This window comes from Lygodium microphyllum, chromosome 23 (genome assembly GCF_053477565.2).
Source record: "Lygodium microphyllum isolate KBCC chromosome 23, Lygodium_microphyllum_v1.1.10, whole genome shotgun sequence".
Lineage (NCBI taxonomy): Eukaryota > Viridiplantae > Streptophyta > Polypodiopsida > Schizaeales > Lygodiaceae > Lygodium > Lygodium microphyllum.
Window position 1 is genome coordinate 111192776 of NC_141157.1, and position 72089 is coordinate 111264864.

General features: G+C 41.2%; 1 protein-coding gene across 7 annotated transcripts; it reads right to left on the reverse strand.

Moving 5' to 3' along the window:
- Positions 1-27372: 27372 nt before the first annotated feature.
- On the reverse strand, positions 27373-35669 carry LOC148016618 (calcium-transporting ATPase, endoplasmic reticulum-type-like). 7 transcript variants are annotated; one of them, XM_087663648.1, is made up of 9 exons: positions 35607-35669; positions 31675-33098; positions 31359-31464; positions 31039-31160; positions 30531-30809; positions 30030-30413; positions 29287-29396; positions 28818-29046; positions 27373-28724 (listed from the first exon to the last, which is right to left on the reverse strand). In XM_087663648.1, the coding sequence occupies exons 2-9, from the start codon at positions 33055-33057 to the stop codon at positions 28155-28157; spliced, it is 3183 nt and encodes a 1060-aa protein (XP_087519774.1). In that variant the 5' UTR covers positions 33058-33098; positions 35607-35669; the 3' UTR covers positions 27373-28154. The 7 variants fall into 7 exon arrangements, with proteins under 7 accessions (XP_087519774.1, XP_087519773.1, XP_087519771.1 ...); XM_087663647.1 differs by having other exon boundaries at positions 35569-35668; XM_087663645.1 differs by lacking the exon at positions 35607-35669 and adding an exon at positions 34864-34998.
- Positions 35670-72089: the final 36420 nt, after the last annotated feature.

Below are 72089 nucleotides of genomic sequence, written 5' to 3' on the forward strand. Positions count from 1 at the left end.
CCTTCACCCCCAACATGATGGGTGGTCACCACTTCTAGTGTTCATATGTGGGAAAACCAAGTACATGATAAATATAGGCAACTAGGCACAAGTGGCCTTTATCCCCCAACAACCTCCCACTTAAATGTGAGTGTGCTGAGAGTAAGGAGAAAAGTACAATATATACATATGAGTATAATTGGATAAGAAAAGGTATCACCTCATCATACACCCATCATCTTCCTAATGAAGGCATATGGTTCTATTGTAAGACTTTTAATGAGTAGATTAGCAAGATTCTCATCAGTAGAAATCTTGACAAGCTCTATCTACTTGTCCTCAATCACCTATCTAATGAAGCGGTAATGCACCTCAATGTGCTTGGTATTTGTATGAAAGACTAGATTATGTGCCAAAACTGGATAATACGTATAGAATTTGAATGCAAGAAGGTAGAAGTCATGAGGTAATACCAAGGTCTACAATTAGATGGCCTACTAACCATAGGGCCTCCTTCCAAGCATGAGTGGTGGCTAGAATGTCCTTAACCTCTATAGTAAACAAGGCAATGCATTTTTGTACCCTAGATATCCAAGAAACAACACATCCAGCAAAGAGAAAGACATACCAAAAGTGGACTTCCTACTATTTGCATGTCTTGTATAATATTATTCAATGTATTTATGACTCCTATATCCTAGCTACCATAATAAATGCACAACTCTCTAGTGCCCTTAAGGTATCTCATGATACCCTTCACAACGTCCCAATGTCCTCAACTAAGTGTCACCATATAATGAGCCACAACTCCCACTACAATTTTTTTGTCAGATTTAGTGGTGATTGATCATGGCATACATCAAGCTACCCCCACGATGGATGCATATGGAATATTAGCCATCTCAACACTCTCCTCATTTGATTGGAAATAATCTACATGACTAATCTTCACATGGAAAGGTAAAGAAGTGCCACTAGGCTTACCACCCTATATATGGAATTACTCAAGGACCTTGTGGATGTACTCCTTCTACAATAAGTACATGAGCCTCTTATTATGATCACATGTGTAATGTGCATAGAAAGAATATGAGAAGCATGCCCCATGTCCTTCATCTCAAAGCTCCTCTTGAGTTGAGTCTTCAAAGCATCTAACTCATTATAAGTATTCCTAGCAATCAACATATCATCAACATGTAAGACCAAAATAATAAGGTTGTTGTTACATGCCTTCTTCATGTAAAGACATGGATCGATAGCTCTACATGTATAGGACTATGAATGCATAAATATATCAAATATATGATACCATTCTCTAGGTTCCTACTTAAGTCCATAGAGACTCTTTCTCAACTTGCATACTAGGTGTTTCCTACCCCTTTCCACAAGGGCCTTAGGTTGTTGCATGTAAATATCCTCACAAAGGTTCCCATATAGAAAAGTCATCTTAACATCCATCTGGTAAGTACAAGCCCAAATCTAACTATGTAACCAAGGCCAAAACTAAGTGAATGGTAGTTATTTTTACCTAAGAGAGAAGAGAAAGGTAGAGTGAAAGGTGAAAGCATGAGTGAAAATAAGAAGAGATCAAGAGTTATGGAGATTCAAGTAGAAAGAGAGAGACTAGTGTATGGAAACTCCAATAGTCAATGTCCCATCTTCCCTTATTCTATTGCAGCACTAAAAGAATAAGAATAAACTAATAGTGTTGGGCACATGCCACCTAAAATGCACATATTTCCAAGTATAATATTCAAGTAATGTAGCTTACTAGACACATATAGCATTTAACCCCCAACAACCTCTCACTTAAAGGTGAATGTGCATGAGTGAGGACTAAAAGAAAAAGAACAAAAGTGCAACACGTATATAGAGTACAACTGGTTGACGAAACACACAATCTTATCCTATGCCCATCAACTTCTCAAGAAAGATATATTATTCCATTGGGAGACTCTTAGTAAGCATATCTATAAGATTCATATCTATAGGAATCTTGACAAGCTCAACAGACCTTTCCTCTACTACCTCTCTAATGAAATGATTGCCCACCTTAATGTGCTTTGTATTCCCATGGAAGACCAACTAAATGGGCACTCATTGAATCCAAATGTAGTGTATAATTCATAATCATACCAATATTTACAACCAAATGGGCTAACCATAGGGCCTTGGATATTTTTGTACCCTACACATCCAAGAGATAGCACCTCTAGCATAGGTAAAGAGGTGGATTTTCTATTATCTGCATGCCCTACATAATCTAACTTAGTGTAACTTGCGAATCCTATATCCTAGCTATATCCCATATCTACAATGCCTTTAAGGTATCTCATGATATCATTTACGACATCCCAATGTTACATCCTAGGTATAGCCATAAAACGAACCACGACTCCCATTGCAAATGCTATGTCAGGATGAGTGGCTATCATGGCATACATCAAACTATCTATTGTAGATGTACATGAAACATTTGCCGTCTTAGCCCTCTCATCATCTAACTATAGAAAATTAACCTGAGTAGCCTTCACATGAGAAGGTAAAGGATGGCCAACATGCTTACCACCTTGCATATGGCTTCTCAAGTACTCTCTATATGTTCTCCTTCTAGATAAGTAGAGAAGTCCCTTAAAGCAATTGCACCCCACGTAATGCACGTACCAAATATATGTGAGGCCTATCCCATGTCTTTCATCTCAAAGCTCTTCTTGAGTTAAATCTTTAAAGCATCAAGCTCAACATGAGCATTCCCAGCCAATAAGCATATCATCAATATAAAGCACCAAGATAACACTCCTAGCAATAAGCATGTCATCATCATAAAGTACCAAGATAATAAGATTACTATTGCGAGCATTCTTCATATATAGACATAGTTCCATATCACTGTAGGGATACCCTTGTGAATGTATGAAAGCGTCAAATTTATGTTATCATTCCCTAGGTTTTGCTTAAGCCCATAAAGACTCTTCTTCAATTTGCACACTAGATATTCCCTGCCTTTTCCCAAAAATCCCTTAGGCTATTGCATATAAATGTCTTTGTAGAGGGAGCTCACGCTCAACCGCCAAGACCCACTGACCACGTATTGTTTCAAGCGTTCCAAGGAAGCTCTAATGGCTATCTCTCACCTAGCTGATGCGCCTTTGAACCTACAAGTGTAGCGAGCTTACCTCGATGCCGAAATGAGTTACCTCCTCCCTTGAACACACGGTAGCTCTATGATCCTAGATGCTAGCTCAAGCATCCTCAAACCTCCTCCATCAAGCTCCATCCACCATAGCTGCACGCGTGCACAAGAAAAGAGAAGAGAAGAGAAGAGAAGAAGAGAAGAGGAGATGGTAAAGAGCTTCACCCTCTTGATCCCTCACTCCCACACACTCACTCCCTCACACTCTCACACTCACTCCCTCACACTCTCACACTCCCTCTCTCAAGAGCACACACATAAGCAAGGTGAAGAGAAGAAGAGAAGAAGAGATGACTCTTGTTAGCCACACACCAAAGAATGAGCTTCCATTTACTTTTTGAACTTTTTATACAAGCGCTAAAATCCCATGGGCACCCATCCCTTTTTACATGACTAGCCATTGTGGCAAGGTCATTTTTCCTATTTCCCTTTTCTTGCATCATGCCTTAAGCCTACACTCGTCTATTCCTTTACAAATGGCACAAAAGGGAGCCTGGCGCTCTTTTAGAAGAGTTTTTAGAGTTTTTTGGGGTGCCTTCCATTTAAAATTGTGATTTTTGCCTCAGCTTAGTTTTAGGGGTTGCCTCTATGCCTTTGCTCTTTTTCTGTCATTTTTCTACTCTTTGCTTCACATTTTTGCCATCTCGAATTGAGGTTAACATTACTCCCCTTCGAGACAGGTGCTGGTCCCATGGCCTTCAAGTTTATTGTGGAAGGGTGGGGGATTTGGAAAAGTGGATGGTGAGGTGATGATAGGGCCACATGTGGACTCCGTTGATTGGGAAGCTTTGGTAATGATTTGGATGGAGAACCCAAGGTATGCGGAGTGGATGATGGGGGCCTCTGAAGTTGGTTGTTTGCAGCATCTTGTTGTACCTGAAAGGAGAAAGTGCTCTACTACCTAAGGGGAGTGTCTACCTCACCGTGCAGTGCTCTGTGCTTGTGCTGGTGTGGAACGGGGAGTGGGTCACAGGCAAGCCTGGGTGATGTCCCACACTTGAGGACCCTGTTCGTGCGAAGGGAGGTGTGGTGTGTATAGCTTAGGGTGATAAGTCTAACCATAAGCCAGTGTTACCTCCCTAGGTATGTCCTGCCCTTGAGGTTCCCTAAGCGTGAAGTGGGGAGTCAAAAATGGCTAGGGGGTTAGGAAGGGAGCCGGCCGATTGAGGCCACCGAACGTGCCTAACTTGAGGACCCCTAGGTGCAATGACTATGAGCTATGTGCCACGATTCGTGTTTTGGATGTGTCGTGTGCTCCTTTCATTGTTATTTGTTTGTTGTCTTTGTGTTTGGCATTCTCTTTTATTTTCTTTATTTTTCTTTTATTTCTTTATTTTTTTTTGCTGAATTACATGATTCCAGCATTTGCTAATTGCTAGTTATCATCATTAGAATGTGGTGGGGAAGGGGATTTAAAGGAGTGACTCAAAAATTTCCAGCTCTACATGTAACCCTTAAGGTTCAAGCGGACATGGAGAGAGGTGGTGGAGAGGAATGGGTGGTTACAATAGGTGAATTGGTTGTCGCTCATATCCTCAAGAATAGCTAGGCAGAAGGAAGGTGGAAGGCTGGCTCGCATCATTAGGCGGGTCATTGCCCAGCTATCTATGGCATTAGGATAAAAGAAGAGTGGGGGGAGACCATGTTCTGCAGGGGTGGGATCCTGCTCAAGTGATATTTTTAATAGCCTAAGGTAGTTTCATGTGGTAATGAAGGCCGGATCATGATAGGAGGAGAAGTTAGCAATGAAGCGGGTATACCTCCTCTACAAACCCCGATGCATCAATCTCTTGGGGGGTTAGTTTGGCCAACAAACAATAGATACTTGTGTTCTTCATCAAGGCTCAACCCAATTGCAATGGGTTGTGGTGGCATGTGTAGCCCTGCTTGTAGAGCTCTACGTGCTATGCTCAGCTTCTTCTTTACCATCTCAATGGACTCCCCTTTCTCTGTGTGAGTGGCATCCATCAGAGTATTCATGAAAGCTCGTTGTTGATTATTAAAGCCCACTTGGACTGCCTCTACTCTACTTTTTGCTAGGACTTTCTCTTTTTCCACGAGAGCCAGGCGACGTGCCAAGGTCTTCACTCTTCGTTCATTTTGGCCTGTCCACTCTTCGGCTCTATTTTTCATCTCCTCCATACTTTCTCCTTGTCTTTGTACCAAGTCCATGAGTCTCTGCTCCTGGTCTTCCAATTCCCTGCTCATTCTCTCCTGCTCTTTTCTTTCAAGGCTCAACTTTTCGGTCATGGTCTCCATCTCTATGTGGTGTTGATCCTCTTCTTGCTTCCTTTCTTCTTCCCTTGTGGCAAACTCCTCCATGTCTCGTTTGATCCAATTTGTTTTTGCTTCCAAATCCTCATATTGCATTGTTAAAACTTTATACTCTCTCTGCATTTTCACTAGCTCTTGATTTTCATCTTCAAGCCATTGCCACCAGCTTTCCTCCTTGTCATCTTTGGCCTTTAGTTCCTATTTTAGATCAAAGATCTCCTTTTGTTGCATAGCTATTTGACTCATCTTCTCAAGTTGGATGGTTACCACTGACTCCTTTTCTACTTTCAACTCAGCCACCGCTATCTTTCTTTCCTCCTTTTCCTTCTCTAGTTGAGAGAGCAGTTCAGCAACATATTCATCATAGTTTGATGGTGACGTCATAGTAGTAGGGATTGGAGTAGTCAAAGCTTCCACCTTTTGGCATTTCGGATCCTGCCTAGAATCAGCATTTGTGGCCGGTCTTTTCTGCCCGGTGGCCATAGTCTCCACACTCTTTCCTTGGGCCAGTTCCTTATTAATGAAGTACTGCATGCAGACCATAAAATTGTTTACATTGGCATTGGTCGGGGTGCTTGGAGTGAGAGTGGTTGCTCTGTTGGTGGGCACCAAGAGGGGCGGGATGGGATGGATGGGAGCCTTGCCCTTGCCTTTGACGACCACGGGCGGTATGACTTCAAATACATGAGTGCTTGAGCCAGGTCCCTCATCCCTAGGCGACTTAAAGCCCCTAGGTCATCGAGTCGGCTTTGTTGTTCTATGGACCGAAAAATTGCTTCGGCCATGTCTTCCTCCTCCTTTCTCCTCAACTTCGCCTCCTTTTCCATAGCTCTTCTCTCTCTCTCTCTTCCTCTCTTTTCCTTGATTCTTTTGCTAGCTTTTTAGCTTCTTCCTTCTCTTTCTTCTTTCTCTCTTTAGCCTCTTTTTTTGACTCCTTCTTGACTTTTTTGGCTTCCTCTTTCAAGTCCTCTACCTCTTTCTTTTTCTTCTTCTCCCTCTCTTCAGCCTCTCTTAGGGATTCCCTTTTGGCTCTCTCTAGGTCTTCTTTTTCCTTCTTCTTGCCCTCATCCCATTTCTTCTTTTGAGTTGTCTTTTTAGTGGGATTCTTTACTTTTTTCCTTCTAGATTGAGCTTCCTAATCCTCCTTCTCTATTGTCTCAATTTCTATCTTGTCGCTCGATGGCTCTTTCTCTTGGTGGATCCGTGACCTATCTGGAGTCTCATCCTCTCCTTCTTCTCCTTGCTAATCTTCTTTTACAATCTCCTAGATGATGGATGTCAACACACTTCCATATCCGATGAAAGAGGCTTTCGAGGAAGGTTTCTTTCTCTTCGTACTTTTAGAGGCTGGGGACTCTCCGCTTGCCAGCAAGGCTAGTGCTTTGGTTGCTTGGTCTATAGTCTTGCGCACGTAGCCATTCGGATAGCCGTTCCAATCTACCTCATCTAAGGTGTGGGCTACCACATTCTCCAACACAGGGACACTGATTCAGTGCATGAGGAAGTTATAGCGCTTGGCCAGAGAAGAGTGAGTGCACCAATTTTTCTTGCATGCGGGCCTTAGCATCGGGGATATTCTATATACTGATGTCGTCATTTGTCAAAACATCCTCCCTCTTCATCTTTAGCATAGCATACACATCTCTCTTATGTTTCTTCTCCACCTTAGGTTCCAACCCCAGTGCCTTCTCCACCAAGGCTTGGTTCAATGGCACCTGCACATGTTTAGCATTCTCTTCTCCTCCCACAGTCACCATTTCGCATTCTTGATCAGGGTTATATGTTCTCAGAAATTCCACATACTTTGTGTGGTCAAGCTCCTATGCAAACTTCTCTAGGTACTTTGAGAGGTTACACTGTTCCACCACTCTCCTTACAGCCTCCTCCTTGGCTACCACCTCCTCGAGGTTGTGGATACTACAGAATTTCAGCTAATTATAAGTGTGGTTTTCTAAGCTGAGGCCGTACTGCGTCCCCTCCTCCTCTGTGAAAGGGAGTCAGTGAGCACGATCTTGGTGCGACATCTTTTGTTCCTATCATGAATCATGATTTCCATTAGTGCTTTCAAAACTATTTTTTGCTAAAAAGGAAGACTTCATGTTTGTTGAATGAAAACATTTAAGCTTCAAAATAAACTTTCCTTTTAGACTTTTCACCCTTTATTTCAAAATTTTTGTGACATTTTTCCTCACGCATAAGTTAACATGTTTCTTTCCTTTCTGCGTTTAAGTGTAGACTGAGATTTTCATGGCGGTGTGTTTTTTCTTATGTGTTTATGCGTTTGCTTGATTTTGATTGGTTCTAATTTGACTCACCTTATCCCCTCCCCTTTTGGATTTTGAGAAGAATCCTCCCTAGGATTGAAGGCTAGCGGGCCAAGGGCATTCAGTGTACAGGTCAAGTATTTATCTTTGCAATGAGCCAAGCATAAAAGTCTGGATTGTACTCCAATTGTGCTTCGTGGTCTAGATCAAAGGGTTGGGTGCCTACGTATGTGATGTAAGTAAGGACATCCATTAGGAAGTCGTCGGAATCAATACGGCTAGCAATATGTAACTCTTCCTTGATCAGGAGGCGATCAAGGTGAGGGTGTCCTTTGATGTGCTCTTCCATGGGTCGGCCACAAATAGTTGCTAACACCCTATACGAAGTCAGAGTGACATAAGTTGGGTCATACTCCGATATCTTGAGTGTGCGTTGTTGCTCAGCGTTGGTCATTATTTGGCATCCTTTGAGTTCCCATTGCAATCAAAGAGTGTACCAATTCCATAAGAATGAGGATTCAGTTTCAGCAAGTTATTTCAACTCCTCCATTTCTTGGTTAGTGATAGCAGAAGTAGCTCGCTTATCATATGACATAATGAGGCACTGTTTGATGGCTTGATCTTTAGATATCTCAGTGCTGAGAAACTCTGCAAGCTGAGTGGGGTACTTTAACGAATGCGAATTTGAATGTGTCCCATGAATAAGGCATCATATGAACTTCGGTTGCTAAGGGCTCTTGCAACAGGTCCAAGTCCAAGCGGTCATAGCTCAGAGCCAGTGATATGAATGTGGCATCTAAGCATCTAAGGCAAGCAATCACGTTATCCCCTGTGTCTTTGGTTAGATCTGCGACTAGTGTCAAGAATGATTTTCGCTCATAGGAGGGTCTAAGGCCTGCGGGCGGTTTGGGTTTGGCAGAACTAGAGAGTTTGGTAGCAGATGGTTGCAATTTCTGTTGTTCTTGAGATTGCGGTTGGGTCCCTTGCACAATGGGTTGGGACTGGACTGCTAATGGGGCACTGCTACTTGTGGATGCAGCTTCCTGAGTCTTGATAGAGTTACGTGGTACTGGTTTGGAAGTAGTAGGTTGAGATTTGGGCCGATAGACCTAGTTGGTCTTCATGGGCATAATCAGTTGTAAGTATATGGGCTTGGTGTCTCGAGGCTTATGTGACTTTAGGCCTTGACACATTGTATGGCTGGGTATGGTTAAGCGTAAGGGTGGTTTTGATCAGTGCCTTTGGCTATTTTAGCCTTAGGGATCCATATCCAGGTATTACCCTCATAATAGCCTTGCGCTTGTAATAGGGTCTTAGGAACCCATCACAGCTTGACTGTACGTCATTGTCTGTAGCTTTGTCTTGGCCTCCTAGGTTTTGAGGTTGCATTATTAGCCTTGAAAACTCGTAGCTGATTGCTCCTCGGTGGTAGGCTCTAATGTTTAGGTACCCATCTGAACTGGGGTTCATGGCCATTGGCTTTGGCCTTAGCAGGTCACTGGAATAGAGGCTTGGTAGGTTGTAACAAGTCACAACTCCCCTCCTTAGACTTGGATGCAAGTGTTTCTACCAGTGGCTTTGTGGATTTCGTAGGAGTGGTGTAGCCCTTGATGAAGGCTGCTACTATGCGGATATTGCCAATGGCTAGCTGGATACGCTGCGACTCATAATTGATATTGTAGTGAGCTTGCTTTAAAGGTTTGACCTAGCAATGACTCCGTGCCTGCATCTTTAGTGTTTGGCAACACATAAAAGATCATTGGTATACTCTCAGACTCAATAGAAACTGCGGCCCTGCACTTCCCTAGGAGTGTGTATGACCGGCTCCCATATGGGCTTAGTTTGGCGGTAGTAGGCTGTAATTGTGGTTTGCCAATGTGGGTCCAATGATCGTGGATTAAGACATTGAAGTCTGCTCCCTCATCAATCAAGGCGTTGAAAGTGCATGTCTGGCAGTGACCGTGATGCAGAGGTAAGTAGGGTCTACGGCTTCCTCATTTTCATCGTCAATCTCCGTGATTGTGGCTACTCATACCTTGACAGGGGGTTCTAACATTGGTGGTTCATACAGAGGACGCGTGGGAGGGTAGTACTTCTTGATGTGACTGCCATTGAAGAAGCCTATACTCTCGCCTTCCAGAGTCTCGAGTTTGACATTACCAATTCGGTTGATGGCACGAACCTTGAAAGGCCCTAGACCTTTAAACTTCATTTTCTGTTTATGCCCCTTAACGGAGTACAAGAGCACTAAGTCTCCATGTTCAAAGTCGTGTTGCTTGACATGCTTGTCAAACCAGCTTTTGCATCATGCTTTCTCGCATATGAGCACATGGATAGCTAGAAGTCGAGTTTCTGAGAGGTGTTTGAGTTCAACTAGACATTGTGTCCTTGCCTCATTCCCTTCCCATCGTTTGTGAAGTGCGATACTCAGGCTAGGAACGAAGAACTCTACACGTAGAATTTCTTCAGTTCCGCGAGTACTTCATCTCAATCTCATTGAGTTGTCTACTAGCAAAGCTCATTGGATAGTCGAGACCACAGGCTGGCACAACACTGCCCCCATAGCAAATTTTGAAGCATCAATATGCACGTGGAATGTAATGGTCCAATCTGGGGCTCGTAGAATCGGTGTTGTGGTTGGATCCTTTTTCAATTCCTCATATGCGCGCATTCTTCAGTCCATTCGAATATAATCAACATTTTGTAGAGAGGTCTAGCGGTCAATGCATAATTCAGCACAAACCACCGATAATACCCCGTATGTCCTAAGTAGCATTTAACTCCCTTATAGTTGGTTGGGGGTGGAAGATCAACAATGACCCTGACTTTTGAAAAGTCCATGGCAATGCCGTTCTTCGACACCGCGTGCCCTAGGATGCATCCATGCTTTACCTAGAACTGGCACTTTAAGGGATTCAGAGAGAGATGATATAGGCGACACCGTTCAAAGACTGCTTGAAGTTTGTCTAAGTGTTCTCTCTAGGTCAAGTGAACACACAAGTTGTCTACGAAGACTTCTAACTCTTTCTTGAGCATGTCTTTAAATATAGTGCACATAGGGCGTTGAAAGGTGGCTGGAGCATTAGTCAACTAGAAGGGCATGACTATGTAGGCAAAGACACCCCACTCAATTGCGAATGTGCAGTCTTATGCCTATCGTCAGGACTTGCACGTGATTGTATCCAGAGAAGCATCTAGAAAACTGTAGGCCTCTTTTCCTGCCACTCTCTCGAGCATGTTCTTGGTGTACGGACATGGGTAGTTGTCCCTCTTAGTGGTAGCATTCACCTTCTTGTAATTGGCACACACTCTAATCTTTTCATTTTTCTTCATTACAATGACTATGGGTGATATCCAGTCTATGTGCTCAATTTCGTAGATGAATCCCACTCTCATCATCTTGTCAATCTCTTCCTTGATTGCATGAACGTGTTTTGGATTCATAGGGTATGGTCGATGCTTGACCGGTGTTGCATCTGGCATCGTGGGTATGTTATGAGTCACTACACTCAGATCTACCCCCTTAAGCTCTTCTAAGGATCAAGCGAATATGTCTATATAATCTCGCAAGAGAGTGAAGAGACTTGTCTCCTCTTCCTCTACAATAAAGATAGGTCAGGGTGTCTCCTCGTCCTAGGCTAGGTTCACCTCCTTGACTTTGACAGGTCCCTCAATGAGTTCACTTGCTTGCTCTTGATGTTTGGCGCCGAGTAGGATCACTACCCTATCACCCTTCTTGAACTTCATAAATCTCTTAGGGAGGTCCTGTGGTTTTCATTATTTGTCTGCTCGTGCATCTTTAGGTTGTCCCTCTTAGTGGTAGCATTCACCTTCTTGTAATTGGCACACACTCTAATCTTTTCATTTTTCTTCATTACAATGACTATGGGTGATATCCAGTCTATGTGCTCAATTTCGTAGATGAATCCCACTCTCATCATCTTGTCAATCTCTTCCTTGATTGCATGAACGTGTTTTGGATTCATAGGGTATGGTCGATGCTTGACCGGTGTTGCATCTGGCATCGTGGGTATGTTATGAGTCACTACACTCAGATCTACCCCCTTAAGCTCTTCTAAGGATCAAGCGAATATGTCTATATAATCTCGCAAGAGAGTGAAGAGACTTGTCTCCTCTTCCTCTACAATAAAGATAGGTCAGGGTGTCTCCTCGTCCTAGGCTAGGTTCACCTCCTTGACTTTGACAGGTCCCTCAATGAGTTCACTTGCTTGCTCTTGATGTTTGGCGCCGAGTAGGATCACTACCCTATCACCCTTCTTGAACTTCATAAATCTCTTAGGGAGGTCCTGTGGTTTTCATTATTTGTCTGCTCGTGCATCTTTAGGTTGTTTTGTCATTTCTTCCTTTATCCGTCTATGTCTCAGGTGGACGGGTAGGTCTCCCTTGGTACGTCTAGTCTTGGGAGGCCTAGGTATTTTTGGCACGCTCTTTGAAGTCACTTCCAACTCAAAATCAAACTCCCCGTTTTTGCTAGAAGAGGTAGTCTCTCTCAGCGGTCACAGCTCAGAGAGTGACTCTGTTCTAAGCACTAGCATGGTACCTGGTTGGATTAGGCTTGCTTGTTAAAAGTCTATGGCTCCTATATGTTCCAACCAAGCGCGGTCATAATCCACGTGCATGACCCCTTGCTCTATCCTGAAGGTGTTCTTTCTCTGTGTGGCTTGAAGTTTGCTCATATCTATTCTATCTCTCGTCCTTCATTGTCATATTCTATGGTATCCATCTCACCCTCACCTCGTCACTAAAGGAGGAGCAGTCTTCATATTTGTCATCGGAAGCATATTCGTCAGACTGCTTGCCATCTCCTAGGTCTTGGTATGTCTCGTGTGTTTGATCGAGGACTAGGGCCCAATTGTACATGAGGTTTAGGTCATGCACCCTAGTCCATTGTCACCTTGGTTCATCTAAGAGATCTTGGAGTGGCTTGAAATTTGCTGCTGGATTGCCACCTAGCTTGCCGGTAAAATACTCTAAAATCTCATGGAGTTCCCTCTTGTTGTTTGGCACTTGGAAAGTGACAAGGTTGGGTCTTCTGCGAAGATTTCTTGCCATCATGCAGACCGGTATGGAGGGTGTACCCTTGGGCTTGTCGATCATTTTAATGGCCTATTCGTACTCCTCATTGTCCGAGAACGGTAGGTCAATGGTAGTAAGAACATGCATCCAATCTCACTCAGGACATGGGATATACTTAGTCAGGGGACCATAGAATTACTTGATATGAGCATCACCCTCAAGCATTGCGAAAATGGCATCAAGGTCGACTGGTATAGTCTTCCAAGAGTCCATTTCTACCCTTACAGCTTTCATTCTATTGCCTAGGAGGATGAGACCATTGCCCCAATCTTCGATCACTCTGGCATTGCACATCCTAGGTTGGCAGCCCAATAGGATATCGTAGTTCACTCCCTTCATGACTATAAAGTCAATTGAGAATTGGACTCTTGCAAATTTCACTAGGGCTAGTTTATTAGCACCCCAAATGGCTTCACTTTCATTCCGTTAGCTCATGTGACATTGAACCTAGCAGTCTCGACAAGTGGGTTGCCCCAAGTTTGGAGCACTACATGGATTAGTACACTAACTCCCGCCCTTGTGTCTACAATCTCTTTCCTTGTGTCACCTCCAGTAAGACTGCATGCATCTCGGTGCCTTCCCAAAAAGCATTAACGTGCAAGGACTTAGGCACGGAGTACAACGTCAAACTCGGTATCTGTGTCTTTGCATCATGTTCTTGTAGCTCTGCATCAGCTTGCTCTCGTGATCCTTCAACCCACTACTTCAAGTCTTGCCATAGGGTCGGATTCTGCCTAAGCAGATCTCCCAGGCTTAGCGTCATAGGGGTGGTCACTAGAGTGGTGAGGAGGTCGTTGGTTGCTCGTCTTTCTCCTATTTTGGATTGTCCTGGCTAATGGCTGTGATTGATTTGCTGGCCCCCCGTAAGGTTTTTCCTAAGTAGTACTACTTGTGGCGCAATCGCATCTCTCGATTTTGGTTAAGGGGGTGAGACTGGTGTGCTTATGCTAGAGAGATCCTCGATCTCATCCTCTAAGATGGGCTCAATATCTTTCATGTGTTCTTGGGCCTCCTTTAACCACTCCTTCACCTTTTCGATGGCCTCTAGCTGGTGCTTCGGGTTGGGGTACTCCCCGACCTAGCACTTCCCTTTTCAACCGTCTTTGGGACTGATGTCTCTACCTCATTGTTAGTGACTTTCTTTCTAGCGGGCAGCGTTGTGGCACTCTCAGTTTTGAGTGTGACTTTAGCTTCGAGTCTCTTCTTCCTTCACCTACGACTCTTCTTTCCTATTGAGGTTGTGTCAAGATTGCTAGGACTTGGCAGTGATATGCCAGCCTTCTTTGTTTGTGCACGGGTCATGACATGCAATGGGATAGGTGTAGCCTCCCCATCGAGATTCTTGACATCGAACAACCCCAATGGGATGGATGGCACGTTAGCCAAACTCGAGGATGGTTTTTGCTTTGGACAGTCAACAAAGAGATGAGTGATTCCGCAGTCAGGGCACCTTAGGTCAGCCTTGTCTCTATTTTGTTGCTCCATTTTAGGACAGTGTGATGAGACATGTCCCAGGTAACTGCAAGTCCAACATATGATTGGTTCTTGGGTTTTCCCTCCTAGGCCTCCACGTCGTCCCCTACCTAACGCCAACATATGATTGGTTCTTGGGTTTTCCCTCCTAGGCCTCCACGTTGTCCCCTACCTAACGCCATCATCGATACTAGTCGATAGTCCATAAGGACTGCGTTGCTCTTATCGTCGTGCGAGATGTAAGGGTATACGTAAGTCTCTTCCTTATTTGGTTCTTCCATATAGTGGATTGGAGCGTCGCTTTTGGTGGATGGGTCACATAGGCACCAGGAGGTCTAGGTATTCCAATAGGATTTATGTCCATTCTAGGAACAATCAGCTTAATGTCGTTTGGTGTGGGAAGGGCCAATGGGGCTCCCCTTCCGAAGAATTGTTGCAACCTATTCGCTAGGTAAGCTTTTTTTTAAATATAATTCTCATTAACCTCTTCTAATACAAGTAACAAGTAGATGGAAAATGTGTATCATGGGATGACCGTATGGTTGTGAGTACGGAAGTCTTCTCGGCAATCTACAATGCGCAACGTCATGACCAGACCTAGTGCAACTAGCACAAGGTCGTGACCTAGGTCTTGACACTGGATTGGCAAGTGGTTTCTGCCACAGTACACGCATTGGACGTGTGGGCACGTTGGTCATCTTAGCATCTCTTGCATCTTGGCTATTTCCATTTTCATGTAAGCCAATTCCTGGTTAGTGTTCATGGCCTTTCCCTTACGTTGGGTACTGATCACTCGCTAGATGTTGAAGCTCTCTCCGAACTATTAGAATTGGTCTCTTCTTGGTTTGAGTTCCTGGAGCTCCTCTCCTTCAACTGGTCATCTAGAGAAAGTATGGCCATGGTATTTATCATGAAGAAATTTCAACATTATTTATTAGCCACGCCTTTCACTTTCTTTGTGGACCATCAAGCCTTGCTATATTTAGTAAACAAACCTTGTGCTATAGGATGCATAGCTCGATGGCTCCTTCTACTTTTAGAATTCGACTTCTCCCTGGTTGTATGAAAAGGAAAGCAGCACTACATGGTCGACCACATGTCATGCATCCCCATGGGAGAGGCCGTTGGACGTCGATGAGTTGCCAAATGTGCACTTGTTTAGCCTATCCAGTGAGAGAGATTTATTTTGAGCCGACTTGACGCCATATTGGGCAAACAACATAGTCCAAGTGCTTTAGCATGGACTACCTGAATGACCAATAGAGAAAGCTCAACTTAGGCAACTTATCCTCAAGATCCAACCCTATCAGTTGATAACAGGCCAGCTATATAGGCTAGGGCAAGACAGATTGTTATGTGGATGTGTATGTGAGTATGAGATGCACGATGCGCTCTCAGAGAGGCGCACAGCAGAATCATTAGAGGACACTTTAGCGGAGATATGACAGCCTACAAGGTGTTGCAGTCTCAACAGTGGTGGCCCACTCTTTTTTGTGATGGACCACGATTCGTTATGCACTGCGACGGATAAAGGTCCCGATTCACAAGGATCAGATGAAGCTAACCCCAATAATTGCACGACAACCCTTCGAAAAATGAAAAATTGACTTCATAGGAGCCATTATTCATGTGGCACAATATTCGCAAGCCAAGTACATCATTGTAGCCACTGACTATCTAACAAAATGGGCAGAAGCAAGAGCTACGAGAAAGAATGATGCTAGAATGACTGTCAAGTTCCTATGGGAGCAGGTAATCTCACGATTCGGCTGCCCCATCAAGCTTGTTAGCAACCAGAGCACGCACTTCATTAATGAAGTGATTGCGCAATTTCTATCCACCTTAACAAGTTGATGGCAGCCTTCTGGGCTTACCGCACAGCCTAGATGCCTTTTAGGTTGATCCTTTTTTTTTTTAAAGAATGGCAACACACAAGGCTGTTGCATAGGTATTGTTCTCTTTCGTGCAAGATTTTTTTTTTTTTTTAAGAGAGGCAATAGATTCTTTGCCAAGAATTGTAGTCATCATATCAAATTGGAATGCAAAGTTGTTGATGCATTGTAACTGTAGTTGAATGGGAGCAGAAGCACGTGTACTGTCTGAGAATGCAATAGTGGTCATTGCTGTAGTTTTACAATAAAAACTGGTTGCACTACAAGTCATTGAAGTATATTGCCTGCTGCTGGAATTTTGGGAAATTGGTTGGTTTTGCAAAGCTAAAGACTTTGAAATGGCAAACACAAGAGAGAAGGACACTATCACCCAGATAGTTGGTGAGAAGTTGGACTACAACAATTTTGTTCTATGGAAATTCAGGATGTCTAATTTCTTAATTGGAAGAGGCTATTCAGATGACCTAGTCATAGGACTTGAAGATGAGCCCAAGCTACCAAAGGATAGACCTCCAACACAAGATCAATTAAAGGCACACATGACATGGTTGGAAAAGGCCAACAAGGTCTTGCATTGGTTGTCGTTATGTGTGTCAGACACAAAAGCTATGCGAATTGCAAACTGTACTTCCCCAAAAGCTGCTTGGGACTTATTGATGAAGAATTATGGGCATGTCACTCATGCGAGAAAGACACAATTGAAGCAAAAATTCAACCACATATCCAAGAATGGAAGGTCTATTGAAGACTATGTTAGTGAGATAAGAACCATTGCAGAACAACTAGGCTCAATTGGAGTTGAAGTTGAGGATGATGATTTGGTGGCCACTACCCTCCATGGTCTTGGAGAGGAGTATAAGAAGTTTGATACTTCCATATTAGTATGTCAGAAGCAGCCTGACTTTGATGAACTTGTGGCACTTCTATTGCATGAAGAAGTGAAACTTGGACTCAATACAAGTTCCAATGGGTCTAAAAACAACAGGGACAGTGTCTTCTACTCAAATCAAAGGGGTAGAGGTGGAAGAGGAAGATCAAACTTTAGAGGAAGAGGTGTTGGAAATGCATATGCAGCCCGTGGACAGTAAGCTACTGGATGGAAAAATAGGCAGCCTCAAGAAAATAGAGGTGCCTCAAATGCTCATGGAAGAGGAGGTCATTCAGCTAGAGGAAGAGACACATGGTAGCAGCCTCAAATGAGTCATGGACAACAATCAAATGCAAATAAGAATTGGGTATGCACAAGATAGGAAAGCGTACAAATGCTATAATCCTTCTACTCATGAGACATTGATCTCAAGGGATGTGGTATTTGATGAGCTAAAATCATGGCATGAGAAGAAGATCACCTTGATGAATGATGATGATGTTCGTCAAAAGACTTATGTACATGCACGTACACATGAGAGTGCAGAAATTTATGGGCCTTCTAAAGATGCTACTACATCAATTAGTCCTTGGACAGGTAGATTGAGGACTTCAGCATCTTTCTCCATTGACATGGGTATGTCAATGAGGGGGAGAAATGTGGATAAAGGCAAAGGCAAACTTGATGATGTTACAGGGCCACTCACTTGTGGTTATGATTCACCTGGCACTGACAGCTTGGATAGTGAGTTTGGTATTCCATCAGTTGTGACTCCTGGTGTGAGACATAGATACATACCACCTCATGAGAGAGGAGAGTCTCATACTACACCTCAGTTGAGGAGATCAGAAAGATTCAAAAAGCCTGTGGATAGGCTTACATACAATGGTTATATAGTGAGGCACTATGCATATATGGCAAAAGTTACTAACTTCAAGAAACCCACAAAGTTTTTTGAAGCTATTTTGGATTATCAATGGTGTAAGGCAATGGATGAGGAATATTCAACATTGGTTGAAAATGACACTTGAGATTTGGTTGATTTGCCTAAAGGTAAAATGGCTATTGGTTGCAAATGGGTATACAAAGTGAAGTGCAAATCAAATGGCACATTGGAAAGATACAAGGCAAGACTTGTGGCAAAAGGGTATGCACAACAATATGGTCTTGATTGTGAGGAGACATTCAGCCTCGTCGCTAAAATGGCAACCATGAGAACAATGATTGCATTGGCACCATCTAGAGGATGGAGAATGTATCAGATGGATGTGAAGAATGCTTTTCTCAATGGTGATTTGGTTGAGGAAGTATACATGGATCAACCTGAGGACTATGTACATCCAGATTTTCCTACACGTGTGTAGATTGAAGAAAGCATTATATGGGCTGAAGCAAGCACCTAGAGCTTGGAATGCTAAGATAAGTGCATGCTTACAGAAAATTGGTTTCACTATGGGCAAGGCTGATCATAGCCTATTTACAAAGAAGAAAAGGGCTGGTTATGTGATATTAGTCATCTATATGGATGACTTGATCATTAAAGGTGATGATGTCACAGGAATTGGAGAGATCAAGGGAATATTACATGCTAAATTTCAGGTCAAAGATTTGGGTGAACTGAAGTATTTCCTTGGGATTGAGGTTGCCTCTACACCTCATAGTACTTGGTTGTTGCAAAAGCAGTATGCACAAGATATGTTAACCAAATATGATATGTTGGACTGCAAGTCTTTGAGCACTCCATTGGAACAAAATGTTAAGCTACTTGCATGTGTTGGACATGAGATTGAAAATGTCACTATGTATAGACAAATGGTGGGTAGCCTGATTTACCTTACCATTACTAGACCGGATCTTAGCTATTCAGTTGGATTGATTAGCCAATTCATGCAAAAGCCTATGAAGCCTCACTTGGATGCATTGAGGAGGATCTTGAGATATGTGAAGGCTACATCATATTATGGTCTATTCTATGAGTATGGTAAGCCCTTGGAGCTTACAGGATATACATATGCTAATTGGGCAGGAAGTACCTATGATAGGAGATCTACTAGTGGATATGCATTTTCGCTTGGTAGTAGTATGGTCAGCTGGAGTAGTAAGAAGCAACCTATAGTTGCACTCTCTAGTATTGAGGTAGAGTGTAGAGGTGTTGCACGAGTTGCATGTGAGGCAGCATGGCTCATGAAGCTTCTTGATGATTTGGGCATGCAAGAAGTCAGGCCTATCACACTCTATTATGACAACATGAGTAGTGTGCTCCTAGCCAGTAATCATGTCTATCATGCTAGGACTAAGCACATTGAAGTACACTATCACTTTATCAGAGAAAAAGTGATTGCAAGCGACATTTATTTGGTCCATGTGAGGACAAAAGACCAAGTTGCAAATATCTTTACCAAGTCATTGGGTAAAGATAAGTTTGTTCATTTCACAGAGCTACTTGGAGTGAAGTACCCCACTTGAGCTTGAGGGGGAGTGTTGAGATTCAATCTCATAGACTTTGGTCAATGTTCTACCTTAGTTGAATAAGGCTAAGTCATACTGACTTAACCATGGTCAGATCTAGGTTACTTGTTTGTGTAGGAGTGTGTTATACTTGAGTTGACTTGATAGTGTTGAAGAAATGGAATGAACAGGGAGCATGTCTGCTACCCTTCTATCCTAAGCATTTGTCAATCTCTCTCCCTGGTTTTGAAAACATGAGTGGGAGATTGAGGTCATAGGTTACTCCACCAAGCGCATCACAGATGTCAAGAAAATGTAAATATTAAGTTGGGGACTCACCTATTATGACATATGTATCATCAGGTTTCTCTCATATTAAAACACCTAGTGTACAACAGGAGACACAAGAGAATGCTAAAGCACCTAGTAATGATCTAGGTCCACGTAGGTCAAGTAGAGTAAGAAAGCCAACACAATGATTGACATATGATAGCTATCTAGCTCATCACCATGTGTAAGATGGCTAAGGTTGTGTGAGATGTGGAACCCACTTGTTTTGATGATGCAGTGCATAATGAGTATTGGGATCATGTTATGGATGAAGAAATGGCTGCACTTATGGATAATGATATATGGGAGCTGGTGCCTTTACCTGAAGGTAAGAAAGCTATTGGCTGAAAATGGGTTTACAAGGTCAACAAGCATAAGTTAGATGGATCTATTGAGCACTATAAGGCATGCTTGGTTGCCAAACATTATACATAATCTCATGGTATTGATTATAAGGAAACTTTTTCTCAAATGGCTAACTATAAGGGTTATCATAGTAGTGGTTGCATCAAAAGATTGGATCATGCATCAAATGGATATTAAGAGGTTCTTCTTGCAAGGGGAATTGTAAGAGGAAGTTTACGTGGAGCAGCCACCTAGTTATGTGAATGAGAATCATCTAAAGTATGTATGCAAGCTTCATAAGGCTTTGTATGGGCTAAAGCAAGCACATAGGGAATGCCATGAGAAGATTATAAAATACCTTGTCAACATTGGATTTCACAAAGCACAAGCTAATATCTCACTCTATGTATGTGAGAGTGATGCAAGTATTGTGGTCATTACTATATATGTGGATGATTTGATCATTGTGGGTGATACTAAGATAGAGATTAACAATGTGAAGAGTTTTCTCAAGGCTGAATTTGAGATTAAAGATTTAAGAGAGTTGTGTTATTTTCTCGGCATAAATACAATCAGGACTCCAGAGGGTATATGGTTATCCACAAAGACAAAATGCATTGGATATATTGAATAAGTATGGTATGGATGATATATTGAATAAGAAGGTTATCGTCTTCTGTGATAACCTTAGTAGCATTCAATTAGCTAGAAATCCAATATTTCATGCACGGGCCAAACACATACAGGTCCATTACCATTTCATTCAAGAGTGGGTATAGCTGGACTACACCTACATGTTCCATTCTTGGTTATGGCATATTTATTGTGCCATCTCTTCTTTCCTAGTGGGTTCACACAATGACCGCATGTATATACATCGTGATACTTTCATATTAGTATTTTATCACGTTGTAGACTTAGTTGTTTTGTGTGAAGAAGAAGAGAGAAGAAGATAATGATTTTAGCTCTATCTCTCTATGTTCTCAAGTCTCCATTTATTGTGTGTGTGTGCTCTTGGGTGCTTCACCTTCTCCCCTCTTGTATGTTTTCATGGTCTCCATCTTCTCTTCTTCTGTGGTGCTCTTTGTGGTCAAGGGGGAGCACCTGCTTCTACACCAAATGAGAATCCACCTCGTGCTGCAAGAGGGCCATGGCATTCGGTCTAGGCAAAACAATGAGTGGCTTTCTTCGTGCATGCCATGCAAGCTCGAGGAGGGTGGGATGGAGGAGAGATAGAGGTTGAGGATGTGAGAATGGAAGAAGTAATGAAAGCAAGATGTAAAAATGAAAAGAAGAATGAACTTTTAACCCATTTAAACCTAAAAAACAAGTTGATGCAGCTTCATACGTATGGTCCACTCGTGAACCCATAACCTTTTATTGGAATGCAACAAAACTTCACACACACATTAGTTAGGTGGCCAACAAAGTTATGGATGGATCGATAATGAAGAAATGAACATTGTGATTGTGAGTCCTTAGAAACTTCACACCACATAAACTACATAGAGGTATCAAGAGTAAAGTTTGCAATGAGAAATGGCAAATTTTCACATGTTTTTCCTATTAAAATTGACACTACTAGCAAAAACTATAGCAAAGATGCACATTGAAGTTGAGAGTGAAGGACAAGAGCAAAGACTTAATTCATATTTTTAGACAAGTACAATAGTCTTGCACTGGGACATAGTCATGTATCTAGTGCATAAGGAGAATACTATTCCAAAAAGGATAACATTACAAACTATATTCATTCCATTGGAACAAACACATCCTTCACTATTTGAAGATTTCTTACAAGTTGGAAGTCCTTGGGAGTTACAATGATATGCCTCGCATGTATTTCACAACGTTAAGCATCAGTCATCATCAAGTCTACCAAAAAGGCCTCTGCAAAACAGATTATAGAGCATGAAGACATCCTTTTGTGAAGCGATTGACCCTATGCCAAAAACCACCTCCTACTTTCTGTGTAGTAGAGATCTTGCATAATCTTACAAACAAGACTTAAGAAACTCACTTTTGAAATGACAAGATCAAAAGAGCACCATTACTTCTCAATTTCTCTTAGAGCCACTGACCTTGGCTTCCACTTGCGTTTCTTGTGGGGATACTGAGTAGAACCCCTCTCATGGCAGCTTAAGGAAGATGCGCTAGGTTGAGAAGGGGGTGGCCCATTCGTAGGCTATGAAGTGCCATTGTCGTCTAAGATTGTATATGAGCTAGTAGATATCCATGAAGATGAGTACAATATGGGGCTCTAAGGGGAAGCTTCTTCACGGCTACCTTAAACCTAGCCATCTTTCCTACATAGCAAGAGATTTGAAATCTCAATGAATAAGATAGAAACTGAAACTCTCTTATATAGTGCTTAAACTCTAAGACTCATTTGTATAGATGTACACTCTCTTTCTCTCTTACATAATGAATTGCATTTACAATGAACGCATTCTTTATCTTACTATCTTAGCTCTTTTTGAACCCATTTATTGCCTTCTTAAAGCTTTATTTCTAGCCACTTGTTTGGCATGGTTTTCTTTGGCACTTGAGGCATCATAGCATGCTCTTTTAGTGACACGAAGTGATTTACTCATGTCTGTACAGCCGATTCTTCAACACTTTCATTTGCTCTCTTCTGTGAGAGTTGAGATTCATCTACTACTATGATCTTGTACCACCAATATAGGAATTAGATAATTGGATTTCCAATATTCACCCCTCCATCGAGATCGACTTTTCTATGGTATGCACTACATGCTATCCAATGTGAATTTTTCATCCCTTACATGGATCAAACTCCGATGCTTCCCTTTCCTACAAAGTATGGCCCATGCACCTCAAGGATATGCTACAAAGGCACATATCACACATGAGTAAAAATATGCTCAATAATTTATACAATTCATGCACTTTTAAAATATTGGCTTAGTATGCACCATGTAATGTGTGATAGAACTTTTTTCCCATGCTTCCAGTATGTTTTCGTAGAAGCTATGCACAAAATCAATAAACTCTTGCTTATCTTCATTATCAAACACCATCTTTCAAAGAAAGAGAGCCAATTTATTGAGATTGATCCAAACCTTGGCTTTGGCAACCTTGTTTTACCTCCATTACTTCAATCAGGAAATTGCGGTATGCAACTTTTTTCGCCCATCATAATCTTGTGGCCTACGAACTATAACATTTCCTTCCTTACTGATGGGTGCTTAAAGAAACTTCCTAGCCTTCGCTCCCCCAATATAAGGCTTTTTTAGCAAGTTGCCAATTTTTTCCTGATCTCTTCTCATCTTTTTCAATTGTTACTTGATGCTTGTGCAGTCCCATTTCTAATAGCACTCACTCCACATTCCTACATCCTGCAATGGCTTATTTTTCCAATTGCATCCTATAAGCAAAGAAAATATACTCATACGATATTTTCTCCATGATTCTGACAAAAGCATGCAATGAACAAATATGAACGCAATCCAATGGAATACTAAAGATGGGCTTCTAAGTGGGATCTTCTTTATCACTTGTCGGTACAACACTTGTCACCCTTTGCTAGTTCTTCTTCCTATCCTTTCCTTAAACCCTCTCTGTCAAGTAATATAGGCATGGATGCTTTGCATTTGCACCTTTAGAGATTCCATATGCATTTTACAATTTTCAAGTCTCCTGCAAGATGCCATTCCACCAACTATTGACCATACCCTTCAGCTAAGAGCATCTTGCCATGTTCTTGATGATGAATGATATTTGGAATGTTTGTGTGCATAAAGAACACCTATAGCACCTCAAACATTTCCTTAGGAACCTCAAATGTGGTAAGCCACTACACATGGTGCTCTGATTGAACACTATAGTTCCTTGGATTACTCTTATCGAGTATTCATCAAAGTTACACTACCTCTTTCAAGCTTTACTCCTTTGACGACCTTACTTTCATCTAATTTTATGCCAAGCTACTATTTACCATTACATTCCTCAATTGACATATTGTATTATATTACCATTTCCATCTCCACCTTGTGTAGATCTAGATAAATATGTTGAATTGATGTAACAAGACCATCATCTCGAGCCCCTTGAAATCTAAGAAATCCACCCTCCCAAAACCCAAGCAATCTACCCTTTCAATGATTCTATAGTACATGTTGAATTGATGTAACAAGACCACCATCTCTAGCCTCCCAAAATCCAAGCAATTTACCCTTCCAATGATTCTGAAGTACACCATGGTGACAAACTCGATGAAGCCCAATTGCTAAAGTCTCCATATAAAGCCATGAATTATTCTTAGACATTACTCCTTCCAATTTACCATGTTCATCCTTCATATTGTGTACATAAATGGATTTGCCATTGGAATGGATTTGAAAAGAATGCTACTAAGAGAGGAGAGAAGCTTTTCTTACAAAAAAAGGGGGGAAGGGAAGATAGGGGAACAATTCAATAAGTTGTGGGGCCAAGGGGGAAAAGGAAGCATGTAAAATGTCCACATCACCCCCTCTCCCATTGGTCCACCTCAAATCTCTTGCTTCTAGGAAAGTCATTAACTCTTAAGCTTAAGGTACCTTTTAAGTCCATATTTCTCCTAATGGTTCTTACAAACTTAAAGTCCAACAAGTAGTGGCATGAAATCTTGAAACAACTGACTTAGGTTCCACAAATAAGCCAACAAAGTGCAAAGGTAGTGGAGAAGCTCAAACATATTACCACTATCAAAAGTATGCCGATAATTATAATTTGAAATCTCGGACAGAATAACTTGAAAAATAGAAGAAACTAGTTCACACATTATTGAATGCTAATTTATACCTAAGCAATTGGAACAATTTGAAAAAACACAAGAGTTTGATCCAAGCGATAAGAAATGTCAGACTTTACTTGAAAAACATGAATTACTAGTTGAACATTTATAAGATGTAGTTGACATAATACTAAGTTTTCCTAGGAATCATGATTCAACACAACATATGCTAACAATTGCACCTTTTGAGTATGAAGCACCACTTGGATTATTTTGAGATAATTTTTTGATCATTTAACAACTCCAATGCAATGTTTTCTTAATAAGACAAATAAAACTCTTGGACCTATTCAAGACAATTTCTTAACAATAGAGTTTGAATATCATGAAAGTTCACTTGAGCACCACCTTGGATGGAATGCTTCTAAAAAAGAAAAAAGTACTAAAACTAAGTTTTTTAGCTTCTTAATAATTATATTCATGTGACAAAAAAATTGGTTAGCAAATTCATAACAATACTAACATATGCCCCCTTTGACATATAAAAAAGCAATAATAAAAGTGTGCAATTTTTAACTCTTCAAAATATTTGCTCCAAAAAATATAATACATCCAATCCAAGAACCAATTAAGTCAGTTCTAATTCAAAAAGGCATACTAACAAAACACAACAAATGAAACCAAAAAAAACATTAGAAACAATACCCAAAGAACTAGATATAATAAAGCAAAACTACAATTAAACAATGGCAACAACTTTAGAAAGGTTGACAGTAACATTAATGTGAGAACTTATAAATATCTCAACAAACCCTTTCCCACATGATTGTATTGACTTGTGGAAACCAAAAATGGGTACAAACTACATTTTAGGTGCATATGTTGTAGCTTCATGTTGTACAACATATAGGTTTTACATCATATATGACAAAAATAGATACAACAAGACATGCATTAAAGGGAATCTTAGAATTATTTAGCCAAGAGCGAATCGATATTAATGAGAATTAAAAATTTTGGAACAAATTTTTTAAACGTGCAATAAACATCTGCCCAATGAATTTTCAAGATGGTGAGATAAGGTTGTCATTTAGTGTCTCTACATTTTTCTATTAGAATGAATCCTCTATCATGGATGATATGGTGTACATGAGGGATGGGCAAGGCATCTTGTGAGCATCTCAAAAGAATATGTCTACTTTTTGGTGATGATGAATAATAACATAGATGACTAAGAAAACTCTTGTTACAAGTTGAAACATTTTCATTCAAAATCTTATTGAATGAGCTAATGTATCTTGCAAAAAAAGCATTGTATGTCTCTTACCTAGTTTGAACATGTGCATGAGATTGGATTGTCGCTAGCTGGAGGTGATTATTATCCTCACAACCTTTATATGCCCAATATATGGTGGACTCCAAGATTCATATGGTCCACATGATGTAATTGGGAGATGTGAAGAGCTTGCCCTTCCTTGATGGTTCCTCCTTATGCCTAGAGCTCTTTTGCCATGACATTTCTGACATACTAGTGGCTGGTAAGAATAATGTAAGTCATTTTGGATATCCCCATGAGCTTTCAACAATGGTAAATCTTCTACATCCAAAGAGGAGAGACCATCTTCGACATTGTACAAGAAATGTATAGGTACTGGTCTATAAGCTAATGGTTGAGACTACAACCAAATGGAATTAAGGCCCTTAGAACTTGGAAGACCTAGCTAGACCCTTTAGCCTTAACTAGTGTGCTTAAGGTAGGTGAGTGGAATTTAAGTGGAATATCACCTCTAAGAGTCTATCCACCAAAGGTAGAATAGCAAAATGTAAGACCGTGTCACCCCTATGTTCCCCCCTATGCTGAAGGCAAAAGCAAACTAGGCACCACCCTTTTTTTTTTGGCACTGCAATAGTCACACAGTGTTGTTACAAGTTAGCATAAGACTAGGCTTTGCAATGACACAACAACTTTGGATACTAAATTCCTTAAGTTGTGCAAGAACACATTTGGCCAATGGCGTGAAGGATGAACAATTGGTTTTTGGCTAGCTCTGTGTGTGTGTGTGTGTGCACGCACGCGCATGCACACAAGCGCATGTTCCATGTGTGTTTGATTCCCAAGGATGGACCATTTGTTATTTGCCTATGGGCCCTGAGGGGGGACTTGACCTATCATCCAAGCCAACTTTCACATCTTGTATCAAGCACATTTTGCCTCTGACGACAAATCTAAGGAGAGAAGATCATGTGTTTCAGATAGGCTTTAGTATATTGATCAACACCAATGCTTTAAGGATTTGGGGCCTTGTACCTGTTGCATCCTGATTCTAGTTGTAAGTATTTCAATTTCACTATTTATTCAATTATTCCCATTAATAGCATCGTTCACGTGTTGTGATAAGAAGATTGGGAAGGTTAACTTGTCTCATGGCAAAGTTACAACCTTGGCATTTCCAAGATCCTTCATGGCAATATCAATGTGTTAAATGATATTAGGGCATCGTTGGACAACACAAAATGCTTCATTATTGCCAAACTAATGTAATACTTCAACATCAACATTTTGAATGGCATCAGTGCATGCAAACTATTGGGCACCTTAGATATCCAGGTATCATGTCGGACAAAGTTATGAAGCAACTTTGGCCTTTTCAATAAAGATGTGTCCATACAAGCACAAGTTCCAATTAAGATATCACCTTTATATCTCTTCCTATCTCAACCATTCTGAGTGCTGCCATTGGCATAATCCCTATCTTCGCATAGAGTACAACTACACAGCCATTAGGCTCTGTGTTGTTCAAAGAATCGACTATCTTATACTTGGAAGTGCTTGAGTATACAAGATCTGCCAGTGATGGCTATGAATTGGCCCAAGAAGCATGACATGGCAATGCAAATGACCTCGTACATTGTTGAGTTTTGTTAGAAACTTTATGCTTTGTGGTTCCTAAGTGTGAGGCTGATTATTAAGCATCTAGAACCATAAATCACTGGACTTTCACCCATTGTTGCCTTCAAAAGCAGCCCCTCAATTTCCAACCTGCCAGTCATTATGAAGAATAATAAGGCTTGTGCCTGCTATATTAATTCTGTCCTTCTTGAAAGGAATTTCGTCCAATGATGTATTCTCTCCCATGTGTGTGTATTGCATCTTGTTTGGCAGCATGAATGGCTGTACAAAGGCACTGCCTAATAGGTGAGTTGATATTTGACTTCTTGATTATGACTATTAATAGTGCCGAGCTCAAATAGCTGTCTAAAGGGATTTGAGCTTCTGTGGTTGACCTGTTTTCAATAGCCTTCTGCCTATGCATTTTAGAAGCTCATCTATGAATATGACAGGAAGAGAGACCATCAGAACTAGACACCACTCATTGAAAGTGAGCGGCACAATGCCGAAGACATTGGCAAGGAAAGGAACATAGAGGATCAAAATGTGAAGTCCAAAAGATGCTGACATAGCTACCAGAAGCCAGGGATTAGACCATGGAGGCATTACTAGAAGGCTGGCATCTTCGGAGAGGGCGTTGAGTGAGTTGAACATCTCAATGGATACAAGTACAGATAATGCAAGAGTTGTGGCCTTAACTTTCCCCGTGCTGAAATAATCACATGGATTGTTATCAAAACTCAGCACCTCTGAGCCTGCAGTGAAAGGAGAAACTTGAAAGCCATCCCAATTGCTGCATTCCCCCCATCCTGTAAGTTGAGAGTAGCTGACGAGTGTATGCCCATCGCCAGAAATGTCAAGACCCAAGAACGACCCATGAGTATACCATATCACGAATACACCAACCGTTGCAAGTCCAACATATGAACCGATTACCTGCAAGTTAATCAATAAGAAATGTCAGCTCATTCATTGCAAGAAGAATGTAAGATTAAAAAAAGCAGGCCTCTAGAATTAAATGATTCATACCAGATATCTAAGCAACACCCATGCACTGATCAGTGCATCATCTTTATTTCGTGGCGGTTTCTTCATTATATGGACATCTGGAGGATTGAAGCCAAGTACCATTGCGGGGGGTCCATCTGTGACGAGATTAACCCATAGAAGCTGCACTGGAATCAAGCTTTCTGGAAGTCCTAATGCAGCTGTTAGGAATATAGAGACCACCTCCCCAATATTAGAGGAGATCATGTACCTGGATAGCAAGTTCATTCCAATACAGGGAAAAGTTATTAGTTGGGGGCAATTTAGGACTTCAAATTGCTACAACTATTTTACTGCATTGACAAATATACAAGGGTCTAATTGAAAAATTCAATGAAATTAAGGGACATCTTCAAGAAGAGAGCATCAGCAGAAGTGCTTTTGCCATTAAGATGCCAGGCAGGTTTAGTCCATCTTATGTGCAAAGAAGGTAGAGGAGTTGAGGAGATACCGAATGAACGCCTTCATATTGCTATATATGGAGCGGCCCTCAGAGACTGCAACAACAATGGTACTGAAGTTGTCATCAGCCAGAACCATATCAGATGCCTCCTTTGCCACCTGCATGCACATAAAACTTTCCTTAGACCCTTCTAAAAGATTCTCTTTCTTCATCAGACCCTTTTATAAGATTCTCTTTCTTCGTCAGACCCTTTTATAAGATTCTCTTTCTTCATCAGATTCAACGAAATCCTTGGTTCAAAAGACATTTTCTATTGAGGTGAAATAATAATCTCATTACTACACATTACAAGTCAAAAGCATTGAAAAATCAAATGTAAGTAGTTCAATGTAAGACAACAGTGTGAAAAGAAAGTAATCCTAGAACTGCAAGTTGAATCAAATTACTCAGACATCTGTGCTTACCCCCACATTTTGTAACTACTCATGTAGAACACAATATACTATGACAGTTCATCCAAAGGGGGGGAAATGAATAAGAAGTTCAATCAATGGAGAACCCATGCGACTGTAATAAACATCACCTATGAGAGACAAGATCGAATTTGAAGCTTGATAAGAGTTCTATACCCTTCTTGTCATGTGAATGTAAAAGAACAACTAAGCTGCTTGTTTAATAGTAGGCCATCTCACAAGCATGATACGCTTTAAATGTGATGAGCTATGGAAGTTTGATATACATGATAATAGACCAGACAACAAGAATGGGATCAAAGTGGTTCATCTGCATACCTCTGTCCCAGAGATGCCCATGGCTATGCCAATATCAGCAAGCTTGAGGGCAGGTGCATCATTTACACCATCTCCTGTCATTGCCACTATTTCACCTCCATCTTTCAGCATTCGGACTATATCCTGTTTGTGTCTAGGCTCTGCCCTTGAAAAGACTCGCCCACCTGAGCCTGCAAGAATTTCTGATCTTTGCTCCAGCGGCAGAGAGAAAAACTCCCGCCCAGTTAAACTTTTCATGCTCAAATCCTCGTTCTCAGAAAAGATTCCAATCTCTTTGCAAATAGCTTCTGCTGTATTCTTGTTGTCACCAGTAATTACCATCACTCGTATACCAGCCTGTCTACAGTCTTCAATTGCTTGGTGCACTTCCAGACGAGGAGGATCCTGTATTTCAATTAATCAAACTTAAGAAGACTGCAAGCCATTCGGGGTTTGAACCACAGCTTTCAGGAAGTTGCTGAAAAATGACATGCTAAGTCACACTGAGATGTGAGAACTTACTCTCAATCCTACTATTCCGACAAAAACAAGATTGCTCTCAATGATGCTATACTTAGCAGGATCCTGTAGCTTTATATGAGCAGGATGTCTTTCACCATCATAGTCAGAAAACTCTCCAAGTTGTTCTTTGTATGCCAATGCTAAGCATCGAAGTGCCTTTGAGGTCATCCTGTGCATCTTACTCAACCAAAGAGCTTGTATCTCGCCGGTCATCGGTACCACTGTTCCATTAGCCAACTGGATGAAGGAACTTCTCTCCAAAACACTCTCCACTGCACCCTTCAAAAGGTATTAAAAGTGTCACCATCATTCATCATTCAACTCTAGTCCTAATTCATAATAACTCATCTTAGTTTTGACAGTTCTACAAGCACTCATGGACTAGCACTGAGCATTGTGGAAGTGCAGTCTCTACAATGTGCATGAAATGAAAACAAAACACACAAGCAGCAGACCCATTTCAGATATGGCAAGAGACAAAAAGATCCAAGACGTCATCATTGCATACCTTTACAAGGAGCTTGGTCATTCCATTTCTCATTCGCACAATAACACCCATTGACATACGAGTTCGATCGAATTCTAGTAGAGCCACTCGCCTTTCTCTCAAACTCCACCACTCACAGCAAGCTGCAGAACCAACTAAGTTACCTTTAAGTACTCCATTATTTAATTGTACATTTGCAACACTCAATTCTCTTTAGTCTGTAGCTTTGTATTATTCGATTGTCATCATAATGTGTCAAATCTGCCAGCCAAATATAGAATGTGTACTGATAAAAACTAAGAAACATGTCTGTCATAAATAACAAGCTGCATAGTACTCACCTAATCTAACCTTGTCATCGTGAACAGCGTCAGATGACCATGCCTGTTGCTCACATACTTTCAGATTCACCTCTTGATCAGGAATCCCCATCTTTTCTACAAAAACCTGCACATATACACCAATATTATACTTGGAAATTCAAGTGCTTGCATGAGTAGTGGAATACAAGCCATTGAACTCATGAGCTGAGAAATGCTTGCAAAAGCCCATGGGACTACTCATTAAAGCTTTCTGATCCTCAAAGTTAAAACTTTGAGCTACAGTCACTGCAGAATTTAAGAAAAGGGACCTCCAGATTTATGAATACTTGTGTACCTTAAGAGCTGCCTCTGTAGGCATGCCTGTAGCATAGAATTGTTTTGATCTGCATACAACTTCAGCATCATTACACAAGGCAGCAACTTCAGCTATCGACTGCAAGTTTGAATCCAGTAGACCTTTAGACCATCCCAATATGCCACCTTCCTTGGGGTTATAGGTGGTACCTTCCACATGAAACTCTCGAAGAATATTGTCGCAGTGCCCATTCGCAACAAATTCAGTGACTGACATCTGGTTTGTGGTAAGGGTACCTGTTTTGTCAGAGCAGATCACTGTGGTGCAACCCAGAGTCTCAACACTTGGAAGCTTGCGGACAATGGCCTTTTTCTGGGCCATTTTCCGCGTGCCCAGTGCAAGACAAGTAGTAATCACAGCAGGAAGGCCCTCAGGGATTGCAGCTACAGCCAGAGCCACTGCAATCTTGAGATAGTAAGTACATTTTTCAATTGAAAACGTGAAGTTTTTGGGCCATCCATCAACAACTTCCCAGGAAAGGAAGTGTTTGTAGTTAATGAGCCAGACCAAGAAGCAGACAACTCCAATGGCAAAGGTAAGGGATTGCCCAAACTCATCAAGCTTCTGCTTCAGTGGTGTATCTTGGTCTTCCATAGCAGCTTCTTGTATCTGAGCTTGTATTTTCCCTATTTCAGTTGACATCCCAATGCTTGTGACGATACCAAGGCAGCCACCATTCACCACGACAGTGCCTGCAAACAGCATGCATTCTTTGCCTTGAATCTCGATGTCTTCTTGTCGTGTGGGCAGGGTAGATTTGAGTACTGCCATGCTTTCCCCTGTTAAGGAGCTCTGCTCGACACGCAGAGTAGAAGATGTCAATCTAGCAATCCTTATGTCTGCAGGGACCTTGTCTCCAACCCGCATCTCCACTATGTCTCCAGGGACAAGCTCTCTTGCAGGCAGATCCGGTATGATTTTGTATTCTCTCAAAACCCGTGCTTTATCAGGCTGTAGGTCTTTCAATGCTTGCAGGGCACTTTCTGCATTGCTCTCTTGCCATATACCAAAAATGCCATTCAAAACCACAATGCAGAGAATGACCAAAGGCTCAACATAGGCGGAGATGCCTCTTTGTGCATCATCATCAATATGGTCGCCTTTATTTTCAAGCAGCACAAGAACAAACGAGATCATAGCCGCAGCAAGTAGGATTTTGACCAGGGTGTCATTGATCTGTTCCAAGACCAGCTTCCACAAGGGCTTCCCCCTCTCCTTCTCAAGTTCATTCCACCCGTACTTTTCTCGCCGTTTCTGCACGCTAACATCATTCAAGCCTTCTGCAATGTCAACCTGGTACTCATACAGACACTGATCTACAGATCTGGACCATGCTGGATACCCCTCTTGGGAAGGTGCCATGCCTAGCACTCTAGCTGCTCCTTGTGCCAATGCTTCCTGCACTGAGATTGATCAGAAATATGAGCTCAGCTAAGCATTAGCAAATGGAGCTCTTCTTAGTAAACTGATTGGGCACAAATTGAGCGCTGCCAAGCATTAACAAATTTCATCATTGCCAGGCATCAACAAGTTTCATCATCCCCCGCAATTTAAAGCATTCCTTCGGTACCTTCCCTCTAATTTTTTCCCATTTGAATTCCACTTTGGGTCACACTCAAAGTGAAAACGGCAACCTTGTTGCTTGCATGGTCCCCTCGTATTCTTCCAACAGCCCGGAAAAAGACCGCCACAATACACAGGAAGAAAACAAATAAGAAAAATAGGGGATCTAAATGCCTACTTCCATTTCAGAATCAGGATCACAGTGACAAACAAAAGCAGACGAATCAAGAGTCCAGGGCTGCTCCCAACCAAGAAGGCTTGAAGGTGCTTCTGAGTGAGTTCATCGTCCTAAGGCATGCGCACATTAGCTTTTCTTTAAGATATGAAAAGGATCTTTCCAGGAAACGCAAAGAAAGAGAAAAAAAACTCCGGTAAAGTACAGGCTGGTACTTATAATAAGTTAACAAACGAACCTGTGAGAGACTTCTATTAATCTGCACTTTGCAAAGCCACCCACCACATAAAATACAGTTGGTTGTACACAGACTGTGCATACATATACATGCATTTAGATAGAAAAACTGTATGTGAACTCTAAATAAATCAGTACAATACAACTGTTTGTATATTCTACATCTACATATACACGCGTGATGCATCTATACAGAAAGACTTGATCTGAACACTAAATCAAAAAAATGCTCCCGAAAATTGATAGTTCCCATAATTTTGTCAGATAGGTTGATTTGGTCTATTGTGTGTGTGTGTGTGTGTGTGTGTGTGTGTGTGTGTGTGTGTGTATAATTATGCCTTGTAGTATACAAGGCTTGTAGATATACACGCAGATTAACAATGCTTGTAATATACCAATAAATAAGCTTTGATAGATAAGTATACAGATAGGTAAGTATACAGATAGGTTCATCTGTACTATGTAGCTGTCAAAAAATTTTAGATTTCACCCTTCAGTCCAGATTACTGTCTACTCCCAACAAATCAGAAAAGACATGGAATTATTATTCAGAATCATTTCCAACCCGCAATGGGTCTACTTCACAGAACCGATAATCGGGACTCAATAATCAATTCAATTGATATCATGATCAGACCTCGTGTTCCCAAAGCACTGCAGCAGCAGCAGCAGCAACAACAACAAGAACAGCCATGGAAGACAGTGACGAGCTGCTCCCTCAATTTTTTAAAAGTCTCGACTCGCCCCACAACCAGCATCACACCCAAACCCAATTGGCATAGTTTACCATTAATGCTTATTATTCTGCCTGTTAAAGCAACATCCAACCCCCGGATAAATAATCAAATTTTGGCAACCCACATCCCAAATCCTTTAATATCCTCTTTGGCATAATTAATTACTATATGATGATTGCTACCTATTAAGGATTCTTATTTTTTTGGGGTTAACATAGTCATGAGGTCCATTGGGTCCTTAAATCTTGGCACCTGAAGTCTCTGCACAGGTTATCACCCATTACAGCAATCTTGGACAGTAACAGAAAGATGCAAAATGAGGGCTCCATTTTGCAGATTTCTTACCTAATTAAGGCATCAAGGAGGCCAAATTCGGACTTAGATATATCATCACAAAATACCAATATTCGCCCACTCGAAAATGCCAAGGAGAACACTCATATTCGATCTCATTACCTATTGAGAGGGAGGGCTGCAACCCCTTCATATTCTCCTTGGAAGGAGTGTGAAATTTGCTTTATCATGACCACAAAGTGTTAAATTTCTTTCTTTTTCCCCTCAAAATTATAAGACTAAACCCTCTCCGGTCTCCCTTACCTCTCTTCTTCTTCTTCTTCTTCTTCTTCTTCCATTTTAATTTTTGAAGACTTGCCCTTGTGGATGTTTAAACCACATTAAAATCCCAAGAACTTTTGAAGATATGAGGTTATGGATCTTTAAAACATATTGAAATCGCTAAGTCAAAATGAAATCTTTGAGTTGGACCCATGTGTAATAACCCACAATCAAACCGCAACTTTAAGTTTCCTACGCCAACCGTAGTGACTCGTGGTCACGGAAAACCACCTTAGGAAAGAGAACTGCATAATAAAGAAAGGCTTAGTGTTTTAAGATAATTAAATTTTGTATGTCAAATAAAGGCTCAACATTTAAGACAACATAAACCATAACATTAAATCCACACTAGCGAAGCTTCCTTACAGTTTCTTGTACTTTAATCTCTCAAGATGAAAAAGAAGTAACACAAAGCACATGAAAGACTTTATTCCTTTCTTAAAGTGAAATGACTTGTAGCCTTCTTGGACCCTTCCAATGTCTTCTAACATGGGAGTTTAACTTAAAATATGCAACTATGTCTCAAAAAGCAAAGCTTAAATTTACATAACCTAGGGTATGCCTCTTCAAGATTTGCACATTACCAAGGTTTGCCCTTTAGCACGATTGTTGCATTGAAATAAGGAACCTCTCCTTCTTACTCGTATCACTCGCTACCTCAACAATATATACATGTGCTTATAACCTCAATGTAGATTCTTCTTCATCTTGCCTAGTGTTGCATCATCATTGTCCCCATTGTCACCTCACAAAGACTTTATTTCTTCCCCTCATTGATTTTGTTGTGTAAACTAGTAACGAATCTTCCACTTGTGACTTATCATTCACTTGAAAATCATGAGAATGGAATGGTCAGAAGCACACAAAACCAATCATATAGGGCATTTTACTATTTGGATGGAAGCACACAAGTACTATTCTACACTTTAAGAAAGTATTCTTAATGTTGACCTCCTAAATGAAATGTATTTTAATGTTACTTGCTCAACCTGCTTTCCCTTGTTACTCGGATCACCATGATAATTTTATGATATGAAACTTGAAAGAACCTTGAAGTTTGGACCTCTAAATTATGACCTTTATATTCCCTTGGCATAGAGTCCATATCTTTTGCTTTTTGAGGTGGCTTTCCCAATTCTTTTTAAGTTATTCCCCTCTTGTACCTTCATTGCAACTTCCTCTTGCTTGCTTTTCACATGCACATATTATCGTGAGCATTCTATCCTTTCCTTTATCATATACGCATCATTGTTTTGATATATCAACCTGTTGTTCAAATTGCAAGTCATGTTTACTCCTATCAATTTAAGCCATCTTTTGCTATCATTGATTGCAATTTAAGACATATGCAAGTTGGCAAAGAGGTCTAGTGCTACATCATGTGTGTGTGGTTGAGGGGAATGACTATTTTCTAAAGAAAATGCATTATCTAGGCTCTTAGGTTGAGCTTTTGAGCATATTTACAAGTTGCTACCATAGTTTGCTGTCAAAATCTTGTTGCTTCATCTCCAACTTTGTGCTTTTCATTGCTTCTAATTTTGCACATTTGCATGGTTTCATTTTGCTCACGTGTGGTCATTTCATCTTTAAAACTCCAAATAGACTCTTGAAGCTATCATGCGTATGTTCATTATCAAATGTATCTACTGAGCAGGGATTACATGCTATTGGAGCAGTTACATGTATTGGAGCAGTCTATGTCATTGAGCAGTTACAGATGTATTGAGACTTTGGGATTATACTCCGACAATTGGATGTTGCATTGAGTATATGTCTTGGTTCACAGGATGCTTATGAGCTGAGTCTCAGTTTTGGATCTGCTTTCTTTTGAGTAGACACCTATTTGTGTCAGGTTTTGCATTGTGCATGCAATGTGTAAATTAGAACACAACGAGGATGGTGAGTTACATTTGCCATCATAATAAACTTGACCTCTATGAGGCATTCCATCTATAGGATCACTTCAAGCCAATAAATTTGATATAGTGGTTGAATAATAAGTATAAATAACTCCATGAAGAGCTTGTGAGGAGAAGCTAATGAAGATAAGAGACATTTTATGAAAACAATGACATTGAGTAATTTATTTTATATTACTACTTTATTATTTTCGCTATAGGTTCGCAAAGCCCCGAACCTCTTCCCAAACCTACCTCCTTTTCCAAACCTCCCTTTTTCAATCAAAACCCCTCCCCTCCCCTCTTTCTCACTTGTAATCTCTCTTTTTCTTTTCCCCTTCCCTTTTATATTAAAAGCCCCCCCTCGCCTCCCTTTTTTAAATTAAAACCCCCTCCTCTCTCTCTCACTTATAATCTCTCTTTCTTTTCCCCCTTCCCTTTTTAATTACTACTTTATTATTTTCGCTATAGGTTCACAAAGCCCCGAACCTCTAGAGGGCTTCCCAAACCTACCTCCTTTTCCAAACCTCCCTTTTTCAATCAAAACCCCTCCCCTCCCCTCTTTCTCACTTGTAATCTCTCCTTTTCTTTTCCCTCTCCCTTTTATATTAAAAGCCCCCCTGCCCCCCCCCCCCCCCCCTTCCCCCCTCACCTCCCTTAAAACCCCCTCCTCTTTCTCTCACTTATAATCTCTCTTTCTTTTCCCCCTCCCCTTTTTAATTAAATTCCTCCCCTCTCCCCCCTCTCTCTCTCATGTGTAGAGCCTAGGCTCTCTCTCTCTCTCAAATTAAACTTGTTAATTTAAAATTTTTCAGGGAGAGAGAGTAAAATTTTTAATTTAAAGTTTTTTTGGGAGAGAAAAGAAGGAAAAGAGAGAGAGAGAGAAGAAGAAGAAGAAGAAGAAGAATGATAAAAAGAAAAAGACGCAAAGAGAAGGGAGGCAAAGAGGAAAGAGAATAGTCTTTTTTAAATTAAACTTTTTTCTTCTCCCCCTCCCCCCTCTCTCTCATGTGTAGGGCCTATGTTCTCTCTCTCTCTCTCTCTCTCTCTCTCTCTCTCTCTCTCTCTGTGTTAGATTAAAATTTTTAATTAAATATTCTATAAAAATAAATTTAAAGTTTTTTTGACATAGTTTTTCACACACTTTGAGAGGGAGATAGAAGAAGAAGGAGAAGGAGAATGATAAAAAAAAGAAGAAAAAGATGGAGAGAGGGGGGAAAGAGAAAATAGAATAGTCTTTTTTAAATTAAATATTTTTAATATAGTTTTTTACTTAGAGAGAGAGTCGGAGAGGAAATATATAATTTTAAAGAGAGAGAAAATTAGGGGAGAGAAAGGGAGTGAGAGAAAAGAGAAAAATAGAGAGAGATGAAAAAATATATAGAGAGAAAAGAGAGCGAGAGAAAAAAACTTGAAAGAGAAAGAGAGAGGAAAAGAAAAATAAGGAGAGAGAGAGAGAGAGAGAGAAAGAGAGAGATCGAAATAAATATACAAATAGCAAAAAAGAAAGAAGAGGAGAGACAGGAGGAATATAGAGAGAGAAAATATAAAATTTGAGAGAGAGAGAGAGAGAGAGAGAAGGAAAAGAGAGGAGAGAGGGGGGAGAAGAAAAGGGGGGAGAGAGATTAAGAGAATAAAAGCAGAGTGAGAAAAGAAGAAGAAGAAGAAGAAGAAGAGAGAGAATTTGAACACAGAGAGAGAATTATCGAGAGAGGAAATATAAAATATAAAAAAAGAGAAAAAAAGAAAAAAAGAAGAAAAATGGAAAAGATAGGAGGGGAGAGAAGAAAAGCGGGGAGAGAGAAAGAAGAAGAAAGAGGAAAAGAGGAAGAGAGATGGGAAAAAGGAGAAAAGAAAAGTCTTTTTTAAATTTAAATATTTTTTTAGAGAGAGAGGAAGGGAGAGAGAATGAGAGAGGGGGGAAGAGAGAGAGAGAAAAGATAAAATTTTAAAAAGAGAAAGGGAGAGAAAAAAATAAAAATCGGGAGAAAGGAGAGGAGAATAAAAGGGGGGAGAGAGAGAGGAGAAGAAAAGAGAGAATATCTTACTACTATATTATTTTTGCTATAGGTTCGGAAAGCCCTGAATCTCCAAAGGGCTTACTAAACTTACCCATTTTCCAAACCTCCCTTTTTCAATCAAAACCCTCTCCCCTCCCCTCTTTCTCGCATGTAATCTCTCCTTTTCTTTGCCCCCTCCCTTTTTTCATTACAAGTCCCCCACCTCCCTTTCTAAAATTAAAACCCCCTCCCCTCTCTCTCACTTATAATCTCTCTCTTTCTTTTTTCCCTTCCCTTTTTAATTAAATTTCTCCCCCCTCCCCCCTCTCTCTCTCATGTGTAAGGCCTAGGCTCTCTCTCTCTCTCTCTCTCTCTCTCTCTCTCTCTCTCTCTCTCTCTCTCTCTCTCTCTCTCTCTATTAGATTAAACTTTTTCATTTAAAGTTTTTCGACCTCTAGAGGGCTTCCTGAACCTACCATCTTTTCCAAACCTTCCTTTTCAATCAAAACCCACTCCCCTCCGCTCTTTCTCACGTGTAATCTCTCATTTTCTCTTCCCCCTCCCTTTTTTCATTAAAAGGCCTCCCCTCACCTCCCTTTTTTAAATTAAAACCCCCTCCCCTCTCTCTCACTTATAATCTCTCTCTTTCACTTCTCCCCTTTTTAATTAAATTCCTCTCCCCTCCCCCCTCTCTCTCATGTGTAGGGCCTATGTTCTCTCTCTCTCTCTCTCTCTCTCTCTCTCTCTCTCTCTCTCTCTCTCTCTCTCTCTCTCTCTCTCTCTCTCTCTCAGTTAGATTAAACTTTTTAATTTAAATTTTTCTTTTAATTTAAAGTTCTTTGGGGAGAGAGAAGAAGAGAGAGAGCGAGAGAAGAAGAAGAAGGATAAAAAGATGAAAACGGAGAGATGAAGGAGAGAAAGAGGAAAGAGAATAGTCTTTTTTAAATTAAACATTTTTCTTCTTTCCCTCCCCCCTCTCTCTCATGTGTAGGGCCTTCATTCTCTCTCTCTCTCTCTCTCTCTAGATTAAACATTTAAATTTAAAATTTTAATTAAATATCTTAAATTTTTTAATTTAACCTTTTTAGACATAATTTTTCACATACTTTGAGAGGGAGATAGAAGAAGAAGAAGGAGAAAGATTAAAAGAAGAAGAAAAAGACAAAGAGGGGGGAGAAAGAGAAAAGATAATAGTCTTTTTTTAATTAAATATTTTTAATATAGGTTTAGACCTAGAGAGAGAGACGGAGAGGAAATATATAATTTGAAAGAGAAAGAAAATAGGGGGAGAGAAAGGGAAAGAGAGAAAAGAGAAAAATAGAGAGAGAATTATATTTATATATTTATTTATTTATTTATTTATTTATATATAAAAGAGAGCGAGAGAAAAAACTTGAAAGAGAAAGAGAGAGGAAAAGAAAAATAAGGAGAGAGAGAGAGAGAGAGGAAAAAGAAAAAGAAAAAGAGAGAGAGGGGGGAGAAGAAAAGGAGGGAGAGAGATTGAGAGAATAAAAGGAGAGAGAGAGAGAAAAGAAGAAGAAGAAGAAGAAGAAGAAGAAGAGAGAATTTAAAGACAAAGAGAGAATTATAGAGAGAGGAAAGACAAAATTTAAAAGAAAAAGAAAAGAAAAAATTTTAAAGAGAGAAGAAGAAAAAAAGGAAAAAAGAGGAGAGAGTAGGAAAAGAGAGGAGAGAGGAGAGAGAAGAAAGAAGGAAAGAGGAAGAGAGATGGGAAAAAGAGAAAAGAGAAAAATCTTTTTTAAATTTAAATATTTTTTGAGAGAGAATGAAAGGGAGAGAGGAGAGAGGCAAGAAGAGAGAGAGAGAGAGAGAGAGAGAGAGAGAGAGAGAGAGAGAGAAAAGACAATTTAAAAGAGAGAGAGGGAGAGGAAAAAAAAGAAAATTAGGAGAAAGGAGAGGAGAAGAAAAGGGGATAGAGAGAAAGAGAGAGAGAGAGAGAGAGAGAGAGAGGAGAAGAGAGAGAATATAAACATAAAGAGAGAAATTTATATATAGGGAAAAATAAAATTTGCATACTTTAAGAGAGACTGAGGGGGGAAGAAAGTGGAAGGAGAGAGAGAGAGAGAGAGAGAGAGAGGGAATATGTAGGGAAAATTATAGAGAGAGGAAAGATAAAATTTAAAAAGAGAGAGAAGAAAAAATAGAGGAGAAAGAGAGAAGGAAAAGAGAGGAGAGAGAGAGAGAGAGAGAGAAAAGAAAAATTTTAAAAAGCGAATGAAGAGAGAAAGAGAAGAATAATAATAATAAAAGGAAAAAAGAGGAGAGGGAGAGAGAAGGAAAAGAGAGGAGAGAGGGGGGAGGGGGAGAATAAAAGGAGAGAGAGAAAGAAAGAAAGAAAGTTATATTAACGTCTTCTAAAGACCAAAACTGGCCTATGAGACAAACTGTGATACAACTGATGAGGTCCAGCTTTCCAAAATAAAAGTGCTGAATAAAAAGCTAAAAACTGGAAACTGAAAATACGGTGCTGTGAGTGTGATAAGTGTCGTGTATGTGTATGTGCGTATGTAGCTCTGGTACTCCAGATAATGGCTACAAAAGGGGAACAAATGTCGGCTGTGATAGGGGAACAACTGTCGGCTATGATAAAGTAGTGCAATGTGTATATGTAACAGATGCAGGGAGATATACTATCCTAGGATGTAGTAGCAGTCGTCGAAGTCGCTAATAGCAGGTGATCCCTCCTGGATGTAGGATGTGGTACATCGGTGGTGGAGAAAGAGCAAACTGGAGATCTGAGATCCAATGTGTCGAGTGTCGTCGGATCTCAGTCTGCTGTCGATGTAGATCAAGAATCCTCCGGATCTCCTGTCGGTGTGGCTGTGGGGTCCGAAACCCACGGATCCTCGTGCGGCGTCGGGTACGCTGGTCCTCAGCCTGCTGTAGTGTGAGCCCGGAGGTCTGGCTGGAGGCTGGTACAGTAGCTCTCACTCTGTCTATCTAAAAGAACTGTGTAATAGTCGTCTGGGTGGGCCCCTCTCTGACTGGGACCTGCTGTGTGCTCTGCTCTCTGATGTGCCATGCCTCTCCCAGAAAACGGCCAAATGATCTCTGATCCATATCAGTCATACATCCCTGAAGTGAGCTGCTCAATGTGTATCTAGATCTCAACTCTGAGTATGCCGGGCATCTGAGAACAAAATGCTCCTCACTCTCCACCTCTGATCTGCAAAGGGGGCATATCCTCTCCTCCCGCGGGATGCCACTGGCTCTGCCACTCTCAATCATAAGCTGATGTGATGATACCCTGAGCTGTCCAATAAGAACTCTCAATCGATGTGGCATATAGATCTGCATATATCTCGGAATCTCTATGAATCCCTGCTCTGATATCCTCAAGAACTGTGTATAATAATGTGCCATCTTCGATGGCAATGGCTGTGCAGGGCTGACCCATGTCCTCTGTATATAAATATGCCATATCTCCTTTCTGATGACTCTGTTCCTCTCAGAGAGAGAGAGGGTGTAAGTGGGAGCCTGAGTATCATATAGAAGAGGTGGGAGTCTATCAATGTCCAACCCATGTCTGTCAAGCCAAGCTCTAGTCTGTGCATACCATGATGTGGTATCCCCCGCTCGAGCCATCTCCTGAGATGCCATATATGCTCTATATGCAATGCGATCTCTGTCCATATCCTGAAATCTGTGTAGGAAGCAGACTGTCTGAAATAATGCCTCGACTAGCATAGGCGGTGTGGCAAGCTCTGCTCGCACAATGTCATGTGGGACTGAGGCCTTGCTGCGAATCAATCTAGATATCGTGATCACCTGAGGTCTCTCCATCAATGTCCATACATAATCGGCAAGGCCTGGCCCCCATATAGCTGCTCCATACATCAGTGCTGGAGTGACTAGAGTATCAAAGAGCCACCCCTTGGTGTGGGGCTCCTGAAAATGTGCCTGATGACACTGTCGCTCCATAAGAGCCAATGCTGAGTATCCTCTAGTGAGGCGGTCACGAGCTGCCTGTGTCATTGAGAAAGTCCCTGAAGCTGCTGTAAAGGTGACTCCCAAATATACATATGATCTAGTGACCTCAATACTCCCTCCTGCTGTGCCATGAAAATACTCTGTCTGCGTATCTGAGCTGATGTATGGAATATAAGAACCTTGGTTTTACCAAGGTTCACTGTCATGCCTCTCTGTATGCAAAAATCATCCAATGCTAATAAATGCTGCTGTAATCCTTGAGCTGAGTCTGAGACCAACACAATGTCATCTGCATATAGTAAGATATGAACTGTGGCTCCACTGAGATCTATACCTCCACCGGCTCGATGTTGAATAAACTCTGCTATCTCATCAATGTATAGCCCAAATAGAGTCGGTGAGAGTGGGCATCCTTGCTTCACACCAATGGTGCTCACAAGGGGATCTGATATACCTCCCGGACATCTGACTCTGCCAGTAACCCGCTCATATAGTGCATAAATACCCCACATCATGTCATCATCCACCCCTAGATCAAGTAGGCGTCTGAAAAGCCTCTCTCTCGGAACGGTGTCAAAGGCTCTGCGGAAATCCACAAAGCAACAGTACAGTCTCTGTTTCTTCACTCATGTCTGGTCGATCAGACGGAGAGTGAAGATGTGGTCTATGGTAGAAAATGCCCGTCTGAACCCTGCCTGTCCGGGTGTGCGCATGCACTCTCTCTCTGCCAGCGTGCTGAGCTCCTCCTCCATCACCGTGCCATAAAGTTTGGACAAAACTGGCCCAATCATGAGAGAGAGAGAGAACCAACATAGGAGAAAAAATAACTAAAATAGAAGGCAGAGAGAGAGAGAGTAAATAAAAAAATTAAAAACAAAGAGGGAAAAGAGGAGAGCTGCAAACAAGCATTGAGCATACCCATACAATAGTAGGGGAGGAAGACACCATGGAAGCCTACCCATTTGATAGACCCCCAACTGGTTGCTATGAAATAGTCCATATGAAGGAGAGGCAATCATCACAACCCCATGGTTATGTAGGAGACTGTAGGTTTGTTCTTATTGTTTCATTATCATCTATTCCCAAAGGGCCATTGATGGCTTCATGATTCAAGCAATACATCTCAAGCAAGCTCCACCTCCATAGCCTCAATTATCATGTAAGCTTTTACACGCTTTTACATGGCCTTATTTTTATACATGGCCCTAATTTTTTGGATACCCTCCCATCTCATCGGCTTAAACCAGTCTTCTCTTACCTTATACACACTCATGGGTTTTTTAAACTTCATGAATTGAAATTTTCATGCTCATACCTTACGATGTTATTACAATTTGCACAAGAGTCAGATCTCTTGCAAAATAAATTTTCACCAAAAATTTATGAGAGACACTCTAGTTTTTGCTTCTCTTTTTGTTCTAAAATTTTACCTTTCTTTGTGCACAGCTCTCCTTTGTTAAGCCTTCCTATAAGGGGTTAACATTATCCCCTTCTAGACTTATGCTACTCCCATAGCACTTTGCATCCTAATGTGGCTAGCATTGGTGGGTCATGAAGCGGGTGGTTGGAAATAATGCTACAATTTCGGGCCATTGTTGGTATGGATGGGATTAGCTCTTTCTTTGGTTGTTGGGGGTTGGAATGCTATAGAGGGAAAGAAGGAAGAGGGTAGGATGATGAGGCCACTAGTGCCATTTGGTTAGTCAAGTTGACCTACAAGTTGTACTCTTGCCATAGAAAAAAAGGTGCACTTCTTAAGGGTGTATGCCTACTTTATTATGATGTCATTGTCATGCAAATGTGAGTGCAATTAGGAGATGAGTCGAACCTCAAGTAAGCTTGCAGTGTTGTCACACTTGAGGGCATATCTACTACAAGGGGAGATGTAGTGCAAAGCTCAAGATGACAAGTCTACCGATGTGCTCAAGACATCCTACCCTTGAGGTGCCCTGAGTCTGTAAAGTGGAGAAGGGCTAGGGAATTGGGGTCGTAGCTTGCTAGTTCTTGCCACGAGATTTGTCCAACGTGAGGACCCCTAGGTTATGTGATTGTGAATGTTTTAATGAGGCTTTTGTTTACTTTTCTTCTTTTATTTTCTTTTTTTTCTTTTTAAAAAATATAAGTTTCATTATGGTTTCCTTTAGTTCCTTGGCATTACCAGGGTGAGTGGTCACAATGATCTTTCTAGGCATGCCCTGTTCATCATGTAGATCTTTGGTGCTACTCTTGTAAGCAAGGGGTATAGATGGAAGGAAGGGGTGGCAACAACTAGCGAACTTGCTAGCATTCATATTCTCTAATAGCTCAAAACAATACATAGGTAATAGAGTAGCATGAAGAAGTAGTCTCACCATGGCATATCTATCAATTCTTGCATTTATGTCAAAAAAGAGTGGATGCAAACCCTCTTCTCCTATCGCCTTCTTTTGATCATGTAGCTGGAGAAGTAATCTTAGGTAGTTGCACATGGTAATGAAAGCAAGGTCTCGGCACGGTTAGAAGTTATCCACGAACCATTTAAAAGAGGGAATCAAGCCCTTCTCATGAAACTTGAGGCTATCTTCCAACTTTTTAGTGTTAACATTGAAGATTAGAGGGAAATCATATCCTACCATGCGTTTTGGAGTCATAGTCAACCTATGTCTCCTAGGATAAGGCATGTAGTTGGGATTCTCCTTTCAAATGATAGTGCACTATAGAATGTTGACCGTGCCTCAATATTGTCATCCAAAATATTCATTCTCCATGTTGATTGGGAGTCATAGCCCTTCAAGGTCCTTGATATCCCAAATACTTTGTCCTACTAATGGTCGATTGGTTCTCGCTACCACATTGTTAGGACTTGAGCTTTTCATTCCAACCATTTCTACCCTAGTCATGAGGATACCTAAATTACATTTTGCATTATACTAAGTGATAGAACCTTTCTAGGTCCACGTGGAAAGTTGAAAGAGATCTCATTGGGGATTCTTAAGTTTTCTGCTACTCCCACTCATAGATCTCCCTATCCTAATTGATTGAGACTAATTGAGATATGTTGAGATATCAAGCTCTACATGAGCTAGCATCCACTATGTGCCTTGGTGATGTGGCACAATGTTATTCACTAACGTGTTAGGTGACAACCAACATCAGAATACACCAGCGATTCTACAGCTAGACTACACCCGTGTAGTGCATCCTTGATTATGGCACATTTATCGTGCCACCTCTTCTTTCCTAGCAGGTTTATACTTAGCAATCACACATACATATGTTCTGGTACTTTCATATTAGTCTTTTATCATGTTATAGGCTTAGTTCTTTTGTGCGAAAGAAGAAGAAAGAAAAAGAAAAAGATTGCATACCTATCTCTCTATTTGCTCAATTCTTCATTACTTTTATGTGTATGTGTGCTCTTGGGTGCTTCACCTCTCTCCCCTATTATCTGTTTTCATGGTATCAAGGCCATCCTATGGTTGTGGGGAGCTCAATTGAAGGTTGAGGTGAAGGTGTTGGAGCACGAAAGCAAGAAAGCAAGCAAGAAATGGGTAAGAAGCTCTTCCACCTTGCTCAATTTTCCTTAGGTTATAGCTATGCAAGAGACTCCTGAGGCTGGTAGGACCTCTCCACCGTGATTTTTGCCATTTGGGGTCATTTTGGCCTTTATTCTAGATCTACAAGTAGTTCCAACAATAGTTTCTAGATATACTACGATTTTAGTTGTGTCTGCCATTTACAAGTGCACATGTTACAAATTTCGAATATGTAAGGTATCAAGTGTTTGCTAGGTTGCAAACACAAAAGGAATTTGCATAGAGATTGCAAATTGCAATTATTATTGTCAATGGCAGTCGCATGAAAAAGTACTATCCTCCTTCCCATCCGTTGCACGATCCACCGATGCACGAAGCTCCCATCACCATCTACGTGGCCACAATTACCGAACTAACAGATCAAGATGAAGAAGCAGTAGCACCCGCCTACCTCTAAATCAGGTCACTGCAGAACGGACATATTCTTTTGATGCCCTGATTGACGAAGGGGCCAACCGTAATGTCTTGACACATGACCATTAGACACACATTGGTCAGCCTAAATTATAGCCCACAAACGCGAAACTTAGCCCATTTGGGGGCAACACTTACTCTCTCTTAGGAAAATGCCAAGTGGCTATCTCCGTCGAGTCTAGAAGTATCCCAGTCATCTTTATTGTGTTACCAAACACTAAAGGGGCCAGTGATAAATCACTACTAGGGCGCACTTTCAAAAAGCAGACAAACTGCAATGTGGACTACAACCTAGATCGCATTCACCTGACCGTGGGCAATGTGTGCATAGTAACTACTTTCAGCAAGGGCCATCTTGCGCCTTCTACAACTGCAGAGCCACCGATAGAGACCCCCACGGCCAAGCCTAAGGAGAAGGGCATGGATATCTTACCCCGTGCCCCAACCGCCAGAAGCAAACCCACCCAAGCCATTTACATGGCCAGGGACCCCACGCACATATGGGCGCCAAAACGGCGAGCGCCACCTCCTGGTAGAAGCAGAAGCACGCTCCTAAACACAAAAACTATCAGTCGCAGCCTAAGAGGTAGCCCAGGTGCCATCGACATGGGCACACCAACACGCCACGATGGATATTGAAAGATCTCCTGTGAGCACAAGGATACTATGAGGGCAACCCCTGGATATGGGTGCCTAAGGGCAGACACCCAAGAAGATCAACTTTGGGCAAACCCACTCCAGCTGGACCGATTGGCACAGGCAAAGCACAAGTCGCAAAGAACGCTGACCTAGCAACGGTGATGATTAAGGGCACCCAACACATTCAATGTCCCAAACTGGATGATCTAGCACCATCCAGGTCAGAGGAGGTGCACATCCCCATACCCGCTCGAATGGATTGCAGCACGCCTCCTATGGCACGGGAGCCCGCTGCAGCATTTCCAAATGATCCAAAGTGCAAAGTCCCATTGACGATGCCTGCAAGGGAGTCACCACTGTCCAGCCCAACTGCGCCATCACCACCAGTAGGTCTTAAGCCTTCGTACGAAAGACGATCCTTCCTTTCAGCGGCCAAGGATCTTGCTGAGACCTCGGGGAATGACGTAGTGATATGCATCAAGGAGTTGGACGACACCTTCACTACATTCGCTAGAAGCTACGAGAGGCTTGACCTAGGACTTCTTGACGAACCCCTCACTTCTGATGTTCGCTCATTGCCATGCACTTGGGAAGACTATGAGTTCATGACCATCAAATTTCCCAAAGTTGCAGCCGAACTAATCGCTAATGGAGAAATCTCGAAGGAACAAGCTATTCTCAGATGACTAGTCACCTTGTACCGCAAACTTACTCGCTCTACTCCTGAACGAGAACTGGAGGAGCTCGTGCAACTTGCCAGCTCTGCTTCTCCATTCCTACAACTGTGATACGCCTTACGACTCCAATGGGAGAAAAAAGGCCGTCGGATCATGACCAATGCTGAGCAAAGGAGGGCAATCAAAACAATTGAACGCGACCCTACGTACGTGGCACCTCTTTCATTCAGAGTTTTGGCCATTACACGCAGCTTACACTTAGATGATCAGGCATTGGCCCATCCGTACATTGACCAGTTTCTCACACAGGAGGAGTTGCACATTGCTAGTCACCTCAACTCGGGGGACATCTTTCATGACGTCTTAACCTACATCACTCAAGCTTCCCTACAGCCATGCGAACTTGATTGTCATGCCCAATTTGAATACAACCCTAACCTTTATACCTGGCTTATGGCCAAGTAGCTAACCCCATGCAGCCCATGCGAGCCTTCCCCCCTCCCCCGCAAATCCTGAAAAGGATCCCCGTACCACTTAGGAAAGAGGGGGGAAGAGCAAGTGACAACCAAGGGACTAACCAAGTGATGTAGCAAGAAGTGTAAAGGCTAACAGTGCTCAACTAAATTCAAATAGGAAAGAAAGCAAGGAGGAAGTAGATTTTGGTTGTTAATTATTTCTAAAAAGTTTCATCCCCTTAAATTTGCCCGACAAACTGTCACACACATTTTTTCTTGGGATATGCTAGGAATGAATCAAATCGTAACTCTAACATTGACTTGGGTAATGACAGGCACCTACCATGGCAGGACAGGGTAGACTTCCATTTACAGAAGCGAAGATGACAAAATATGGAATCAGCATCGAGACGCGGGGATTCAGCCAATTCACATTCAAGCATACCATGAACCTGGATGAGGCCATCTCGAAGGAGCCGGCTGTAAGAGAGCTGGTGGACAAATGCAGCCTCCAAAAGTACATAGAGAAAGTCGGGCAGGCTGTAAACTACAGCGTGTGCGCAGATTCTTAAGAAATTTTGATGAAGGACGAAGCTGTGGCATAGTCACGGTAAGGGCAGGTGATCAAGAAAGACAGATACATGCGCCCCTTAATGTAGTCACTGTCGAAAGAGCCCTAGGACTCGTGCCCAAAAAAGAAAGATGCCCAAAAAGAGATGTGTACGCCGCTGCTGATGCTGAGTCTAGGAAAGACCCGAAATGGCAAAAACTCGAAGCATCAACCACCATAGCTCCTATCCCTATGTCACCTGGTACAGACTACGATGCCTACGTGGCCGAGCTCCTAACGCTGCTGGATACGGCAAAGGAGGAAAAGAAGGTGGCCTTGCTGGAGCTAGAAAAGGAAAGGGAAACCTCGGCATCCCTGAGGCTCGAAGTTTCAAAGCAAGAGGCTAATCGGCAAAGGGAGGCCAAGGCATTACAAGATCAGCTGGAGGCAAAAAAGAAAGAGGCCCAGGATAACAAAAACTGCATGAGATAGAGGCTAGAGGACGAAGAACAAAACCTGGTGGCCGAGCAGCGGAGCTTAAAGTTGCTAGTGCAGCAAGAGAACAGTCAGACTGGAGGGGTATGGACCATTGGCAACTCAAGAAGGTGATCCGAGCGAGTGGCAGGGGAATACCATGGCAAAGCTTCAGTATGAGCTCGAGGAACAAAATAGGCTAGAGAGAGAAATAGAGTTCCTAGCACGGGAACGGCTGGCAATCCTCGCAACAAAAGCACAAGAACAACAACAAGAGGCACAACGGCTACAAGGTGTGTTGGAAGTTGCCAAGGAAGACACAGAGGCCCTCATGGCCATGGCCTTCATGCAACAAAGACTGCACCTTGCAGAGATCCAGAGCCATGAGCAGCTAGCACAGGAAAGATCAGAACTAATCACTGAGACAGAACATAAATTCAGTATCGCAACTCAAGCGAAAGAAATCGCTGAAGAACAACTGGCTCCGAAGTCTAGGGAGTGGCACCAACTCTAGGCCTTAACGAACGAACAGCAACAGGTGGTAACCATACTAGCAAGTGCGTTGGAAGAAGAAAGAAGAAAAATGGATGAAAGGGCCAATGCTTGGGAAGCAAACAACTTTGAAAGAATTAGGCAATTAACGGAGCGCTTGGCAGTGGCAGAGTGCGAGAGAGTGCTTGCCGAATCTAGAGCTGAAGCAGCCGATGTATGCACCCACGCACAGAGGAAGCCTTTTTCAGCACCATGCTACATGTCATCCAAGCACAGGGCGATGATTCAGTGGAGGGGGTGAGAAGGAAATTGGAATTGACTACCCGGGCGCTAAGGTATGGCTTTCAGGAACGAGAGCTCCCCACCGGCACGGGACTCACCAAGGAGCAGCAATTCCACTACCCGCGAAGTGCCGGCCTCTCCACCGTTGAGCTCAAGGAACTGGGGTTCGAAGAACAGGAGCATCCCGCACCACCACCACAAATGACCCCAGCCGTGGCCGAACAAGATACCGAGGAGGGCCCGGATTTGGAGCAAGAGGCTAACGAAGAACAACGAAAAATGCCCAGTCCCCCTCTACCAGACCTCCCGCTAGACGAGCCTGAAGATGCCCACATGCCGGAGCGCATCGTGGCAGCCAAAAGAAGGAGGCAAGAGCTGGTAGAGGACGCACAACGCACAGCACGGTCACTACACAGACAATTCTCTGACGAGTCGGTACCACTACGAGGGGACCCCAACCCTATCGATTGGCCTCAGGAATTGATCATCTGGCATGACCGAGAGTTCCAGACGAGACCTTTTGAGCTATCATTTTCCTATCCACGCTCACTGGACCATGTGTTGCCTCTAAGTATCCTATCCAAGATCAAGGATCTGGCCAATGACCTGGCAAATAGATGGATGGAAGAGAGGAGCCTAATTATAACCAGGTGGAGGCAAGAGCTCGCAGATTACTAGCAGGATAAGGTGAACCGGATTCCCAAATCCGTTCAAGGCTACGAGGCGTAGCCGAAGTGGTGGAGGAGGATTTGGGACACCAATTTTGACGCTTGGACCGCCTTTTCCAGCTCACTACCCGAGGAACGAAATGACCCCGCCTACATGCCCTACCCCCACCGGCATGGAGTGGATTATGACCGCACTATTCATGGGGATTTTGATTTTCCTAGAATATATAATGTAAATTCCCGAACTCCCGAGGAATGCTTAGTTTTTAGAGTAGATGATATCCTTCCATCCATCAACTATTTCCTCGCGGACTTCTCCTCCTGCCCGGATCCCGCCTTCCTAACAACCTGCAATTATCTTAGGTTGATCAAATTCCTATTAATACAGAAGCCTATCGTTGAGGAAGCCCACCTTCCCCCCTTCTTTTTGACATCAATCTAGGAATAGATAGTAGAGCTATGACTAGATTAATGATGAGGGCAAACCTCCTTCCCTCTTTTTGCTTAGAACTCTTAGAAAACATGAATGACACCCGCATCACAAGGTGTAACCATCCCTTTTTGTCATCCACACCTCTGAAGGCCCAGGCTGCTATTAAAGAATACCTCCAAATCCGTGCCTTTCTATCCCAATGCCTGCGACCACCCCACGCTTCGGCTGACGGTGATCGGCACTAGCCAAACGCCTTCTATGTATACTGTCTCTTTTTTTTTTTTTAATTTTGTTTTAAACTCACCTTGCTCACCGCACCTAGGGTTCACCCCTAGCCCCTCTCCCCACTTCACGCTTAGGGCACATCAAGGGCAAAACTTCCAGACCTGTCACCCTAAGCTTTGCACTGCACCTCCAATAACACACGAACTGGGCCCTCAAGTGTGGGACATTACCGAGGGCTTGCCCAAGGTTAGACCCATCTCCCAGTTCCACTGCACATACACTTACACCTCAATGGGAGGCAAACACACCCCTTAGGGAGTGCACATCCTTCTCTTGCAGGCTGTTTGTACCTCAATCGGAGCCTACCATTGGCATAGATTTTGGAACCACGTGTTTTTCCACGGCTTGTGGATCCCCGGTTGTGACAGTCATCGCCAACAACAAATTCCAACAGGGTAACAAAGGCCGAGCACCTTCATGAATATCAAAGTAAGTCAGAACCTCTCCAAATCATCCGGAATCAACCCCCCATCATGTCTCCTTCACAGCAACACCTTTTTTTTATCATGGTCATCTGCCCACCAATTCCACTTAGCACCAATCCCAACTTTGCTGCTGCTCCCCATCCCAGTGCCATGGGACTAGCACTCCGCTAGGAGGGGGTAATGTTTACCGCAGCACAGAGGAACGGAAAATGGAGCAAAAGTGCGAAAAAAATGGAAGCTTGGAAATTTGAATGATTTAAACGACGGTGTCGCCTCGAGAAAAGAAAAGAGTAAAAGCGCGCCATTAAATATGAAGGTGCTCTCGAATCTTTGTAAAAAGAGCGCCAGGCTCACTCCTATGCAAATTGTAGGCATTAGTGGGAAGGGATGAGTTGGAACTGTGGGAAATAGGAAAAGAGGGCCTAAGCTAATGGCTGGCCATGTAAAAAAGTGTGGATGACCGCCCAAAAGGTAGGGCATGTATATAAAGTTCAAAAGTGAATGAAAAACTCATTCTTGGGTGTGGCTAAAGCTTCTTCTTCCTCTTCTCTTGCTTCTTGCCTTCATGTTTGTGCTTGAGTGAGGGATTGAGGGAGTGTGAGGGAGTGAGGGAGTGAGTGTGTGAGAGTGAGGGATCGTGGAGAAGAAGCTCCCCATCTTCTCTCTTCATCATTCCTTCCCTTCTTCTCTTCTCTTATCTCGCACGGCTATGGGGGATGGAGCTTGACGGAGGGGGCTTGAGGTTGCTTGAACTTGCCACAAGGATTGTGGAGCTACCGGAGTGTGAGAGAGAGGAGGGGACTCGATCGAACATCAAGGTAAGCTCACTGCACCCGCAAGGTAGGCCTTGCACGTCGGCTATGTGAGAGGTAGCCATGGCCGCTCGGCTTGAAATGCTTGATCAATAAGCGGTCCGTAGGTCTCGGGATAGAGCTCCATATCTCCCCTGCAGGGGCACTCTCTCCTATAATATTACAATACTACTTTTGGGCCTCTCCTACATTAACTTGAAAAAGATACCTCTCTATCCAAACTACTTTTCATGTTTTTAGAATATATTTTTTATTTTAAAGAGTAGGCAAACCATTGATGAATTACTTAGTTAAGGTGGATTAGAGTTTATATGAGCAATAATCTTCAAAGCTATATCTTTAGTTCTCTAATATATACTGGACAAACCTACCTTGATTGTTCTCTCTATGTGTATGTGTGTGTGCATGCATGCACGTGTGTATGTGTGGGTGTCTTATTAAGAACTTGTTTCTATCTCTCTCATTAATATATATACATATGTATGTGTGCATGTATTTATGTGTGTATATTAGAAGTCTTAGCATGTGCGCACACACATATACACACATATGATTAGTTCAAAGAAGTATAACTATATTTTATAGCCTATGAATATTAATATTTCAACAACATGATGTCAACTTAGCAAAGACATGCACAATGAGAGACCAAGATTATGCTCTCTCTCTCTCTCTCTCTCTCTCTCTCTCTCTCTCTCTCTCTCTCTCTCTCTCTCTCTCTCTCTCTCTCTCTCTCTCTCTCTCTCTCTCTCTCTCACATTAAGCATATTGACCGAGCATTGAATTTATACTTATTTTCACCAATCAATATCCCTTCTTGCCACCATAATAAATAATCCAGAAATATGCAAGCTTTAATAACGATTTTTTATTTTTTAACCAAAGTTTAATAAGGTTGCTAGAGCCATGTATAAAGAAAAATGTTTAGTGAGTATTTGGAATGGATGCAAATGAAGATATGTTTATACATCAACCCATGCTTACCGAAGAGAACTTACATCTCATATTTGGAAAGAGAAGAACTTTTCCAACATCACCCATAGTGTGACTAGCAAAGCAAATACTTTGCTAATTATTAGAATAAATGCATTTTATTTTGTTTAAAAAATACAAATATATCTCGCTTTGGTTAGCTATGATTAAATTTATGATAATCTTTTATTATCATTATCTATCAATTTGTGAAACAATAGTACACTTACCAGAGATCAACATAATATGAATCTAGATATAGATTGCTTGAAGAAATTGTTTTGTATTGTAAATAAGAGAGAGAGAGAGAGAGAGAGAGAGAGAGAGAGAGAGAGAGAGAGAGAGAGAGAGAGAGAGAGAGAGAGAGAACTATTTACAAGTAAAAAACAAACTATTTTGTTGCGATGCATGTCATAATCCAATGTAAAACAAGTTCTATAAAACCTAGAGAACTCGTAGAAATACTTTTGTATTGCAAACAAGAGAGAGAGAGAGAGAGAGAGAGAGAGAGAGAGAGAGAGAGAGAGAGAGAGAGAGAGCTACATATCGGTAAAGAGAGAATTGTTCATTGGAACACATGTCACAATCCAATAATATAATACGAGTTCTATTGATTTGGAGTACTTGCACAAATGTTTCTAGATTGCAAACATGAGAGAGAGAGAGAGAGAGAGAGAGAGAGCAAGAGAGAACTATTTGTTAAAACACATTTCATAATATAATATAATACAGATTCTATCAATCCATAGTACTAGCACAATTTATTTTTGGGTTGCGAGAGAGAGAGAGAGAGAGAGAGAGTAAGAATGTGTGTTGTGTGAGAGGAGAGAAAGAGAGAGAGACAAAGAGAATGAACTACTTACATGTAGAGAGAGTGTGTGTGTGTGTGTAAGTGAAGGTGGTGATAAAGGTAGTGATGGTGGTGGTGGTGGTAGAGCTAGCGACGGCGGTGGTGGTGGTAACAGTGGTAGTGGCGGTGGCTGCGGCGACGGTGGTGGTGGTGGTGGTGGTGGTGGAAGTGGAAGTGGAGATGGAGGTGGATACATCTAAGGCTGGAATAAGTGAACTATGTGGAATAAGAATAGAAGGGTTGCCCAAAAAAACTCGCTTCTTGCCCTTCCTCCAAATTCGGCTTTGTGTAGATTTCAGAGAGCTTAAGTAGACAGTTAAGGATTACTATCTATTACATTCATTGATCATATTTTAAATCAATTCGCGAGTAGAAAAATCTATTTATTTATGGATTGCTTTGTTGGATACAACCAAATGGCTATTGCGGAGAAAGACAAGCTAAAAATGATGTTTATCACTGTCTTTGGTACTTTCGCATATCACGTGATGGCCTTTGGTCTATGCAATACACCTAGGTCTTGGCAATGTACAACTGATAAGACCTTTGGTGACATCTCCCTACAGGAGTTAAAAGTCTTCATCGATGATCTAGGGACAGCTACTATAAGGGAAAGATAATTGATTATTTTAATGAAATGTTTTGAGCATTGCAAACAGTTCTACATTGCTCTTAATCCATGAAAGTGTGTCTTTCGGGCGCCCTACGAGTTTTTACTAGGCCATGTGGTTAGCTTGGCTAGTATCTTGACTGACCTGGAAAAGATAAAAGTTATAGTTACTATAAGTCCACCATGCACTCCAAAAGAGGTACACAACTTTCTGTTATTAGTGGGGTATTATCGGAGATTTATCAATGCACTGGCAAAAAGAACATTGCCATTGACGAACTTGTTATCTTTTAACTATCTCTTCAACTGGAGTGAAGCTTGTTAGGCATCTTTTGAAGATGTGAAGCAGAAATTAGCAAAAGTGTCAAACCTAAAAGCACCCAAAAGAGATGAGGTCTTTTATATATTTTCAATAGTAACAATGCATAGTATTAGTTACTGTTTATCCCAAATTTAGAAAGAGAAATGGTATCGTCCAATTGTCAAGATTGTGGGAGAGAAAGAAGGAGTCTCACTTGAAGCTTTCTTGCTTGCACAATGGGGGAATACACACAAGGGTGGAGGCTGAAAACAGTTTTCCTCTTCTTAGTTGTGTAAGCCAAAAGAACTCTAGTACAAAGAAATAGAAGAACCCTATATATGGGTCTCAAACCAAACTCAACTAACTAAGGTGGCATACTAACTGAGCCACGAACTAGAATAGATAAGGATAGCTGTCATCTAGCTATTATTCATGAGCGGTGTACCAACCGCATCTACAACTGACAAGTCAGTGACATAAATACACAACGGTCACCCTGGCGTATCACGAGTGGAGCTCGATATCTCAACACTCCCCCTCGAGCTCAATCCCAATTCCTGCACACCAAGCAGGTCTCTGAACTTGCGCAGCTTCTCTGCGCCCAATGCCTTTGTGAATATGTCAGCTACCTGATCCTCTGTGCTGACATAAACTAGATCAATAAGACCTAGTAAAACCCTCTCCCGCACATAGTGATAATGCACCTCAATGTGCTTTGTTCCAGCATGATAGACTGGGTTATTTGCCAAGTGTATACTACTCATGTTGTCACAATAAATGACAACTGGCCCATCTGTAGACTGATGCATATCATAAAGTAGCTTATGCAACCAAGCTACCTCATATGCAGCCATTGCTGCACCCCTATACTCAGCCTCTGTGCTCGACAAGGCAACTGTAGGCTGTTTCTTGCTACTTCAAGTGACTGCAGCACTCCCAAAAGAGAACACATATCCACTGGTAGATCGTCTATCAAAAATACTACCAGCCCAATCAGCATCAGTGTATCCATGCAACTGTATCTGAACCCCAGTCTCATAAAATAGTCCATACTGCAATGTGGACTTCACATACCTGAGTATACGTCTAGCCGCATCCAAATGTGGTTTCCTTGGAGCCTGCATAAATTGACTTACCAATCCAATAGCATAGCTCAAATCTGGCCTGGTAATAGTCATATAAATCAAGCTTCCTACTATGCGTCTGTACATAGTAGGGTCTTCCAGAAGCTCACCTGCATCTACGCTCAGCTTCACATTCTGCTCCAAAGGAACTGAAATAGGCTTACAGCCTGTCATCCCATATTTGGACAACATGTCCAATCCATACTGCCTCTGCAAGAGCTGTATCCCACTTGGTGATCTAATCACCTCAATGCCCAAGAAATAACGCAGCTCTCCCAAATCCTTCATCTCAAACTTCTGCTTCAATAGCATTTTCACATGAAGAATATCTTCATCACTGTCACCTGTCATAATCAAATCATCAACATAAATGACAAGTAGCATAATACCTTTCTCTATTTTTCTCACGTAAAGTGAGAAATCTGCCTTGGAAATCTGAAAGCCAATAGTGACAAGATACTGTCCTATCTTGTCAGACCATGCTCTAGGTGCTTGCTTCAAGCCATACAAGGCTTTCTTCAACCTGCAAACAAACTCAGGATGAATAGCATGCACATAACCTGGTGGCTGCTCCATATAGACCTCTTCTTGCAAATCACCATGCAAGAAGGCATTCTTTACATCCATCTGATGTAAAGACTATCCCTTTGATGCAGCCATAGCAATGACTGCTCTTACGGTTGCCATCCTTGCAACCGGACTGAATGTTTCTTCATAGTCAATGCCATATGTTTGTGCATACCCCTTGACTACTAATCTTGCCTTGTATCTGTTCACAGAACCATCTGCATTGTGCTTCACCTTATAAACCCACTTACAGCCAATCGCATTCTTATCTTTAGGCAAAGGTACCAATTCCCATGTAGCATTTGCTTCCAAGGCATCCGTTTCTTCATCCATGGCTTTCTCCCATTTTTCTTTTCCTATGGCTTGCTCAAAAGAAGTGGGTTCTGGTTCCTGTATCACTTTGACCATATATGCATAGTGAATGGCTGTAAATCCATCATATTTCAGTCTATCCACAAGATATCTAGCTCTCGTAGACCTGCGCAAAATAGGCTCACTCCCAGGTGCTCTCAAAACATCCCTGGTCTTCCTTACTCCAGGTGTAACAATAGAAGGAATACCCAACTCATCATCAATGCTCTGTTCCGAGCCACTGGATTCACCATCCACATAAGAGTGACCTACATTCACATCCAACATGGGTTGATCAACCTTCTCTTTTCCTTTTCGTGATACCTGCATACCACTATCTGCATTGCTTTGAGAAGATTCTCCTGATCTCAATCTGCCTGTCCATGGCGAAGAATGTGAACCACTGCTAGAGGACGCTCCAGGTCCACTAATATTTTGTGATTGCTGCTGTGAACTCTGTGCAGCATTACCATTTTGTGCATCTATATCATCAATCACATTTACTGGTTTATACCAGCTACTCATCTCATCAAAAACAACATCTCTGCTCACTGTAAACTTACGAGTAGAAGGGTTATAGCATCTATACCCTTTTTGCTGCAGAGAGTAACCAATAAAGATGCACTTCTCAGCTTTTGGATCCAACTTGGATCTCAACTCATCTGGCACATGTACATAGGCAATGCAACCAAAGATTTTCAAATGAGAAATATCTGGTTTCCTACCAGTATACCTCTCCTCTGGAGTCATCCCATGTATTGCTGCAGTGGGAGTCCTGTTCATTATGTAGACTGCTGTAGCAACTACTTCAGCCCAATAAAAATTTGGCAGGTTTTCTTCATTGAGCATGGCACGAGATACCTCTCCAATATGCATGTTTTTCCTTTCTGCAATTCCATTTTGTTGTGGGGTATGACTGCATGAATATTGCTGCTTTATGCCATGCTCCTGCAGGAACCTTGCAAACTCATTTGAGAGGTACTCTCCCCCTCCATCTGACCTTAGGCATTTTATCTGCAGGCCTGTTTCTTTTTCAACCATAGCTTTAAGAGTTTTGAAATGCCCAAAAACTTCACTTTTCTTTTTCATAAAATACACCCAAACTTTTCTGCTATAGTCATCAATAAAAGTGACAAAATAATGACAGCCTCCAAGAGATGCAGCTTTAGTAGTCCACACATCAGAGTGGATTAATTCCAATGGCTTCTCACTCTCTTGAACATATATAGGAAATGGTTTCCTTGCCTGTTTTCCAAACTGACAGGCTTCACATACCTTATGCATTTCTGCAACCTTGAATTTGGGCAATCCTGCAACAATATTTTGGGCCTGCATTGATTTAAGTCACTGTACATTAACATGACCAATGCGTTTATGCCAGATATCAATATCTGCAACTACACCAGTCCCATGTGCAAGCATTGCTGCACTCAATTCAGGCATGTCTGCATCCAATGTAAACATGCTGCCCTTCTTCTTTCCTTTTGCTATAAAGCGACCTTTATTTTTCATATCCTCAACAAAGCATCCATGAGGATTAAATCTGACCTGCAAGCCCTGCTCAACCATTTGACCAACAGAAACTAGATTCTTGGTGATATTCGGGACATGAAATACATCGGACAGGTATTTCGTTTTCCCATCCTGCATAGACAAAGGAATTTTTCCAATCTGCACAATAGGATGTGCAGTATCATCACCAGTCTCCATAAATCCTGGTTTTTCCATTTTCCTTGCATCCTCCATCCATTTTGCATGACCTGTCATGTGGTTTGATGCACCTGAGTCAACATACCATACATCATTGCTTTCTTTAGCACTTGTCACAGAATTGTTCATGTGCTGCACCATAAACAAGTGCTCATTTCTGTCATCACCCTGTCTACTAGAAGATGCATAATTCCCTTGTTGCAATTTCCCATTCATGATGTCATTCTGCTTTTTATAGCAGTCTTTAGCCATATGACCCATTTTACCACAGTAGTAGCATTCAACATTACTGTTTGCATTTTGGCCTCTTTGCCATCCACCACGACCTCTTTGGCTCCCCCTGCCTCTTGAGTTACCACGTCCTCCTCCATAGGACTGGTTTTCTTGAGTTTGCTGCATATTCTGATTTCTACCACGGCCTCCAAATCGGCCTCCTCTACCTCTGCCTCTACCTCTTCCAGCATTTGAGTAGAAGACAGCTTCTTTTGAAGTTCCTCCTGAAGAAGATGCACCACCATTTCTCTGCTCCTCAGAAATTAGAAGAGCAATCAGCTCCTCAAAATCAGGAAATCTTTCACGAACTAAAATGGATGTCCGAAACTGTGCATAATCCTTTCCTAGACCATTCAAGGTTACGGAAACTAAATCATCATCTTCCACTGGTGACCCAATGGAAGCAAGTGCATCTGCAATCTTCTTCACCTTCATGTGGTAGTCATTGATGCTCATACTTTCTCTTTGCACATTATGCAACTCTTGCTTGAGCTGCATTTTCCTAGCTTGCGTATTTGTGCTATACATTTTTGACAAAGTATCCCATGTCTCCTTTGGCGTACTTGCATCCTGAATATGCACAATCATAGAGTCTGAAATACTGATAGACAGCCAGTACATAACTTTCCTGGCTCTCTCATGCCATGTTTTGAATGCCTGCATTTGCTCTTGATTGGGAACATCAGGAAGAACTGGTTCTTCTTCATTTCCTGCAACAAATTCCCAATATCCTTTTCCCATAAGGAAATTTGTCATTCTAAACTTCAATGCTTGGAAGTTGTACTTGTCAAGCTTTTCAGTGACAATCTGTGAAAGAGAATCAGACGCCATTACAGAACACTGAAAAAAATTCTATCACTGCAAAGAACACAGCTTCAGCCTCACAAGGGCAAATCTGCAAAACTGACAAAAGTGGTATTTGACAGCTATCCTTATCTACTCTAGTTCGTGGCTCAGTTAGTATGCCACCTTAGTTAGTTGAGTTTGGTTTGAGACCCATATATTTGACATAAATACACAATGGTCACCCTGGCGTATCACGAGTGGAGCTCAATATCTCAACACCAATTGCCTTTGCTAATCATAAATTGGAGATATCTGAAATTAATTATACTTATATGGAGAAATTGTGCATTGGAATGGTTTTTGAGACAAAGAAATTTAGACACTATATTCTCTATGAGAATGTGGTATTTTATACAAAGACAGAGGGACTTAGACTATTAATGAACAAGTTGCAACCACCTAACTGTTTAGTAAAGTGGTTAATCACTTTGCAAGAATTCGATTATGAGATTAGAAGTAAGCCACCGAAGCTATAGGGCATTGTGTAATGTCTTGTGGATTTTAGGGAGCCAAAGGAAATTCTGGCTGAAGGAAGTGACATTCAAGGATTATTCAAAATCGATATAGCTTCTATCCCTTCTTGGTATGTAGCTATAATGCATTATCTATCTATAGGAGAGGTTGAGGCTACTCTAGCAAAGTCTGAGAAGAGAAAGATTAAGCAACAAGCACTACGCTTTTCGATTATAGCGAGTGTCTTGTATTGAAAAGGTGTGGATGAGATTTATCACCGTTGTGTAGTGCCTAATGAGGTGCCATTTATTCTTGAGGAATGCCATGATTTAGCATGTGGGGGACATTTCACTAGATGGCTTACACCACCCAAAAAGCTCTCCATGTGCTGGATATTGGTGGCCATTGATTTTCCAAGATGCTTTTAGTTATGTTAAGCACTATGAAATCTGCCAAAGACACGATGTTAGGGAAAATCGTAAGCGGCCGCTAAATGCTATTTTAGTTACATTACCCTTTGAAAAAAGGAGTACCAATTTTATTGGACCAATATACCCTTCAACCACTATGTAGAAGCATTATATTATGTAGTGACAAACTACTTTACAAAGTGGTTTGAAGCTCGAGCAATGAGATGAAGGATAATGGTAAGGAGATAGCTAGTTTTATTATGGAGCAAATTGTTTGTTGTTTTGGTCCACCTAAGAAGATAGTGTCTGATCGAGGGATACACTTCCTAAACAAGGTTATAGTGGTCCTGACAGAAGCTCTAAAGTTCAAACACAATAATACTACCCCGTATAATCCTCAAGCAAACGATCAAGTTGAGAGTACAAATAAACAGCTTTGTCAGAATCTTATCCAAGATAGTATCTGAAAGTAAGCAAGATTGGGATAAGAAATTGTATGTGGAAGTTTGGGCTTACAATATGACATTCAAGAGAGCTACATGTCACACCCTATTCAAGCTGGTGTATGGGGAAGAGTGAATTTTGCCATTGAAAATAGAGCTGTCCACTGTGTGTTTTGCTCTTAATCATTCATTGGGTGAGACAGAAGCATTACAAGAAAGATATACTTCTCTTGCACATCTTAATGAGATTCGTTGTAGGCTTTATGACATCAAGAGGTAGGGAGGAGGAGAATGAAAGCACTTCACGATCTTTGGGCTAAGAAATATAAATTTGTGAAGGGTCAGTTGTGTTATACTATGATGCTCATCATGAGCTATTTCCTGGTAAATTAGAACCCAAATGGGATGGGCAAGACAGATCTTTCACGTGGGAGATTAAGGTCTACTACCACCATTGTCAAAGAATTTTGACGAGTGTTCCTATCGAGTTCAGCGAGGAAGGAGGGATTGTACATGTTATACATCCTCTCTCTTGCCTTGACTTTGATTATCATAAGTATGAGTGAGCTGATTAATATAGCATGGCCTATCACTGAAGACTAGATCTATACTTTGTATTTTGATGGAGCTTCTAGAGGGCCCACTAAACATGCGAGTGTTGGGGTGGTCATTAAAGATCCCCGACGAAAGGTTGTTATGAAAATGGGAGTATATTTAGGTCATTATTTTACTAATAATATGGTAGAATACAAGGCCTATCACTGAAGACTGTATCTATACTTTGTATTTTGATAAAGCTTCTAGAGGGCCTACTAAACATGTGAGTGTTGGTGTAGTCATTAAAGATCCCCGATAAAGGGTTGTTATGAAAATGGAAGCATATTTAGGACATTATTTTACTAATAATATGGTAGAATACAAGGCCTTGATTATGGGACTGAATGTAGCTCGATGTGGTGATATCTCCCAATTATTGGTGAAAGGTGACTCGCAATTAGTAATCAATCAATTGAATGGGACCTATAGTGTGCGAGATCCCATCTTACAAATATACAGTCATGCAGCCTTAGATATGTTGCATATTTTTAAGATGGTGACTTGTTAGCTAGTTCCTCGATGATGGACTTGCTTCACAGATTCCCTAGCCAATTATGCTTTCGTTGAAGATGTCTTTTTCAATTATGGTCCGGGGGAGCTCTTGTAATAACCTTCTAACATTAACCCTGGACTACTTTGGGGTCTTCTTGTTGACACATCCTATTTTGGCCACCGATGGCTAGTTTGGGTTATGAGTTAGGTAGCAATTGAGCACCTTCCTATTTTGTCATGGACACATAGGATTGTTTGTTAATGTCATATTCGACGAACACCCCTTACTATATATACTGGGGCGTTTAGCCAATAACCTAATGCATTTAGCATAGAGCATGAGGAGCCCTTTATCCTTGGTCGGTCTTGTGCTTTAGTATACAGCCAAATGGTCATTTTGTGGATTATCTCATTAGGCCAAGAGGATCGTTTCTGTTGGGTTCTAATGTTTTATTTCATAAGGCCAAGAGAGGGCCAGTTTGTTGGTTGTGAAATGTTATATTCCTTTAAGCCAAGATGGCCATGTGTCTATTTGGTGCCGGTGCATTTAATAGTTTTCTATTTTAGTGATTGCATCAGACATGTTTGATAAAGGACCTGGAGGGAGCCGCTTGCTACACGAAAGCTTCTTGTGGCCAAGTCCAGGTGATGTTCTTCCTTTATGAGTACTTTTCTTTTATGTTATATGTGTTTATGTCCTTTTGGGGAGATTTGTTATTTGGTTGGGGACCAGCAATCAAGGCATGAAGTCCTAGGGTTAGGTTAGATATATCTGTGGGGGAGATTCGAGTAGTTATCTACCTCCTATCATGCCATTGTCAGGCATTGAAAGACTTGTTTCAGATGGTAGTCCTAGTGACCATGTCCTTCCTTCCTGCTAGGCAATTGTTCTAGGAGAACTTGCTAGAGTGAGGCAGTTAGAGAAGCCTACCAAAGTTGAAATACAAAAGTATAGAGGTGTGTAAAAAGGGATTCTAACCCCTAAAATAGAAAAGATAAGAAAGGAATAAATCTTATGAGCAGTTGATTATCGCCTTGTGAAGGCCTGGTAGGTTCCTAGAGCCAATAAGTTAGCAGATCCAGGGCCAATACCTTGTCTTCCTTGGGGTAGCTGCTCGCTAAAATAAAGAAATAACAAAGGTTGGAGTGAGAATAAAAATGAATGCAACGAAAAGGAATAAGTGTCACCTCGTGAGAGCTTGGTAGGTTCTTGGGTATCGAGTCTGTACATGAGGTCGATGCCCTATTCTCCTTGGGTCACTACACTCACCTCCCTCCTGATGATGACTGGGCTATAGGAGTCCTCACAGAGTAGAAGGTCTTAGTCCAGTTGTCCTAAGTTAGATAGGTAGTTCAAGCCACCACCTAGGTTGACCTCTTTGATGGTTATGTTTAGCCAGTTTGTATTGGAGCAGTTGGTTAGCGACTTGCTCTAGATTTCTATCAGATTATGTTGGGCCTACCTGTACGTGTGTTTTATTGCGTATTCTATTTTGTGGTAACTTGATGGTTTGTATAGTTGTTGTTTGTGCATATCATATCATTGGATTGGACGGGCTGAGTCACCCTATCCCGTAGTCACCAATGAGAATGGATTTTTGGAGCTTGTTTTGAAGCGAAAAAGTGGCATGGGAGTCGTTAACAACCAATTTTTCATGCAAAATGAAACAGTTTTGGATCAATGAGCTAGATTTTCCTCAATGGAGTTCGATGCTAGGAACCCAATGCAAGTCTCAATTTGTCGATTGGAGTCCGTTTCACCCCCCCATTTAATCCCTGCAAGGTTTGGTGTTACAAAGCATCTATTTTTTTTGGGAACCAGAAAGTGCATGAGGGAGGCCAGCTTTACAGATTTTGACGTACAGAGCCGGCCATCCAATCTATTTGTGCGAAGTTCATTCAGGCCTCCCTTCAATGAAAAACCACTTCTGCCAAGTGTGAACATGGAAAATTTTGAACTAGTTTTGTAGTTAAGCTTAATAAGCTTGTTTTAGAGTAGGGAATGAAGAGGTATAAAGAAAAGGAAGCGTTGTTGCGGGGGGGAGTGGCGCCTTTTTTTCAGCACCCCAAAAATTGATTAAAAATGTCATTTTCTTACCAGTGGAACTGAGAGGAATGGAGAGGGCAGCATGATGAAACATTTCTTCGCCATCCATCATGACAAATAGGTCAAAAAATTATGCATTGAATGAAGACTTCTGATTTTAGTCTTTCTCTCTCCTCTCTCCTCTTGTTGTATGTTTACATGGGTTAATGTATGAGAGAAGGGGGTGGGCTAAGATGAAAGATTTTGATCATGCGATGATGCCAGAGCATAAAGAAGCATAGATCGGGGTTAGACTGATCATCGACGAATGTTGGGAGCATCAGCGAGTCTCCAATTACGAAATACATACATCATGAGGTGTGATTTCATGAGTAAGTCATAGATTTCATTGTTTTGTGATAAATTTTGGTTGAAAATGGTTGGAAATGATTATATTGCATTGTCAATTCTCAAATTTATCAGCAACCAATAAAAATCAATCGTATAATAATTTTATGCTAAACACGCAAAACCCACAATATTTAGATTTAAGAAAAATTATGTGTTTTTTGGGTTTTGTCATGCATATAGTGTTCTTATGGGTTGAAATATGATAAGAAAATCATCCTCAATAAGATCAATCAATCTAAACTAGTAAATTGGTAAATATTAGTAATTATCTATAAATAAATAGTAAAAATTAAAAAATAAGTTTTTAACATCCAAAAAATAGGAAAAAATAATGTTTATGTTTATGAATGTATGGAAGAGCTAAAGCATGAGGTTTAGACTTAGCTTAGTCCTATATCTATGTTAAAGTAGGTTTTTATTGCTTTCGTAAAAGAAAAATACATGAAAAATATGCCTTAAACCTACCACTGAATGCATAACTTTGAAGGGTAGGGAGAAGGGGGTTGTTGAGTGCTTAAAATACACTAAATTTTGATATTTTTATGATGCATGGCATATAAGGTATGCTGTTGTCTGAAATAAAAAGGCCTAATAGCACGAGAATGCTCAATACTAGCCCTAAGCAATGTAGCAATCATAGATTAAAAGAAAGACATGGAAAGAACTATTTTTGCACTTTCACAATGCTGATTATTAATGAATAAACTTGTTTGAGCATGGTAGTCATACACAATTGCATTGCATGCACCATATAGTATCATCCTGGATCCATAACAATTGTTTTCATGTACGATGACCTACATTGAGAGTGTGAGGTACCCTAAGCTGTAGGGTTAGAGGTTCAGTTCCTCAGGGAATATTCAATGAGGACTATCTATTGTCTCTTGGATCAATCAATTAAAAGAGTGGAGCATGTTTCGAATGTGTTCTTTGTGTTTATGGTGCATCTTGAGGCCAATCCCTGAGGTGTAGGATAGCCGTAGTGGAGCCATGGCAATCAACCCCATTGAGGGGCACTCCCTTTGTATGTGCTTACGTGGTGTATTACACCGATATGTTTAGGGACTCCCTCTTCTGAGAAGTGTGGGGAAGGATATCCATTGGATTACAATTCGTACAAACACAAAAGTTCTGTATTCGAGGTTAGGGTAGTATACCCCTTAGACGCTCCTAGCCATGAGGTCATGTGGGGTGGTTTGAGGTGAGTAGTAGAGGCCTAGCTAGTGCCATAGAGCCAAGGTCGGTGGGCCCATTTTAGGTCCCGACACTTGCCATATCAAAAAATCCTAACAACACATTGTGGTTAGAATTTAAGAAAAAATCATATTTACATCAATGTGACAACTTACACTACTAAAACTTAAAAAATTTAAATAATGAAATGAAATTTTATAAAGTAAAAAAATAAGCAAAGTTTTACAAGGTAAACAAATTAGCAAAGTTTTGCATAGGAAACAATTGATTGAAGTTATGCATTGCTTAAGGAGAGTGATGGGAAAGATAGTTCAATGTATATTTCGACTTTGATGTTGGTGTGCATCAGCACTTATTTATATATCAAGGGATACCCAACTACCTTTTTAATAACTAGTCATAAAAGTGAGGATTGTATTCAAATGCATCATAATGATCCACAATTTATAGTGTCACAACCTAAAGCAAGCCCGACACTAGCTCTATGGCACAACAAAACCCCAAAATCACATGATTTTCCTTAAAACCGCAATGTTGTGGGTTTTACGTGTTTATAAAGAAATTATTCGATGACTGATTTTTCTTGATTTCTTTAACATTTCTAATAGATCTGAGCATTGACAACCAAATACAACCATTTCCAACTGAAAATTATCATAAAACAATTAGATTTATGACTTACTCATAGAATCGCACCTATATTGTATGTATCTTGTGATTGGGGGCCTGTTGACGCTTTCCAATAGCCGTTGACGATCCTTCCAACCTTGATCTATGCTGCTTCACGCTCTAGCCTCATCCCACGATCAGAATCTCTCATCTCAGCCCATCCCCTTCTCTCATAGAATCAAGCATGGAAACACACAATAAGAAGAGAGAGGAGAGAGGAGAGAGGAGAGAGAAAGACTAAATTTTATTCTCTTCATAGAATCTATCATTTATGCTCATTCCTGTGGTGATAGATGGCAAAGAAAATCGAGACCTCATGCCCCAGAGCATTCCTCTTGATTCCCTCTCCCCAAAAAGCTGTCAAATTGGGAAATGAGCGGGCACCAAAAAAAGTGTCCCCTTTTCCCACATTTCAATTTTGGGCTTATTAGCCCCTAAACAAGTCATTAAGATTTAAAATTTAAAATGTCTAGTTCAAACTTCAAGTTTTCACACTACATGCAAGTGGTCTTTTGTCGAACGGAGGCCCAAAACGAACTCCAATTCATGAAGAGACTGGACGGCCGGCTTCACAATGTCGAAGTCTATCAATCTGGCCTCTGTTACGCACTTTTTGTCTCCTGGATCACATACTTGTTTTATAACACGAAGCCTTGTGGGGATTTAATGGGTGGTCAAATTGACTCTGATCAACAAACCGAGACTTGCATTGCGTTCCTAGCATCGAACTTTATTTGGAAAAACTCCAGCAGCTCATCGATCTGCAACTATTTCAAATTTTATGAAAATGTGGTCTTTTATGCCTCTCAAGTACTTTTTTGTATCAAAAACGGGTCCCAAAATCTAGCTCTCATTAGCAACCATGGGATAAGGTGACTCAGCCCATTAAATCCCAGGAATTGATCTATATAAACAATAATCATAAAAAGCATCAAGCTGCTACAAAATAGAATACACAACAAAGCACAAGCACAGCTCTCACCCTACCCCCTGACAAAATTGATGCCATGAGACATATCCCATAGTGGATTCCGTAAGGTTTTTCGGTGGATTCTGTGAAACTTGAGGCATGTTCCAAGGTGGATTCCGTGAGGTTTTTCGGTGGATTCCATAAAACTATATGTATTTGCCGAGGCTCGTACACAACGTGAATTCCTTGTGCGAGAAGTTGATTTGTAGCTGAAGACTGCTTGGTATTCAATATTGTTTTATTTATAAACAATTGTGAATGCTTCAATTGATGTGTAGAGCAAGTAGCAGTGGCTTTGGATAGCACTAGGCGTTAGAATAAGTCCAAGCATAAATTTCATAATTATGATTAGTTATCTTAAGTATAATATATAATATTATATATTTATATGATATTGTATTATTAAAATTATTACTTTATTTGTATGTTATAAGTTTAAACTTCTTTAGTAATAATTAGATCATTGTCCTTAGTATTATTAATTTATTTATTTTAATATAGATTATTTTAAAATATGAGATTTAAGATATGCTTTTATTAAAATAAGCTTTCTTTATGGAATACCTTGCTATTTTCTTAATGTGGTTAAGTTTAGAAGGCTTTTCTAGCTTTCTATATAAAAGCAATAGGATCGCGCACAAAACAGAAGAACAGGGTGAAAACTAAGTTTTTTCGTTTTCTCTCTCATTCGGAATTGGAATTCAGAGCTTCAAGAGTCATTTTGGGGATTTTAGCACGCTCCGAACACGATGATGATGTCAAAACATCAAGATTCAGAGCACAGAATTTTTTGCAACAACATCAGCATGTTACAGGATACCACTTTACTCTTAAAACTCTGTATTTCAATTGATATTTGTACTTTCCTTGTAATTATATATAAGATATGAATACAAATATCCATGTAAAACTATAATATATAAATAAGGATGGCAAACCATGGCTTTTGCCATGGGGGAGGTTGGGCCCAATCATGTGTTTTTCTCTTGTCTTTCTCAATCTATTGAGTTATTCAAATCCTCTTATGTATTAAAATGTTGTTTGTATTTAATAGTTGAGATGTTTGATTTGCTAGATTTGCCATGTGTTCCGCTTCGTAACAAAAATAAAGATATGAAAATCCTTAAGGGATAGACCTAGCATAATCTAACAAAAAACTAGAGTGAGTCGCTAACCAACTGCTCCAAGGCAGACTGGCTAAAAAAACCATCAAAGAAGTCATTCCAGGTGGTGGTCTGAACTACTTACCTTATACTTACTTGAGGCAACCTCCATTTTCTCCACATTTGGCTTTGCCAACCCCTTTGAATCATAAAGCAACCACTCAGCATGTTGATATCAACCCCTTAGGTATTCATAGGCCCTCGATGCCCATTATTACACACCACCTAGCAATGCCCCAATCCATTCCATTGAAGAACCCAAGAAAAATGACAAATACACAAATCCTTTTGTTTATTATGATGTTGAAGGACATCCCATCCTAATGGACTATCACTTAGAGTCGATTATGAAGTTGGGACAAGGCTGCGGCAAAGGCATGCTTCCAACCTAAGAACCCATCGTGTGTTGCAATTGTGGACAACTAGGACATATTTCCTCAAGATGCCCATACAAACATGAGCAAGCTAAATCCAACAAAGTTGATCAATGTTGTCTTAAATGTGGAATTACACACATGTACCCAAACAATCCCCGCTGCCAAGCAAGCAATAACCAAACTGTTTGATGCCAATATCCATAAGCTTATTTTCCATAGAAATGGTACATGATGAAGAAAGCATCCCCATTCTAGTGCATGCTATCACTCGTGCTCAAAGCAAATTGGGGGGGGGGGGGGGGGGGGGGGGGGGGGGGGGGGGGTCAATCTTGAGGGTCCCACAATGATGAATGGAACAACAATTAGTAAGAAGAATGCCAACAAGAGAAAAAAAATGGCTAAACTCAAGCTCAAGAGCAAAGGGTTTACATCCCCACCCCAACAACTATTGTTTCTAGCGTAGGGAGTGCTACAATTGTATCCTAGATCCCTAAAGAAACCCTCGCTAAGGATAACTCCTACCCTAACTCAGTGTAGCAACTCACTACAATCAACAAGGTTGAGAAATGGGTGAGGAAACCCTCGCTAACTCAGTGTAGCAATTGTATCCTAGATCCCTAAAGAAACCCTCGCTAAGGATATCAATCAAGCTATAGAAGTCCTTAACATTCCTAGCTTGTCCCCACTATCCCGTGCTTCTCTCCCAACAAGGCCATGATAGCCTAATGAAATTTTCATGGAGACACCCATCAATCTACAACCCCAAGGACAAGAGATCTCTCTCACTCCTCATGAAAGTCACTCACCATATGGCTACAAGAATGCCACATCCACCATTATCACAACCCTTTCATCAAGTAATAGTTCCATTCCACTTGGAACTCTATTCAAAGGTAGTCCCATGATTTGGTAGGCATTGAAGAATTGGGTGGAAAGCCAAACCTTGCAAACCCAACCCAATCACACCAAACATCGCCACTCAATATTAGTGTCCCTCCAACCCTCAATGCCTTGGGGATTAACACATTCTAGGAAGGAGTTGAATGACATGTTGTACTTCTAGTCAAAACCCTTAGGGACACTACATGGTGAGGAATAGTAGATAGTTGAGCTCATATAAGTATCTTCAATCAAAGCATACTCCAAGGCTACCCATTGATTGAACTAGTGCATTTTCATTTGACTGTGGTTGATGGATTTAAGGCTAGACCCATGGAAGCTTTGAGGGATTGGCTGGTCAAAATTGCCAGAGTACAATTCAAAGTAAATTTTGTTGTCGTGAATGTTGTAGACTATGACCACCTTAGATATGCAATATACATCTCATTAAAGACTAGGACAACGATTTAGTCTTTCTCAGAAATCATAAGGAAGCAGTTTGCATCAAGATGGAGTCTTAGAAAATGTCCCCTATTAACCTAGACTCTATCTCTATGCTACAGTGAGGTGACACTAATGATCCATCAATTGTGCACCCAATGACCAAATACATCCCCTCCCATGAACATGATTGAGATTAGATGCACATACTTGCAGCCCTTGAATTCCAATCACTAAGGTTTTGGAATATTGCTCAGTCCACAAACACTTGAGTTAGCAAGGTTAACCACTTGCTATAGCTCTTGCCATCAAACCTTCAATAGAGTTTGTTTCAGTGCATCTTTTCAGCCCAACCCCAACAAACAGGCTTGCATTGAGTAATATCCTTAGCCAATGGCAGTCATGCTTCTGAAATAGGACAAACACCAATTTAAGTAACTTTGAAGAACTCATGACCAGCCCCACATGGTGATGGACTAACTTATACCAAGCCCTATTTGACTTCCACAACAACCTTTTGTCTCACCAATGCAAGACCAATAAGTCGATGATGAGGAATTGAGTGACTCTAAGGATGATTCATCAATTCAGGACATTGAAGATTTTGATTTTGACTCCATAGATTATGATACTGATGGCCACACCATTGAGCAAGTCTACTTGGATCCCAAGCCCTCTCAACCTAAGACTTTGCTCATCGATACTTGGGTCGTCAGGGTAATTTCCAAATTGGAATGGCTTGAATATCTCAAAGTTTTGAACTACGAACAAATGGGACATCAAAGCAATAATACATGTTCAAACCTTAAGATATTGTTCATTGAAAGTGGCAATCACAAAGCATACAAGACCACTAGATCAAGCTTTGACTTTGACATAAAGGCTACTAGCGATTCTAACCCAAAAAT

Bases quoted from the DNA above. Each gene is read 5' to 3' on its own strand.
- LOC148016618 (XM_087663644.1), bottom strand. From the start codon at position 34,428: ATGCTGGTTGTGGGGCGAGTCGAGACTTTTAAAAAATTGAGGGAGCAG. The intron at 31,465-31,674 runs GTACACAAGTAT...GTATATGTGCAG, and splicing joins CTACAGAGGCAGCTCTTAAG to GTTTTTGTAGAAAAGATGGG. The intron at 29,397-30,029 runs GTATGCAGATGA...ATGTGCATGCAG, and splicing joins TGGGCATCTCTGGGACAGAG to GTGGCAAAGGAGGCATCTGA.